Source organism: Folsomia candida, unplaced genomic scaffold (assembly GCF_002217175.1).
Source record: "Folsomia candida strain VU population unplaced genomic scaffold, ASM221717v1 Fcan01_Sc002, whole genome shotgun sequence".
NCBI classification, from domain to species: Eukaryota; Metazoa; Arthropoda; class Collembola; order Entomobryomorpha; family Isotomidae; genus Folsomia; species Folsomia candida.
This window is the reverse complement of record NW_019091194.1, coordinates 13567042-13637020: the sequence shown is the minus strand read 5'-3', so window position 1 is coordinate 13637020 and position 69979 is coordinate 13567042. Positions and strand designations below refer to the sequence as shown.

Genomic DNA, 69979 nt, shown 5'->3' with positions numbered 1-69979 from the left:
TGATAATTTGTCATATTTCATTTTAGGTGCTGGAAGTTTTTCCTGAGCCAACACGAACTGCACATGTTGCTCTTGTTGGAGCTAATAATGCCTGTCGATACATTATAGCAACTGAAAACATGAAATCTGGGGATTTGATTACGACATCGAATGAACTGTCAAAAATTGCAGGTTAGTGATTTTCTAGGCTTCCCTGGGTTAACATATTTATACTGCAACTGGTCTCATGCAATTCATTTAATGTACAAATTTAGTAAGGCCAAAGGAAGGAGACGCTTACCCTGTGGGGTCCCTATCTATTAACACCGTAGTTTGCTGTGTGGAAGCATACCCTGGCAGTGGGGGTATTTTCGCACGAGCTGCTGGAAGTTCCTGTACTATTCTTAGGAAAATTGGACAAAGAGTTATAATTGTAAATGGAACGAAGAAAAAGCGAGAGTTCTCTATAGAGCAAACATGTATGGCAGTTGTTGGTAAGCAGTAGTAATTCTTACAATTCGTAAGATTCGTACATTATTGTAATGAATTTTGTGCTTAATTGCAATATTTTATGACAGGGCGTGTATCAAACAAAGAACATGGTTCAACCCCAATTGGAAGTCCTAATAATTTAAGAGCACTGGGATATCGACCTCGGTCGGGATTGTGGCAGCGAAAGACTGGGAAACATGGGAGAAAAATCCGTCGACCTCCTCCCACGAAGGAAATGATGCATCCAAGCCTACTTCCTAAAAAAGCTGAAAGACTTCATTTAACTTCAGAAAAGTTCCCATACCATTGGACGTAGGGTAGGGGTTTTAGTTTTTATATTTAGTAAACTTTTGTAAATTGATATTATTTATTAAGTGAGATAAAATATATTACATAGTAATACTGTTTTTCCTGTGCTATTATTATTGATTCATTGAATGGAACACATTGAACAAATATTCGTCTGTACTTATTAATTTACATAAATACATAAGAAGTGAAACCCAATCGCACAATAAGTTAAATTCAATGTCACACTTAAATGTCTTTCATTAGCTTGATTTTTGTTGGGATCGTTGCAGCAATGATTCTGTTCTTTCATCTAAATTTAGACACGTCACGTACTATACATAAGAGCAACTTTGTAATTCGGACTCGGACAGAAATAGATTTGCTCGCAACTTACGTTTAAAAAGTTAGCTACATAACTTCATAACTCGTGAGTCTTAACCACCCCTATGATGAGCATGTAGAAATCTGTTTGATAACCCTTATTTGACGTCTTTTTTAACTAGTAGTATGTGCTTCGCTAATGACATTCGCATTTAGAAAAACTTTTAGAAACTCGGAATGGACATCTTTGACACTTTATTTTCCGAGAGTTTGCAAGACTTATGGATATCAACAGCATTTATCATAGTGACATTAATCATCAGCGAGATTTTTAGGGTGATCATATACTACATTTTCAAAGGAAGAGAAGGTGTAACAAAAAAGTTAATCAACGAATTCATCGCGACCGGCGAGCTGTGCGCTTGCTGTTTCGAGTTATGTATTAGTAAGTAGATTTTGATTAAAGAAAAACAAATATCTTATAGCAAAACCATTAATTTTTTCTAATACAATAGTTGCTGACAATTATGGAATTCATGCTTATGCAACTTATCTCTTCCTCTTGACCGTATGGTGGTCTTATCGCTGGGGGGACGCATCTGCATGTCCTTACACTCACATTGAAGACTTACTGCAAGGACAGGCCACGTTTAAATATGTTCTGCTGGTCGTCTTTGTTCAAGTTTTTTCCGGATGGGCAATCTATCCATTTTACGTCAAAAAGTTTTGGCTAATGCAATATGAACGTAAACATGTAGAGCATGTGGAAGCATGTTCAGCAGACTTGACGGTATTTAATAACCTACCCACTTATTTTATTTTCTAATTTGGAAGGAATCAGTTGAAAATTTGATACATTTGATAAAAATTTGATAAAAAATAAAAAATTTGATAAAAAAAATTCAGGTCCCAGCTATGCATGGTGCTGTAATTGAAGGGTGAGAATGTATTTGTAAAGTCATGTATTAGTTTGGGAGATATGACATTTTTGACTCGTATAAACTCTAGGTTATCAACATGCATGTGTCAGTTAACAGGAAGAGTCATGTCCAGGCTAAATCCGAAGCACGGAATCCCTATCACTGCAGTAATCGGCACCACGCTGGTCGTGGCGGGTAAGCATGTAACGCAAACCAGGTTATCAAGGCCAATAAAATGTCTTAAATATTTTTTCTTTGTTTCTCAGCATTTGACATGTCGGGGGGATATTTTAATCCAGTTCTAGCCACGTCGTTGCAATTCAATTGTGGAGAAATTACAAGGACAGAGCATTTCGAAGTTTACTGGTTGGGCGCTATTATAGGGTCAATTTTATCCGTGTTAATATGGCATTCGACCACTCTAAGTAGAAAACTTCTTGGAGACATTACCCGTATAAAAATTGATTAAATAGTCATATTTGCTCAATATGAATGCCTGGCTGATGACAACGAAAAAAATGGCTAAACTCAAGTCAATCTCATTATGTGTTCATCTCTGGTCTGTAAAAATAGTGTTCCAATCCAAACTCTGTCTGTGTCGTTTGTTCAGATGATAATGTGATGTTGAAATTTTTATTAGCTTATAATATATAATACCCGAAATATTGATTCTTATATAATAAATCTAGCAAGAAAACCATTAATTCTAGTTTTGGAGGCAGATTGAGACGAATAGACTCTGCAGTTTATGCTCACCATGCGTTGTAGGTCTGTCTCACATTCTCACACTGCCCATATAAATACCTATATAAAACTAATTTAAGCTCGCTATCAACTACATATTGTGATTTAAGCTCGGGTTCGAACAAATGCAATTTATTTCAGCCCAGTCTTACAACAATCTAATCAACCTTCATTCATGATGAGGTTATTATTTCTAGAAAATGGTCATAATTGGCGTATCAAATCCCATCGACAGACTCATGGTCAAGTTGGGGCTAAAAGCTAACGTACAACATTCGTTTGATACACTTCTGTGCAAATTGGAGAAGCATAAAATGAACACATACGTATTCTTTTCTCGTATTCCATGTCCTATTGTCAATTGTTACTCATAATAATTGTCGACTGCACCCCTGCAAAATTTCATTTCCACCTCTCATCTTCTTATTCTAATCAAATCTATCTATTTTCTCACTGAGCCCAGCCAACAATAAAAACTTTTTGTCAAAAGGTCAAACACAAAAAGTCCGTGGAGTTGAAGAACTGTCAACCCTCAAATAATGTGACAGCAAGTATAACAAATTTATTTGTACTTTCAGCCACCTTTACTGCAATTGTTTATATGAGTGAGTAGTTGATGTAATGGCAGATTCACGTCACATAACCTTCTGACTGATTGTTAGACAGGAAGAGCATGAACAAACCAACAAGCAATATTGGAGCATCAGCAATAAATCCTCAAAATTTGATGGCAAGAATATCTTGTTCTAGCACTATTTTATTTTGACTTTTGACCTCGCTGACCATCGCATAGTTGTCCAAAGTGGATCAATTTATGCTGATTATACATAAACTATGATGCTGTTACTATGGTTGAATTACATAGATGTTCCTGAAGATGCATCATCCATTGTTTTGTTCGTGTTGAAAAAGTACCTATCTACTGTTTGGCAAGTTATTGTTTTCTGTAATTTAGACGTCGTGGTGTGGACATTATTAAAATTGTTATTATGCATATGGTGTGATATGTCAGGTTATTTTTTTCTAAAGTTATGCTTCATCTTCAGGGATGACATTTTAATTGTGGTCAGCAACAAACAGCCTTGAATCAAAGTTTACATTTTGAATCGAGTATATTTTTATTCAAAATGAATTTTCCACCAAACTTAATTTTAATTGGGAAACAAGCGTGCAAAACTATTATTGCCTTCAGAAAACCCGCTGAGATGGATAGGACATGAGGAAGTAGCCAATTATAATTATTTTTTAGGACTTGTACCATGTGAATGTATGATCAAAAGCCAATTTTAAAATTAAATTTAAAAGAAATGCAAGCTTATTTTAAATTATACATGTTTGAATTTTCAATCGAATCGAAGGGTACCCCAGAGATTGTAAATAGTTATAATTTCACCACTCGTTTGCAATATTTATCACTACTGTTACATATTTTGATTTCGAGTTGATTTAGTTCGGATGCATTTTCCTCTTTCCTTTAAATTTTAAAATCAATGCATATCTAATGTGTCTTTAATTACCGAACATTTGCATATTGAAATGGTATAAGTCGCAAAGTCGGACAAGTTAGTTAAGGAGAAAGTGTAATTAAAAATGAGACAATTTTCTTGATGAATCTTAAGTTGTAAACACATAATAGAGAACCCTAAAGAAAATTTAATTGTTTGTTGATGTTGTTTCAGACAGGAAAAAGTTTTGTGTTAAATTAAATGCAGGATGATAATGATTGTAAAATTATATTCTGGACACTCAAATAATTTTGTGTGCATTATAGTACCAAAATCTTGTGAATATGATGTGTTAATATTTTCTTATGTGTATCTGCTAATTCAGGAAATTATATTTTATTCATCCCCAGGTTGTTGTTTTGAAGTGTTATTTTAATTCCACTGTCACTCGTTTGAAATACCTTAAAAATATTGGCGACAAATAAACAATTATTCCTGCATTCGTATTTAGATTTTTGAATTTTGTTTGTGTGGTATTCTTCAAAATGGGAAGTGACATACAAAATATCAGTAATCCAGGCTATTAAGAAGTACTACAATGACTTGACCAATAATAGCTGACCCCAATCCAAATGTGACATGATTTGCTAAACAAAAATTCAAGTGGGCAAGAAATGGTTTAATATCCTTACGTTTTTCTACAGGACAATCTATGAAAAAAATCGTGATGGGATAATATTTGTTCTGGTCATCAGGAAATAGGAAAACTGCTGTGCAAATACTATATATTACTTCACGAATTAATGAAGAACGTATCTGCTCTGCACTATTTACATGTGGCTGTCATCTTAATTAACATCAACTACCTTAAGCTTGATTTTAATTACGGATATTTTATAAACGAATTTCATATTTGGCAGGATTAGGAATGTAAATATTAATAAGTAAAATTACAATAAATAAGTAAAATGCATCCCCGTGAGCAAGGCGTGAATTGCACTGAAAAGCGTGGGTGCCCAAGCAATGTGTCCAATTTCTCTTCAATGCGATTCTGCATGATGTTCAGATTATTTTAGTATTTTACACTTAATTTAATTCACCTCATTGTGTGAATTTTTTGTGTATGCAGCCTCAGCCAACTGTATGAACTTTTATTTCGTTTTTTGAAACTATGTACATGTACAAGTATATACGCATTTTAGGTGTGTTATTTAAGGAAGATGCGCTTTTTAGCTTGAAGGAATTAGGCAACGTTGAATTGCACACTCGCGAGATCATGAATGCAATAAATCTTTAATTGATTATAAATATTCAAATTTTGACTGCCAACTTGTACCCATATGCAAACCGTTTTTATTTAGTCACTTAAATATATGCACATCAGACTCATATGCTATAATCATCATCATCTGCATACATATATGGTCTTTTGTTTTGGTTATTGTCAAATTTTTCGTAAACCTCTTGCACAAGTTTTTAAGAATGTAATTCGTAAAAATAGGCGATACGTCGATATTATTCGCTGTTTGATCTTATAAAATAAATGTTGCAATACTTATCAATATCAATAGCCTTAGAATTATCAATATGCAGATACTTAATTCCTTTCCATTAATGTGTCGTATTTAAGTATGCCAAAATAGTCGAGGGTGACATTAGTGACACGAATTTGGCACAGATGAATTCAAGACTATTACTGAATTAATTTTGCAAAATTAATTACCGTTAATAGGTTTCAGTTAGTTTTATTGTTGTTTGTAATATGCCCAAAAGTTAAACATGCATATTTGCTCAATTATAAATTACTTAATGATCCCATCACGTCGGATTGTTGTGAAATAATTAAAAAGTACGTTAAAATATTAAAGGTCAACATATCTTTGGATACTCGGCTGATAAGTAAAACAAGGTAGATAACAAATCAAGTTATTGTGCATAATTTTAACATATTTAATGAGTTTAGCATTATGAGACGGCTGCTAAAATAGTGAAGTTAATTAAACCAAACTCCAAATAAATATTTAGTTATATGCATAGATCTCCGGACACTTACCGACGATAAATGAGAATGAGAGGCATGACTTGAAACGATGTCCAACCTGCATTTCTACAGTGGAATGATAACAACAACAAATAATAATAATACAATAATAAGAGCTTAATTATGTTAGCTGAACGAACGAAGCGGTACTTATCACTACAATAATGCACATTCTGGAATTCAGCTCTTTGTTAGTGTGACATTCACTAATTCTTTATGAGATCATGTTGCACAACAAACATTAAGAACACGACATGATCAACGACTAATTTAACAAATGGAGTAATTAAAGAAATTAAGGGTCACCTCACCAGCGTTGGTGAATGATTATCCAACTCCTGCGCATGAATTTAACTTGACTGCTGATCTTGATATACTTCTTCATCGAATGAGCCACTGGTTTATTAGCTCTAATTATTGCTTCATTTGATTAATACAATCTGTAGTCTTCTCAGCATCTCCAACGATTAGCTCTGTCAAGATCAACACGACACTACGTCAACACAAGTTTCGTTACGTGCCGTAATTGGCAATTGGTATATAGTCTCGCTCATTCAGTAATGAATTGGTTTTTTACTCAAATTCTCATTCACATTCTTCCCATACTTTTGAGTAATTTCGCTTCTCATTCGTGAAACCAGCACCTTAATTGTTGCGATGACAAAGATTAGCATGAAATTAGATTCTCGACAAGTAAATGGAGCAAGATTACCATTACGACTACGTGTGTGTTAATATAAAAAATCAAAAATCCATGAATGAATACTAAACAACCAATGTGTTCAGATCATTATTAATGGATATCGTCAACATAAGAAGAATTCCTTTGACGGACTGCACCGTCCTTTTACAGAAGTCTTATTCCTTCTGTTGTATACTTGAATTTTGTCCACGTTTCTGTAAAATATGCACAAACAGGACACATGCAGGTTTCATTATGGTAGATGCATATATTTTTCATTACATAAATGCGACCACCATGCATACCCAAAAGTTGTACCCATAAGATGTAAGGACTGATGAACTTGGGAGTACACTCCTAAATTTTCTACAGATTATACACATAATGTTGCAGTGATCGAAGGAGTATTTGGCTTGATGAATAGGGTCAACCTAAATTGATTTGAAGAGGCTCATAAAATTCATTTTGATGATTTTTATATTGCTTTCCGTCGTGTTCATCCTTCACCACAAGAGAGATGAGATGAAGATAAAGGAACAAGTGCAGTATTTGTACGAAGCCTGCTGTAAGCGATATCAAATTTATTTCAGCCACATGTTTTTACACGTTATCATGCATCCTTCTTATATTATAAAAAATAACCCCCAAACTATTCTTAATTAACTTGTTGTCTTCATAAATTGTGTGACAGTTCGGTATCCTGTATAAAATGGTGTAATGAATTGGCTGGATGGATATACATACCGTTGTTTCCAACACAACAATAAGCAATAATTTATTCGTGTACATATTTATCTTGGTGTAGTTTACCCTTTTTGTAAAAATAAAGTTCAATCAATAAATTCTAAATATTTTTATCATCCAATTATTATTGTGCTCGTTTCCCAAAATGAATGATCAAAAATTTATTAAACTCCACAGCACTAAATTACATACGTGAATTGACAGTTTGTTTTTTCTAACGAAACTGCATAAATATCTACATTAAGACTATCATAATATGATATTTATTGTTAAATACTTGTTGGCATTTGGTGTTATAATTCAGATATTGAATATTGAATATATAGCTACATGTACCCAAATATCAAGGATTTACCCAGTATGAGCACATTAATTGTAGGGGCCGTTTTGAATTGCTAAAATGAAATTAGAACAAAAAGGAAGTTATGTTTGCATGGTTCTTGTTCTTAAGCTCATTAAATGCTTCAAGAAAATATTCAAATAGGTAATTCTTGACCAATTGTATGCACGTACCGAGTGATGTTGTAGTGTTGTATAATAATGTTTGTTATTATGCATGTTGGTGATTTGTGCAGATGATGAATTATTTGGATAAGATACTTAAACTGTGAACGTAGGGATTATTTTGAGCGATTATCTCCGTGGTTAATCACTAGCTTGGGGCTGAATTTCATGTAAATATCAAAATATCAAATACTAAATGATCGCAATCGAGGATCAGGTCAAGGTCATCTCTTTAACAACAATTTGAATCTAAAAAAGCAAGATTTTTTCCATCAAGTTAAATAATATAAGTTTTTTTTTCTAAGAGTGATATGTTTTAAATTATTGTTGAACTAAGCAAATTTAATATTTACATATATTATGTTTTCAGCATTTATTTATTGTTGACACATGCAAGGTGTCGTTAATTTTTAATTATTTTTTGTTTCCGACAATTGAAATTTACACATCCAGCATCGAAAAAGAGTGACAAGTTGTTTTTATAGAATTTGGGGTTGGGCATTTGTTTGGGTTCCTGCTTATTTGTCAAGTTGCTTTGTTTTAGCTCATCTTTGTCTATGATCACGAGGATGATACATATGTTGTGTAACCGTGAGTACCTTTACTGCTTATGACCATTGTTAATAAGTTTTGCAAGAAATAAGTGAAGTCAGCAACCATAAACAATGCAAACATCAATATGTCAAAGTTACAGTTTTTGGGACAAACCTTTTATTGTAAAAAGTGAAAAATCTTAATAATTGGTAAATGTGATGAATCATTATTGATTTCTTAACACTTGATTATTTTTAATGATTTGTCACTACTTGTCAAGTTGTCAATTAGGAAATACAAGTTTTTATTTAACTGGTTATTATTATCAAATTACTAATTGAAATTGTGTTCTGAGTGGGTCGTCAAATCTCCATTTCTATGCAAAAAGTGGACACATTGCCAATTATTGAAAGTTAAATATATATAAATATGTACATACAATTCTAAAGCAAAAGCTCACAATACCAACCTGTCAAATGGTATTAATATGGCTAAGTAATTGTAAATTCGACTGAGACAACGCCAAAATACTCAAAATGGTTAAAAATGACATTATTAGAGAATACTAATTGATTGTCAATACATGATACACAAAAAAGCTTGCAATAATTAAACCTCTTGTGAGAATAATTTTGTTGCCATAATTAGCAAATGTCCATCTCAAACAAATAAGGGTTGCTCATTACTATTGTATTTTTATACTATGTATTACATATAAACTAAGGGAGGGTTCATAAATTATGTCACGCGAGAGGGGGGAGGGTGAGGGGGTCCAAGGCTCCAATGATATCGTGCCTATGTGCCACATTTTAAAGGGGGAGGTCTAGAAAATCGCGATTTTTGCGTGACATAATTTATGGATCTCCCCTAAATATAATATTCCTAGCGTTTCCCAATGTTTAAAATTATTAAATCAGAAATTAAATGATTGTTCTCTGACAAGTTGTCAATTTTAGACCTGAAAAGCAGATATGTTTCAAAACATGGTTCCTCCAATATTCAATTAAAAATTAATTGAATACAAAATAAGATGTCATCAGTCATCATCCTTCATCGGAGGGCGTATTTCTATGTGATTGCACAGGAGCGAGTCTGATAAAATTACATTTCATTAAACTTCATTGATAAATTAGTTAAGCTCTAATTCTTCCTGTACAACACAACGTCAATACTATCAATAAGGACATCAGATTACAAATCAAAAAAGGATTTCGATTAGCCGTCTCTTGATTGATCTTTCATCTTGTTCGTTCTGAACCAGTCGTTCGCATGTAATCCACTCATCATCAGCAGCACCAATGTTGCCATCTCCTTAGCGATGGGCACTTTAGCAAGAGCAATGAGGGGATGAGCTATTTCGAATTAATTGTGATTATGCGATTGTTGTTCAAAATAGGAAGATGATCATATATTTACTAATCTCGTATGATATGTTGTTGCATAAACAGTTGAGTTGGAACCACTTCGCTGCTTTCACAGATACTTTATTCATTATATTTAAATCTCGCAAGCGACAATGTGTCATATTCATGCATATGCATTTGTGAGATGGATGACATGTAATTTATAAATTTTAATTTGAATAGAATAGAATTTGAATCATTGCTAATAAACGCTAAATAGTAAATGTTGTGTCGCACAACATTGTTGTTGCACAATAACAACGCAAGTGTTCTCAAGTTTGTTTCTTAGATGGTCGATTCCTAAACATATTTATTCCGATCCTTGCCCACTTGTGGTTGCCTAATTCTGTAAATGACTAAAATGTAAACAGGTAGTTCAGTCAGTTCCGTTGTTACATCGCTGTTGGATTATTTATTTCATTATGTTACAAATGTCATTAGATTTGATGGTTGTAATCATTCCTGAAAACGAATGGTTTTCTGAGAATTAATAGTTTTTGTTTTTTGTCAAATGTGTGTATGTAAGTGCTTTGATTTTACAATCTTGCTGCAATATGTAATGCCACTGGTGTGGCTGGTGGTGTGTACTGTGTGTCACTTGTTTGCCTTTTATTGCATTAGTTATGGAAGGATCAAGTGTTTGAGGAAATATGTAATCCCATTTGCATTAACACAATTTACCATTCAAAAAACTTTTAATAAGTATAATCTCGCATAATTATGTAAAAACTCGTACCCGTTTAAAGCATATTATATCCTGGTTTAAAGGATTTTTCTTAGGTGAAGGAAAAGTAACCATAAAGTGATCATGTTAAAAGATCACCATGGTTACGGCGAAGCCTAAGTATGCATTCAGCTGCAACTTTGAAAAACTCCCACTGAGATTTCGCCCGAACCGTTCATTGCATCGAAAACATGTTGAAACAAAAAAACTAGAGAATTCTGTTTTACAGAGACATTTTTCTTATTTTTCCAAAATTCCAATTCCTTCAGGTAGAAAGTCCGATGTCTAAATTTTCAAATCTATTTCTTGGCACCAAGGAAATGTTTCCGGCCGGGGGCTTGCCATTTTTATTATTCTCCAGGATAATACGCAAATTTTAAGCCTTTGTTCAACTTAATCGGATGAAAACTCACGGAATTAGAGCTTTTTGAAATATTTGCATTAAGCAACCTATTTACGTATTTACGTGTTAGGTTACTGGTTGCTAACGTGCGCTAATAGTTCATTTAGCATCGCTATTCAATACTCAACATATCCAATGTTGCTAGACAATCGAATTACGTTATTATTAGATCGCTAAGCGTCAAGGCATGTTGCAACAGAACAATCCTTAAAATTTAGAAACTGGGGAATTAAATTGGTATGCCACGCATCCACACTCACTGGGGGATTAAATTTGTATGACACGCATCCACACCCACTGGGGGGATTAAATTGGGATACCGCGCATCCACTCACAGGAGAATTAACAACGTTTAAGATTTTATAATTACATATGATTTTATGGATATAAGTTCACAAATCACTAAAAATAATGAAATAAATAAACTTTAAAAAACAAACTTAGGTGAAGGACGCGCTTAAAATATTAAAACAAGAAGCATTAAAAAATGTCATAAATCGTTTAATATTTATTAACTTTTACTGCACCGGGGCCCAACTAACACAGGAAAAAAGTTATGCTTTCAATCATTAGGAACAATGAATCGAAATACGTAACAAGTATGTTTTTGTATATGAAACTTGCAAGATTTGAATCGTTATCTTTCAATAAATCGCGACACCTCTTATAGAGGAAATTTGCTCATGTTCTGGCGTATTTTAATAACTCCCCTGTAATGCTGCACTTAATATTTAATCAAGTCGTTGGTTTAGTTACATTTATTGTTATTGAAAAACTTTTTCAATAACTTTAATTTCTGAAAAACTTATTATTCATTGCTTTGAAAATTTAATAGTTGGGCCCCCGGTGAAGTAAAAGTTAATAAATATTAAACGATTTATGACATTTTGTAATGCTTCTTGTTTTAATATTTTAAGCGCGTCCTTCACCTAAGTTTGTTTTTTAAAGTTTATTTATTCGTATATTTGATTAGCCCTAAGTATACTCTTATGTAAATCTAACTCATTTATATCCACATGTTGGATAGGCATGTAACAAAATACTCCGTATAATTATATTGAATAAAATATTTGTGAGAATCCGAGTTGTCCAAATTATACTCTTATTTCTGTATTCACTAACTTAATTGGATGATATGATTTTCTAAATTTGCATAAATACATGATATCCGTAAATATAAATGGATAGTTGATAAATTTATAACTTGCAGCCCTTATAAACACAATAACAAATATTTATGAGTGCCGTTTTCTTAGTAAAGTGAGTAAAGTGCAGTATATGAACTGCAAGAGGTAATATTCATGCAAAAGAAATTCACAAAATTGCAATCGTAATTTGGAATGGCTACGTGTACTCTATACACACGGACACCACACACTGACGTTGTAGCCAACTAATTGTAATATCCTCAATCTAGACACCCAAAAACCTCATAATCTGCACTGTCTGCAGTGTGTGCAGTGCATACAGGGCTGAAAATGAAGGGATGCGCTATCCACTTTTGATACGATGATGATGAATCCTCTTCTTCTCGGCACGCAAGAACATCGTCGTAAGGTGGGCAAAGGTAGCTTCCCTTTCATATTTACGCTGCATTATCAGATTTCCTCAGAGGGAGGTCATCAATTTGCGAGAGAAGATTCCTCTTGAGACTGAAGAGGACTCGTAACAACATCATTGTCGATTTGATTTTGGTCGTGGATCGAGTGGTCCTCCAGAATCCAATTCACTCCCTTTTCGTGACCATAATTTTCGCAATTTTACTATTTGGCCAAGTTTCATTACTGACTCTTGAGATCACAAGAAATTGCCGAGTGGTGATTGGACTCATCCTTGCTTGTTATTTTGAGAGAGCAAGTGATACTTTTTGTTACATAATCTGAAGACGAAAAGGAAACTTTTTCTTTCTTCGGCAATTCGTCGTTTGTCGTGTGGCAAAAGTTGTCGAATTCGCGTCGTTGGAAATTTTGTGAGTTGGGATTTTTGTGACATTTTATTCGTTTGGAACTTGTTCATTGGTTTACAACCAACACGTTCGAAAGATTGCTGGAGATCAGCACGACCATCAGACATAAATCAGGTAAATAATTTTTTTACCGGTCTCAAAGTAGTCGAGTTAAATATCGTTAAATCAATATAAAGTTGCACATTTTATACTTAATAACTACACATTACATAAAAATAATATCCAAATGAATCTGCTCATATTTGACATCGAGGTTATAAATGCACCTTTGCTTAACACAAGGAAAGTTTGAACCCGCAAATACATATATTGAAATTGCATTGTCTAGAATCAATAATAGAAGTAATAACCAGTTGGAAAATCCATTTACACCGCACCAAAACAAGAACCCCGATGGGTTTATGTCATTCATAACTTATCACTTGCCTCGCATTCGCATAATTTGATCACGGATTGTTAATAGTTTGTATTTGTTTATGTAGTATTGAATACGATGAAAGTACACTGAACGGCGTAGGTAAGCATGTGGGCACTGTGCAGCACAATCAGGTCATCCCTTTCCATTTTCTCATCCGCACGATCATTGTTATGTGAGCATCTTCAATCAGAAAATTAGTAAGCATATAACCAGCCAATACTGTCCCAGAGAAATGGATATCATTGATAGTCCCACTGGGCATGAACAATGATAATGATGTAAAAACAAATCCCCATCAAATACTACGACGCGATTCAGCAACGTTAGAAAAATATTTATATACATTAATTCAACGGGATAGTGGTATAGCTGAACCTCAGTGTTATTCGTGACAAAATAAATAATGTATTTTAGTAGTAATTCAGTTTTGTGCAATTTGTATAAAAAAATGATTTATGCTTTTTAAAGCGTGTTTTATCGAAATCATTTAAATTTGCGTTTTTCTAATCAAATCTTTACCTCGCAACAAGTTATAACTAATCCTAAGCTTACATATGAAAATTAATCCAATTTTGCAATTGTCTCAAAAAGTGAGTTGCACTCAAAAAACAAAATAGATGACACCGTGACAAAAATTAAATTGTCAAGGGTGCCTGTTTCATAATTTGTTATATTGAGACTACAAGATTGTTGATGTTACCCAACTCTCAAATTAATTTCGGTTGTCCATCAACCAAAAAGTGCTGAGCAAATCCGACAAAGTTTTTTTGCCACACCACAAACCATTCAATTTATTCACTTGGCTGTTAATAATCTCAGCATTTCATTCATTCTTTCTTTCATCTCCTATAAAAGTATAAAGTGGTCAACAGTGCAGATTGCATGTTATTCTAAATAAGTTGCAAATATTGCTTCACAAACACAAACACAACAGCACCCCATTGAATTATTGCGTCCAAGCTTTGGCATAACATAATAGTGTCAAATTCAATGCTTTGAAATTCTGAATCCCCAATTTGTGAATAGTTATGTTGTACGCATCCCAGGTAAATTGTAGCGGTATCACTGAACCACTGCAGCCAGCTTGTCCAAAGTCACGCGAACCAGTGCAGTCATCATCATCTCATCATTCAGCCCCATTCAGCATTATTTAGCATGAGTTGCATAAGAGTCTTAAATATTATTAAAAGTTTTAAAGCTTGCCCAATCACATAATCCTTATTTCCTAGTGCTAAATCTCATAGTAGTCTCATCAATAAACTCCGATTCATCCTGATTGATAATGGCGTTGGATGACGAGACATACCGCTGCATACCGCTGTTTTCACGGAAAATTTGTGCCAACCACTTGCACTTTATGTATGTATGCCATGTGCGAATAATAATTGTGGCTTTACTCGTTCAGACGGGACAAGTGTGGTCGTTTATATAACAAACTGCATCGTCACAAAATTATTCTGAGTAAAATGAGGTGCTCATCGTGTATTTACATTAATATTTTTTACCATTTTATTCGGCAAACCTCCACAGATAGAAAGTAGGCTATTGTGCATGCGTTATTTGACACGTAATGTGTAAGAGTAAATGTTATCAAATTATCTCATCACATTTATTAAATCAACTGAAAGTTTCCTCTGTCCGTTGCTTTTAAAAAATGATGGGTGGCTCTTCGATGGGTGTTAAAAAGAACAGACCGTAGAGGGTTCATCCCCTTCGCATTCTGACCAAGTGAATAAATTTATTAAAAGACTTATTATTGTGACAATGCGCACTTATGGATGAGGATGAGGATTATCTATATCGGCGAATGAAACACGTATATCATTGTCAGTATTTAATGACTGAAATGCTTAAACAGATTTGACATGGGTTCATAACTTTAATAGTGTGTCAATATATTTATTTTCCCTCATTGTGAAGCACTAGATTTACATATTTGCCGTCGGATCGCACCAGGCGAAATACTTGTGTAGTATAATAAATATTCCTTAGGGACGTTCCATTATTTCTATTTAGAGACACGATGAAATCTGCAAAATCGCAATTGCATTTATGCTCTATCATACATACATACGAAGATAAGTACTTGCATACGTTGCATACAAGTCGGAAGTTTACTTACACTAATTCAATTCAGGAATTGAACGCGACTCGAGACATGAAAGTTGCATTGTCAATTGTTAATGCAAATCAAGTCAATTCATAAATGTAACATAATATTAATATCAGGAATGAATTGTCCTTTGTATTTCTACCCAGCGTACTTTGACGAGTGCAGTAATAATGAGGTCCTACATACATATAATCTGAATATGAAATTCGCAAATTATGAGCAAGTGCAGTATCTACTTAAATTTCTCCAGGGGATTACACCTTTTGAAAAACTATTGAGACGACGACAACTGACAACTCAAATAAAAGGCTTTATATTGAGAGCCAAAGCGATAATTTCAGTAATTAAATGCATTGTTCAATTCTGCCTGCTTACAACAAAAATTAATGTGCATAGCTGACAATTGACTTTAGTATTTTATAGTTGTGATTTCTACCTGCGGGTGGAGATGCATCATGCCAATTATCAATTGTTTGTACTTTGACTAGAAAAAATAGTGACCTCTTAACAACACAACAACAACAACAACACAAGATGGGAAGTTTGTCTATGGTTCTGAATTTTTATGAGTATTTGTTAACCAACCGAGAAGCTATGTATGTATGTACGTATTTATTTGCTTATGAAATGAGAAAGCGATACAGTGAATTGGCTTATCTTTTAAATTATCCCGTGTGGTGTTCCATCACGTCAAAGAATTTTTTGTGTAGCAGCAACTACACAGTGGTGAAGCGATGTTGCAATGATTTGTGACTTTATTCTTGGATTGAAACAATGAAGGAAACCCCACCGACACGCTCCCAGTGGATCGTTCCCTTTGATTTAGCTCACATTCATAATTATTGTTCTCCTCTGCGGCTTCCGACTTGGAGGAAAATTGAGATTTTATTGGATTTTAAACATCTTTTTTTCACTCTTTTCTGAAGATCTTTGGCAATTTTTCACGCTGTGAGACGAGTTTTAAGCAAACAACCGCAGTAAAACATACATAATAAGTATATGTATGTACATACATCTGATTGACACTGGGTCTCATTGTTTATAGTTTCACTCACTCATTTCACCATTTTCTTGCACTTTTTCTAACAGTTTCAAAGATGAAAGGCTGTAAAGGGGATTAAGTCCCAGACGTAGTTGCTCATTTTCTGAAGATTTTGAGGAAACGAGGAATGATTGCGATTGTAGAAAGGAAGTGAGTTGCAACGAAATTAAAAGTGAAAAGTGTAATTAATAACAGCAAATAACGATGCATCTGCTCGGCTTGGATGGCAGTTGATAGCTCCTGAAAGAAAGTGGATTCAGTCGTAGCACAAAACACCTACGTGCGTACGTACAACATAGTCTAAGATTGCAAATTGTAATAATGCTGAGTGCCAAATTCTTGTTGTAATGATTTGGCCAGTGGCTGTTGCATTTGTCATTATTCAACATTTATTGCAATGATAATCACACCAAACAACGATCACGTGTCAAATGAAAATGCATGTGTACATACATCTGTTTAGTATTTGATTTCGCTACTGTGCGTACTTTACGGATAGAAGAAAAAAAACGAATTTCGAATGAGTATGATTTATTAGACAGGCAAGACCCACGGGAGCCAAAAAATGCTCCAAGACGAATGGTGTACAATTGGCATTCGAATTCACACCAATTTTTACAACACCACGCCAGTGTTTCAAATCGAAGGACGCTTTTGTAATGGACATTCCCATTCGTTGTATCGTTTTTTATAGGGTACAGTAATTAATATGTGAGTGACACGAATATGAAACATTAATCACTTGATTGATTAGCGTTTATCTTTATGTTGTGTTTTAACTGATGAATACAAACCCTATTTATTTCAGTTAATTAATGCATCTCTGTGAATAATAAATGAATTGCATGTTGTGAACCGTATGACCAACTTTAGAATTTAGTTGATAATTGGGTATGCACAAATATTATGCATCAACGGTACGGATGATGAAATATAAAATATCGATTATTTGAACAATATCGGAAGCCACTACAATGTAATACAATACAAATTTGTAACCAAAAACTATATCCAATTAATAAGACTTGATCACTTTCAGTTATTAAGTAATTGCATAATTTATGCTTGTGTATCAGACTCGATCTCTTTATGCATACTACATATATCTCGTTTGTAACTTAATTGTTGGTATTTTAGCAATGGCTAAATATGTATTCTAGCAATCATGAATATTATTTATCACTATAGTTGATTCTTAATTTAATCTCTTGCTAGTTAAAATTATGTCGAAAAAAAATATTAGACTTTTAGCTTTTTAATATTTCGCTAAATATTCTTATCAATAGTTCCAAGAATATTTATGTATTTATATACTATTTAGGATTACAAGTTTCGGGATTTCTATGTACCAAAGCTATCAGGCTACAAACACGCATATTAAATTGAATAATTAGGAAGGCGGCTAAAGGTCTACTGTTCTAACTTTATTGATCGGAACTTCTGATTTAACGTTAGATCACTTTTATTGCATAAGTTCAGGCAGGCTGTACAATTACGGCATTATACGTGCCTTATTTATTATAGCTGTGATACCTTTATACATTGTATTTACCTTAGACGAGGCAAGCATATGCATGAATGTACATATACGTACGCTCAACGTTTGGAAGGATGAAATGCCATAATTTGCCATTAATATTTAAATTGGCAATTTGATAGATTAAAAACGATGCATCATCTTTGCCTCATCGGTTCATTCATTGGTAATTACAGCCTTACAAAGTTTGAAGATGGGCCATTGTTCTATCCACATATGTATTTGTTACATAATCCTCATTTACCTACTTATTAAATTCTTTGTTTAGATTAGCATTGAAAGATTTCATTAGGCATCTTCTGTTTACATTCCTTAAATAATTGTACATTTCTTGAATGGAGCAATAAAGAAAAAAATCTGCGACTAATGACAAATACACTTCTGTGAAACGAAAAAGATAAGTCTATACAGCAATGCAAATACCCAGGCGTATGTACCTGAGGCAACTAATTGGGGCTGAGAAAAATGAGATTTACTACATTTGGACAACAGCAATACTTTTTGTGGCCGGAAAATTCCACGAAATCAGTTTTATTTCGATTAGAAACCACGAGTATTAAAAATAAAGCAACGACTACAAGTAACTTCAAGTAATAGTTGTTTGTAAAATTATTTTGTAACTGCTTTATATTTGCGAAAGAAGACTTAACACTTTACACGTATACTTTTTTTAGCAAGACACACTTTTTATGCAATTTTATATTATATACAAATTTACGGCCCATTCCTAGAATTTTAATCTGTGTGAATCAATACATATTTTTAGCAATAACAAATATTTGTAAAATACGAGAAATTAAAACCAAATAAAAAATATCAGTTTGCAGGAATCATTATAATGCGTATTTTTAAGCATGCGGTACAAGTGCTTTTTAGTGGGTGTATATGCATTTCAGTTATACCATAATATAAGTAATGCCATCGATGAATCTGTTAATAAGTCAGTCTCTCAACAACCAATTTCACGATTGCTGGGTCACCTAGCTGTCATTGGAATTTAGAAAATGATGATTTAACAAAACTTATTGTTGTTTTTATTCACGATTCACGAACCCCACGCAATAAACTATTAGGGAGCAATTACTATAACATTATTATCCAACAGTGTGCATTACATCACAAGATGTAGCATTGTCACTAATGTGCGTGGCCTCGTAAAATTAGTAGCATGTGAGGCAAGGTGAAGAAGATGAACACATATATAAAATTAAGATCATATAAAATAACCTCAAACAGTTATTTTTCACAAATCTCTTCAAATTGTGTGTCGTAGTTTAAGAATTGTTGGTTTTTGACGGAGCAACGTCATTGTCACTTGATTGTGTGATTGAATATTCAATGAGAATGAGATGGGCAAAGGTAAGCAGGTTGCAGATTTATTGCTATTAGTTGTTATAGTGCCATGATTTCGGGTGTCAGTGACTTTAATTAAAGAAATTTTTACAAGCACATCATCTTTAATAGATATTTGACCAAAAACGACAAATTTTATTGCCCGTGCGTATCCAACCCTTTTGTAATAACTCTGCGATATAAAACAATTCTCACCTGTGAGTAGAGGTTGATGCAAACCGTAGCTCAGGAGATTTGCTATAGCTGCACGGTATAAAAGACAAGTGCGAATTTCTTAATCTTTCAAGAGTTGGATATTGTAATCATCTGAATGTCGTGACATGAGCCACCCCGTCTGATAACACGACAATTCCCAATTTCAGGTTGTGGCTAAATGGAAAATAAGTACTTTGGGAATTTGACATCTGTGTCACTGGTTTCTGACTGAATAATTACAGATTAAATTGCAAATAAAAATATTATCAAATAAAATATGAGTAAAATATACCGCAAAACATTTACATATGATTTTGGCTCAGTTCAACTTTCAATATTTGGTAAAGTATTTGGTAGAAAATTTTAGTTACATGATTGCTTAAAATGAGGTAAGGTCGTGGCTAGATCCGTCGCCTTTTCTTTGAAATCTTACAAATCTTAAGTATATATTTAGTATGCAAATTATCATCGGTGTGTAGGCTGACGGTCGATTCATATGCACATGAAGCAGACGCATTAAATATACAACGATGTGGCAAGATTTCAGTTGCTAAAATTTCTTAGGAACTACGGATTGTTTGTTCTTACATATGTTAAATTGGATTTGCGACCCACTCCCAGCGTAAAATCCTTTTACTCACAAAAAGAAGACGCGTAGTATGAAATTGAATTATTTGATGCAATTTGAAGGATGTTCAGAATTGGACATTATTATTTCTTTGAATATTGTCCTAATTATATAACATCACATTACATCTTCATGTAATTACATAGGTAATCATTCAATCTCATGCATTCAATCTCAAGTATAATTTTGGTGAGTAAAATTACACATGAAGCGTCCCATCTCCACTAATAACACGCTGCCCGTGATGATTCATGCGACATGTTATAGAAAATTATAACATTGGTTTTAGTTGAGAAATGTTTTTCAGCCTTCATAAACAATTTCTTACTGATGAAGTTCAGATTTGCTGACAGTTCTTGATTTTGAGGCAACCTTGCAAAAAATTTGTATCAAAAGTCGCAATCGTAATTTATACTGTCGCAGTATCATGTTAGTGACCAAGCGCTAACAAAATTATTTAACAGTATTTTTATGACATGCACAATTTAGTCTAGTGTGAAAATAAGTGTGAAAATAAGTGTAGAAATTTATCCATAATTTTACTTATGCTCCAGAGTTTTATTTAAATGCCGGTCAATTTTTCGAAATTGTACATATAACTGAAGGCTATCCAATGTATTTACGATTAGCTCAAAAGTCAGTGCTTTGTACACTCATTATGATACATATTATAGGTATATATTTATATATGTACAAGTTTATTTCACAATTCCCAAAGAATAGCGAGATGAAAATCTAGACCCGTAGTAACAAATATCATATCAAATATCAAACATCTAATCGTAAATACTTGGTTATACCAATCTTGGTGCGTTTATACCTAAATTGGAGCATACGTGTCCGTATGTATATTTCCATCCTGCAAATATCCTTTTCTTTGAAATGTAATTTTGCTATCAAACCGTAATGCTCTCAATTTGTTTCAATTTTAATTTTGACATTCGATATTAATCTTCCCTCTAGATCTATTTGAATCATTAGGATCTGTAGGTATTTGTCACGAAACCCACAATTTCTGAGTCACGACGTGAAACTTTGACTTTAAGTTTTGGTAAAATCTCATCTATGTATGACACTTGTTTCGTGTGAACAGGTTGTTGCGGTTCATATCAGTTCCTCGTTTGTTTTCCACACAATTCCCATTTTCATCTACAACGAGCCTAGATACATTGCGAGTACAATGTACTCTCAATTTCGAATTTAACACGTTATCTTAACAAGTTATTTTCGCGGCTACGTATTTATTTATTCTAGCGGTCTAAGAGTATTTAGATGATTGCCGTCGTGTCAAGTTTTATTAATTATGTGTTTCAAAGGCGTGAAATGGTCTTCAACTGACAATTGACACGGGATCCCATTACGTTAGTACATAGCTTGCGAGTGTGTGAGTGGATTAACAAATTACACCTCAATTCAAACTGAATTTACACATACTTCCTACTAAATACGTGTGTCGTATCACTTATGGCACTCATCGCATTATTATCAAGCCGTAGATAATGCCCATCCATTCTTCTTTCGCTATCTGCAATAATGTGCATGAGAAAATAACACAAAGATGATTTTTGTTTTTTTCTGGGGTCTGAATTAAATAATACTACATACATTTGCATATATGTGTACAAGTGCGGTTGTGGATGTATATTTAAGAACTAAACTATGCAAGGAGTCCGTTTGTGAATTTGATTTGGGTCAGTCCGACAAAAAGGCCAAAATGACGGATTCATCGCAAAATAAATTTGCTGTACACATATGAAGTTTTAGTAATACAATCGACAGGATGTCTTTGATCTTGGTGCGTCCATTGTGCTTTGTCTCAAACTTTACTTTTGCTGAATGAAGGCGAAATGAGGAATAAAAGGAAATCATCTAGCTGGCTGTTGCGAAAAGTGCTTGTGTGATGAGGGCTGAAAGAAGAAGAGACTTCATTGTTAATTCTTTTCAAAGCTTTTTATTGCCTTTCTATCTCATCCTCATTCTCCGAGAGACAAACATGCTGGTTGCTCATAATATAATTTTGAGTTATGGTACAATCTACCCATACTTGGATTGAGTATGTTTTAACTGCTGGATTTGGATTTATTGAGATTGCAAAAGTCCCGTGAGCAAAAAGCATTGAGAACTTATGACAAATAATAAAAAGTGACTCCTTTATACAGCGTAATCTTAAAGTGTTCATTTTTTACAACAATTTAATCATTAGAGGCGGTCAATTTATTACTCATTTTCTAATAGAAACTGTCTATACTGTCATCTTCAAAATATGCGACTAACTAAATAGTCAACTAAATTACAATATTATAATTACCTGTTGTATAACAATTTCCATGTTTTTGGTTTCGAGGCATCAGTTCATTCATTAATTACTTCCGATGTAAAAATTCAATGCTGATTGCGGCAATAATTATTAATGAAAGTAACACACAGGTATTTACAATGTGCAGATACGATATATCAACATCACTTTAAATTAGTTTATTTTTTGCAAATCCAAATTTTCCTGCCAAAACTTTATGTAAATGAAATATAATGACACTACTTTGTTAATAACAAGGGTGAAAACAAGAGCACATTTTTCGAATCAATTAAAATACTTAGTCAAGAACCAGAAAGTCAAGTATGTATGATCAGAGGAAATTGATAATGAGGGATTTACATAATAAATGATACGTCCCACAACTACAGTGAGAACCTACATATTTGATAGTTTCTACCGTCTATGGTGCACACAGATTGCATGCTTATGATAATATTCATCAAATCGTTAGATCGATTATGATGTTCATAAGAATCCTGTAATAAAAAAGTTTACTCATCTGTACGACAGGACGGAAAATGAGTTATTCCTTCGACGAATGACAAACCGCCATGTCCAACACATTACAACCTTTTCCCCTGCAGATGAGCAAATGAAGCTCATAAAACTAGCGACACGTAACAATAATCACTACCATAAAATGACAGTGTTAAGTTCTGGGTCGGTCCGTAAGTCAATGCAAGTCGCCCCGTAGAGGAGACAAAGAAGGAAGCGGAGCAAACACTGCATGCATGAATGCATGAACTGCTACCCCATACATACATCAACTGATCAACCAACCATCATTACTCATCAATAGTGGTTATCATGATAAGTGATCGTGATAAACACTATTAATTAATTATTTTAGTTTGAGAAACTCCACCCACAGCGAGTGGCATATCAATTCGAATGTATTTTTGACGCTGAATCCAACGCCATTAATGGTTTTGACCTCCGAGGCCCCCGTGACCTTCCCGTGACCGTGGCAGCCAAATATGGCTTATTCGTGATGTCGCATATCAATTCGAATGTATTTTTGACGCTGAATCCAAAGCCATTAATGGTTTTGACCTCCGAGGCCCCCGTGACCTTCCCGTGACCGTGGCAGCCAAATATGGCTTATCCGTGATGTCGCATATCAATTCGAATGTATTTTTGACGCTGAATCCGAATCCGTCAATAGTTTGACGTTAATTATAGAAGTTGGGGTTTATGGAACTGAACGGGAGCGTGAAGCGCGGGAATTTAAATAGTTAGCTATGCAGTTACTCCCACACGACGGGAATTTAAGTAATTAGCTATTCAACTACTCCCACAGGGGGAAATCAAATTGTACTGTGACCAGGTTAATTAAAATGCAGTATGACTGGGGCAAACCCTCACTCTGATGTATGTATGTAGTACGACGAAGTCTCCACTGGGAATTATTTAAAGTATAGCATGACGGATTTTTCGCTTTGGGCACACCCCCCACTGGAACTCTAGAACCCGGCCTTGGCCGGGCTATACGCTAGTAACACCATAATTGAACACTGGTAAATGCAACTACTAGATACATGTAATAATGATGATTGAGGATGCACGACCGCATTTTCAATTTCAATTAGGACATAAATGAATGAAACAAGTGTGTACAGATCGACGGGTGAATGTGGTCATAAGTTCGACAAGATGCAACTCCAATCTTTACATGCCAACAAAGGGCAAGTAGTAAAATTGGGGAAGTAGGAAACAAGTTTTTTTTGCACTAATATCTATTGCTAGTGATGCGTTAAGTTTTGTTACACAACTAACTACGACTGGTTGGTTTGATGGATGGTTATGAGTATTGTTTCATTCAATAGTTTATGATGCATATGCACACAATGTGTGTCCACATTAGAGGATTAGCGTCAGAGTTGTAAAGAAGTTTTTATTTATTGCCGGATAAACGTTTTGGGATTTGAAAATACATTATGTAATACGAAAAGAAATTATGTCGCTACAAATAATAATGTTATGTATCATCATTTAAAATGCATCTATTTCTCATGAAAATTATGCATCGACTAATTTTTCACGGCAAAATTATTATATCATTTTCTGAGCTCCTCTTACGGTTCACATACATGTTTCGTTATCAGTCATTTTCGTGGAGAAAGGGAAAGTTGGTTAATTGGATCAAATTTAGTATTCGCTCGTGCGCTCCATTTTAACCCATAACACTCGCTCCATTCGTCATTAGCAAAAATGCATTATGTATGAATGACAAAATGTTGATACCATCTTGAAATGAAACGTGAATAAGTGTGCCAGTCTGGTGATGAGCATTTTAGCAACTGCCAGTCTTCCACAAAGTTATCACAATCGCATCACAATTAAGCTCAACTTCTTCACTCCATCATTATCAACTTTATGACAGTTAATAATATTCAGCATAGTGATTGTTCTCCTGAAGTAGCTTTCAGCACGTTAGGTTATGTGTGAGGTATGAGTTAGGTTAAGAATGCGACAACAATCGTGACCAAACAATCAAAAACGAGAGATTGTTGGCAGAAATTAGCAACGTTTAGAATTGTGAATCAAGCTGGAATAGACATTTATAGGTCGTGCCAGGTCAATCCTAATGCCACATAGCAAAAGATCGGGCTAATATTGCGTAGTCATGCATACAAATCAATACGTTGCAATATTTGGTAGTGCCTCTTTTAGACGTGAATGAGGAGTGGACGGAGATACACATCATGCTTCTGTTGCAACAATGTATTAATGTGCATCGTGTAGTATTTAGCTAATAATTTATTATGCTTAACCTGAACGAACTCATCTTCTCTCCTCCATATCTGCTAAAAGATATGCGTAGATTGACTTTGCCTAATCGTGATCATAATAAAGTTCTAATTGCAATTTAAATACAATGCAATAAGATATATCAATCTGTGAATATTTGACTCGTGAAATTCTCAACGTAAAATGTAATGGTCACCCCACATTAGCCCACCTTCAGAAATTCAACCTTAGCCCTATGCAATCGTCATGCAATGTTTACTTGGTTGCATCCTTTCACATTTTTGAGACGACATGTGAATCATCTTCGCATTTTTGTATGGCTTTACTGAAACGTATTGGGGTTTGCTTCCACTTTGTAAAATTTGCTTTTTAGTATGCAAACTCGAAAATGGAGACAATTGCAATAAAATTTCCACCAAAACTGTTTAATAATTTTATATGCAAAAAATGTTGAAATACGCGTTATAATTCTTGAATGAATGGGATGGATTAAATATAATCAAAGAGATGCATAATATGCAACAAAAATAAAAGATTACGTTAAAAAATAACGTGATAAGACTTGTTTAACAATTTATTAAAAATCATGGACTGCACATAAATTAGTAAATATTATAACAAAATACTTACTATTTTTTTATCTATTTATTCAGGTTTCAATCATGAAGTTCATAAGCCATAGGTTTTTTCTCGTCACACTGAACTTAGCCTATTTTGGACTTCTTGTCGCCGGATTTCGCGATGACCCTCCGCAATTCAATTACGAAACTTTACCAAAGACGTCGTTTAGCTGCAAAGGCAAAGTCATTGGCCGATACTACCCTGATCCCGAAACGGATTGTCAGCTCTTTCACGGTGCAGTAGATTTACAATCTTAAAATAAAATTGTTTTAGTAGCATCTATGTACTTACTTCGGATGATCAATAAGTAATATTCACCTTTTCAGTATAATAATGTTCACTACTTTTTCTAAGCCCAATGCCCATTCTTTGTGGCCATTTTTCAAATGGTGACTCAGACTTCTCGTCGTCGACACCGGTAGCTGCGGTATTAGATCAAATTTTCATGCGACACTAATAATAAGTTATGAAATAATTCTAAGTGGACAAACACTTTTGGATGTAGTGTGATTGTTGAGTCTATAACAAGTTGACTACATCTTCGATGAAAAATGCACGCCATTTTTCTACAAAAGATCTAATGAATTATTTCAAATAAGGTGATTGTGTAAACTTGCAAAAATATATTACTTGCCAGAAACTCATTTACTATTACTTATTGGTTATCCATATGCAGTATGTATATTATAACAACAGAGAATAAGGCTAATTTTATTTTTTATATTTAGTTTGTGTTAAGATGAGCGCCACAAACACGAATGATTTCAAATTTTTATGCCCTAATGGAACCACTTTCGACCAGGTACGACGACGACCAATAATTATTACTGTTATTGAGCCGTTAGTATGTAGGCAAATAATTCATGTATGGATAATGAATTACAAATTATTATTTTACTGCACACCAAGGATCATCAAGTTTGCATGGATTACTACCAAGTGGCTTGTCATGAAGGTACTGGGACAAATCCTTTGGCGACCAATTACGAACTTTTGAAACTTTCATCCATTAATCAGAACTCGGGTCTTGATTCTGAAAAAATCTCATTTGTGAACCCCGACGTGGCTGATAGGAACACACTCGGAGATGACTTTCAAGTTGACGAGTACAACAACAATCGATTAGCTACATCGCAAAACACATTTTTCCAATCATCCAAGCCCAACAGAAAACCATCGTCAGATATTTTTTACAAAAATTTTGATTATACCACAAAGTACACGACTAGAAGGACAACAACAGCCACCACCACCACGACACCACGGCGACCCTCTTCATCGACAACAACATCGACTACTACGACGGCAGCACCCCTCCTTTTCAGAAGCCCGATTCCTTCCAATGCACCAAACAGTGCATCCACCAAAAGAAAACCGAATCTTGAAACTTATGAAAGCTATGAAATTGGTGAGTACATGTATTTACATGTATTTACATGTATAAAAACGATAATGAGTGTAACATTTATTTTCCACAGAATCTGTGGCTGGACTAACTCCGCAAAACTCTTTCAATCGGTTGGGGTTTGTAAATGGGCAGAATCCAAAACATTACGATTATTCATATGAAGCTCAAGACCCTGAACCCGTCCCTTCGTCAACGTCAACAACGACAACTACGACGACTACAACCCACCGACCCCTCGTATTTCATAACACTTTTAGGTCCCCACTTCCATTCTCAAGTTCTACTGCCACTCCACCAATTCAAACATTTCAACAACAAGCATCCAGATTTAACGATGATTTTTTCAGAAAGTTGCCTTCTTCCTCCACTGAAACTTCTGTGTCTAAAGCTGCACAATTTTATGTCAACTCCAACACAAAATTTAGTACCCCTTCAGTTCGGCAACCTACCACAAATCCATTTTTTAAGTCAACAACCCAAGTCCCATTTTCTGCCAAGTTCCAATCTGATAACTTTTCGCCTTCAGACCGAGGACTTAGCAGTCGAGGATCCACAACTTATTATGAAACCTCACCATCTGGAATCAGCAGCACCCCAAGAAATCATGCCATCATAACTGACGACTTTAATGGGTTTGAAAAGTCAAAATTTAGCTCCCAAACAGTGCGTCATCACGAGTCGTCACGACCTGAAGATGATGTCATTAGACCTCGGAGTTACAGTGGCAATACAAATGTGAAAACCAATCAAGTTGTCCATACCCGACAGAACAATGGATTTTCCGCAATCCCCCCGCCCACAACTGCAGAAACATACACTTTCCCCAGCAGCAGCAGCCCAACGACTCCATCCTCCATCACAAATGGCAATCATGCAGCAGTAACCTACTTCCAACGGTTTACTACGGAGAAGCCAGAAAAATCTTCCATATTTTTCTCCAAATCCACAACCCATCCAAAGAAAGATTATTCTTCGGAGAAAGTAAACCGTTTCATTGAATCTGATGCCAGGGTTTCCACTGCCGACTACAATGTCGATCCAACTTCAACTTATCGTCCTCGAGATGTTGATGCAGGATTTGGTCAAAAGGCCGTTGTTTCGCCCTCCTCCTCTCGATCTCATTCTCAAGTGAGACTGGAAGAAGAAAATGCATACCCGACTTCCACACCCTATTCTGTTCCTGAAACATCTACAACAACAGAAAGACCACAACAGCGAAGGGGCACTCGTCGCCGAGTAAACAGGCCAAAGCAGCACCAGCCACAAAATCACAGGCGATTTGATCCAGAACTAAAATACTCGAGAAGAATTGAAGAACCACCAAAAGTCAAGAGTGTGGATAGCAAGGACGATGAGCTGTTTGACGCTGAGGCATCCCAATTCCCAGGACGCCCATCAACTAACCTGTTTAGCAATAAAGAGGAGGCAAGTTGAGACTAATGTGGAAAGTGAGAGAGATTTCATCTAGAAATTAGTAATTTTAACAATTTGCCTTAAATCCAGAAATCAAAAGTTGCTAGCCAAAAGGACATCCATGAGTCGTCGTTTATCAAGGCAACAACTGAAGCTGCTCCAAAACTGGCAGAAAATTATGGAAGAAGAATAAAAGTCAATACCAGAAGGACTTTTGTATCACAAATCCCAGTTCAACAAGAGGGTACGTTACTATAAACCATCAGTGAGATATATGTGGTCTAATTTCATTTTAAAATGGCTAATTTAATGTATCCCTCCTCGTCGCCCGCATTTTACAGTATTAGCCCCTGTTACCGAAATTAAGGAACAGTCGTCCACCGTAGCTCCTCGGAGATTGATCAAACGTCTCAAAGTCAAGGTCACCACCACGCCCGAGTCTGTCTCCACCACGCCAGAGCCAACCAGCACCACTGAACCAACGACCACTGAAGGGTTCACAACCCCAACGACGACTGAATCTTACCACACCACCCTTCGCCCAGTGAAGCGAATCAGTATAAAAACCAAAGTGGGCTCTCGGAAATTTGAGAAAGATTCCGAGTTTAAAGTTCCTCCAGTGATCCTGCAAACTACAAGCAGCCCAAAGTCTTTGTCGGCCTTTGAAAAGTTAAGAAAGCTGGTCACCACCTCCAAAACAGCAACCACAACAACAACACCGGAACCGGAACTAGTCACCGCATCAGATGACGACATCCTAATTAAAAAATTGAGAAAATTTACAACGTCGATTAACAGCGACACCACCAGCGATGCCTACACCACGCCCACAACTTTTAGACCATTTGATTTTCAGAACAGCTCGATTGTCGTAAAAGTTACACAAAAGACGCAAAAGTCAGCAATCCCTACCCCAATTTCATTTAAGGAGCCTATACTTCCGAACAAAGTTAAACAAATTGAAACGAGCAGGGTGGAAGTGAAACATTCAGTGAGAGAAGATTCGACAAAGAGTCCCGACTATGACTACGCATATTACAATTCTGACGACGACTACACAGATGCTTCAAGTAAACTTGATAGTAAAAATTATGGTAAAAAACCTGTAAAAAAGGCACATCCATCCCCAGCTTAATTAATTTGTAAGGCCAATCCATAATTTGTATTATTACTTAAAGTTTATTGTTGTTAAAGGTTTCAAAAACCGACAGAAGCTCATGTTGACTGATAGCGTTACTTTTTTTTACAAATCTTCCTTTTTAATAAGCTTGAATTAGATCCACATTTACGTATATAATATCCATGCCCAAGAATAGTGTGGATAATGATAATACTAAAACGTTGTTAAAACTTTTGAATATTTTCAGTGTTAGGATGGTGAATGAAAGAAAGATGTTGTCTTGCATACTTGTATCCACTTTGAAATTATGACTATTTCCTTATCTCCTCTGATTAAGTGTATGTATATAAATACCTGCATACCTTTTGTAGCCATATCTTTGCAATTAACATTATTTACGGTATTTTTGACAGTGATTTCTTGTTAAACTATTATAGAATGATTTGAAATAGGTTTAGCTGATAATAAAACGTCATTTTGCTTAATGTGCCAATAATAAATAAGTTTGTACCTTACAAAGTAACCAGAAAATCGGAATTTAATAATTTAATAACATTCACTCGGAGTAGTCTTGTACAACCATTAAATGTTAGATAATTCATAATGTGGATGAAAAGTATAAACCCAATAGAATAGGAAACACCTCAAAACATATTTAGTAGCTCCTTCCAAATAACGTGTAGTTTAGTGGCTTTTGACTACACTTGGGGTGCACACATTTTGCATTATCGGCAAGTTGTTTCGGTTGCTTGAATGGCATGCAGAGGCTTTTTGCCCCCATTGCAGGTGCTCCAGGTTCTTCGCTTGGATCTTCCCTTGCGCTATCCTTCTTGATATTCTCCTCACATTCTACACGTCCACAGAAAGGCGACATTATAATATTCTTCTTATCCAAATCAGCACAAAATTTTTTCCAATCTTCCGTAACAATGACGTGAGAGTCCAGCTCATGTTTTGCTCTAACAAGAGGATCAAAAAACAAATTTTAACGCCTTGAACGAATATATTAATAAGCAGGGTCCTTTGACTGTTTCCTTGGAGGATTTCTTGTCTAGAAATCCTCCAAGGAAACAGTCAAAGGACCCTGATTAATAAGTAAACTCACTTTGAAAACATTTCCTTGTGAATGTCCACCAACATTGTGCTAATTTGATCTTCAAGATTAACCTTGGAACCAGTTATTTTTTCGCCGTTGAATCGCTTGACAGCAACAAACTGACTTTTCTCCATATCTCTTGGTCCAATTTCAAGTCGGATTGGAACACCCTGCATATAACCAGAAGGTATTAATTTCTTTTTATGAATAGTCCAAGATTAGTACTACGTGATTTATTTCCCTTATTGTATGGTACCTTCAATTCCCAATGATTGTATTTCCATCCTGGAGAATAATTGTCACGGTAGTCACCCTTAGCTTTCACACCCACTTTGCAAAGACGTTGCTCGTAGGATTGACACTCGTCAAGTAAAGCATTCCTATCTTTGTCAGAGGTTGAAGCCGTTATTCCACATGGCACGATAATAACTTGTACGGCAGCAACTCTGGGAGGGAGGACAAGTCCTTGATCATCACTGTGTATCATAACCATTGCACCTGCAATCCGATAATATAAAATCATGAAAAATTTAAAGAAATGAATCCAAATAACTACGTAAATTCTTTAACAGGCTAATCTAATAATACCGTACCAATTGTTCGCGTAGATAATCCCCATGAATTTTGATAAGCATTAGCCTTTTCACGAGTCACTGGATCTTCAAACTCAATATGAAACATTTTGGAGAAATTTTGACCCAAATGATGAGAAGTTGCTCCCTGAATTAATAATGGCACGTTATATATATAAATACATTTGATTTGTTTATCAAACTTATTAATACGAAGTTATTGCAAATTTTTAAACATACTTGCAATCCACGACCAGATGCGGAAACAAAAGCTTCAACAGTGGTTGTGAAATCCCCACCTAAAAAATAATAGACCAAAACGCATTCTAACCAAACTCGCAATTAATTGCATAAATCCTAAATAGAAAGCAGCGCACCTGGAAATTTCTCCTTTTCCGTTTTTCTTCCAGGTATGACAGGAATCGCCAGCAAATCAGTGTACACTTTTTCATACAGCTCTATCATGTACAAATGAATTAAGATTTAGTTATTTCTATCATTTGGGACATTTCATATATCATCATACAACACACATACCCAGAATTTTGTAAACCTCCTCCTCCGCTTCTTTGTAGGTAGCAAAAGCTGTGTGGCCTTCTTGCTGTAGGGTACAATAAAAAAAATTACTTTGGATTTACTCATTTTCCGTTTGTCTTCTTCGTATAATGATCAAAAAGACAGACATTTTAACATTACATTGCTTCTAATATACTTTACTACTCTTCTTCTCGCAAATTCTACCTTTAACCAAAAGCATAATTTCTTTCTTACCCACAAGAACTCACGGGTTCGCAAAAATGGCTGCGGGTGTTTAAACTCCCACCTCTATAAATTTTTGACAGACATTAGTATGTGCATATGTAAATGCAAAATAGGATTAATTAATATTGAAGTCACAACGTACAACAACATTGTTCCATTGATTGAGTTTGATGGGAAGATCACGATGGGATTGAACCCATTTTGCAAATGACGGGTACATGACGGTTTCCGATGTTGGTCGAATCGCAATGGGTTCTGCAAGTTCCGTTTCTCCACTTCTTGTGACCCATGCGACCTAGCCAGGCAATTAAATCGATTCATTAAATGGTAAATGTCAATGAAATTGATGAAACTATTGCAATATAATACCAACCTCTGGAGCAAAATCAGCAATGTGGTCCTTTTCTTTTTGAAGTGCTGCCTGGCTCACAAACATTGGGAAATAACAATTTTGCACTCCCAACTTTTTAATTTCTCCATCAAACCAATCCTTGATGGACTCCCAAATGGAATACGACCAAGGACGAAAAATGTAGCAACCGCTCACATCATAATACTCTATCATCTCTCCTTTGGTGATCACCTATTACATTATACATACAGTATGATGAAATAAATTAAATGCCTGACTAGAGTGAAAGAATCGAACCTGAGAAAACCAATCGGACAAGTTTTCCGATTTTTTGCAATCTATCCCCAATTTGGTCTGCTTCTTTGCAGATCCATCCCCAGCATCTTTGGGGGCCTGAACTTCTTTGGGCTTTACTTCTTTCTTAACTTCTTTCTTGGTTCCGCTACTGCTGCGTTGAGCATTTCCTCCAGCAGGGGTATAATCTTGACCAGTTAGTGTTTTAAACTGGGCTTTCAAATCCAATAAGACTTTCACAGCAGCATCAATTTCATTTTTTGCTGCTTTAGAGTCCTTCAATTGTCGGACTTTCGTCCCCTGGTCCTCGATTTGGGACTTTAACTCTGGTTCACCAACAGTCATCTTTACTGGTTGAATATTAACGTTGTTCCCTGTTGTCAAACAAAGAGTTAGAAATAAATACAAACCCAAAATAGTCAAATAAACAATCACAACCTTTTGGATCCCAGTCTTTTCCAGCAGCTGTCTTGAAACTTGCTTTCAAAGCTAAGAGTTTTTTGACTTCGCAATCAATTACTTCCTTGGACGCCTTTTGGGACTTGAGCTCTCGTATCTTGTTTCCTACCTCCGTAATCTCTGAATCAATTTTTTCTAATGAATTATCACTAGACACTGTCGCTTGGGGGGTAGGGGGCACAGTCGATGCTACGTTGTTTCCTAATGGCAGAAAACAGATTTTTAACTATGAGTTAAACAATCTGGAAAATCAGAACCGAAGTATTGTATCAATGCATAGTATAAAACTTACCTTTAGGATCCCAATCTTTTCCAGCCGCAGTTTTGAATTCAGCTTTCAATTGAAGGAGGTTCTTTACCTCAATATCAATTACGTTTTTAGGTGCTTTTTGGGACTTCAGGTCCCGAATTTTGTTGCCTTGTGCAATTATATCCGAGTCCAATTTTGCAAGAGAATTTTCAGCTAGTGGAGTAGAAACAGTAGCGGAAGGATCTTGTTTAGTTTGGTTGGGAGTTGTTACTAACGGCGATCCTGTCGATGGAACGTTATTTCCTGTGGGAAGTAAATACAGTCAAGATTTATATATTTTGTGTACGAAACGAAATCCTTACAATCATGCAATATTTATAAATATAAAAATACAGCCAGCAGTGGCTAATACCTTTTGGATCCCAGTCTTTTCCAGCCGCAGCTTTGAATTCTACTTTCAACGCAAGCAGTTTCTTAACTTCCTCGTCAATTATCTGCTTGGACGCTTTTTGTGTTTTCAAGTCTCTGATCTTATTGCCGACAGAAATTATTTGGGAATCAATCTGCACAATGGAAGAATTCCCACTCACTACTGAAGGTGAAGTACTACTTTCTGGAACGTTGTTTCCTGTAACATTGAATTAAAAAATACATTACATTTGTTATTAATATAACTTATTTGGTTATGACTATCATTTAGTATTTGGGCTATTTATTCAAAATATAACTAATTCATAAAATCTGAAACTTTAATAATTTAAATTACCTTTGGGATCCCAATCTTTTCCAGCAACAGTTTTAAATTCAGCTTTAAGTGCAAGGAGAGCCTTTACTGCTACATCAATCACTTCTTTACTTGCTTTCTGCCCTTTGAGATCGCGAATTTTATTGCCTTCTGCAGTGATTTCAGCGTCGATGCTCTTCAAAGATCGTCCAACTGGTGAAGAAGATGATACCTCAGGCACAGCGTTCTCCTAAATTATGAGAATGCTTCTTTAAAAAATAAGTTAACTTTTTTTTCAAATAATTACGACTCGTAATTTATGAGTGGGCATGAGTTCAACTGAACCTCTATAAATAATTAAGTTATGTTAAGTTAGTATTACTAACCACACGGAAAGTACAGGTGATATACAGGAAAGTGAGAAAATTTGTCAACTGAATTCCATGTGCAAAAGTGACATATGGAAACAGGGACAAAACAGCAGCCGGTCAATGATGTAGAAATATGGATACAATAAGCAAATGCAAGCATGTACAAAAGTGAGAGTAGCGTAGCGAGTTGTAAAGATGAAATTGCTGCCAACGTGTCGCTTGGGCAATCACCAAAGTGCTTCTTCTCTATGTTCTTCTCAACCACTTGTTGCGTTGCATGCATAAAAACATTCCACTGTTTGATTTGCTCGAAGGTGATGTCAATTGAATCATAAATTCCTTTAACATCGTATAATAAAAATAATATTGCATGTTCAAGCCTGACTGAAGAGATTATAATTTACAGCTCAGTAATAAATACCAAAAATGTTATGTATAAAATTAACTGGTGCATTTACACTGAATAGTAAAGACTGAAAAAATAAGCAAATCCTTTCTTACTTGTTTTCCAGGGATCTTGATTGTAGGATTTTCCTTAGTCTTCCCATCAGGAATTGCAAATAGGACAACTGGTTGTTCTTGGCAAGTATAGACGCTGCAAGCAGAAAACGCAAGATTCGTGTGCCGGCAAAAAAAATTCTGCAAATCTAGAGAAAGTTATGCAGATTATGTGTATACCTTCGTGGCTGATAGGGTACGTCACAAATGAAAAATCCTTTCCTTTGGAGCTGTATGATGTCGCCTTTTTTCAATTTCTTCAAATCCTCATCTCCCAGCATTGGCACATTAATCTTTGGATTTATAAAAATATATATAAAATTGCAATGCACAAACCGGGTATTTTAGTCTATTTCGTGTTTACTGCTTTGCGTAATTTACCTTTGTATTTTGTCCAATAAACTGCTTGAAATCCTCATCGGGAGTCAATACCGCTTTGGAGATTATATGATCATAAAACACTGCATCAATTGGTGTTAACAAAGATTTTGGAGTGTTTGCAAGCCAATTAATTTTGATGGTGGTTTTGAAATTCTTGTCATCCAAATTCAAAGTCGCTTCAACACGCTGAACTGTAGTTCCAGACCTGTGAATCTTGGCAATCTTTAAATTGCCCCAGTTTATAAAGGTCACGTTTTCGCCCTCCTTGAACAAAATAGCATCCTCCTCCTCAACATATACTACTGCCGACGTCCACACATTCCGCATGCCCATGTCTGGGTTCTTTGGATGTATTGCTGCTTGTAGCAATGTGTCACAAGCATCCTTGACATGAACTTCGACAAGAGAATGCCTCATCAATCCCGTGTGGCGGGGCGCGATGGGATCAATGACCTAATATATAATATACCGTTTCAATAATTTTCGAGGTACCATTATTGTATTATATATGGTCTGTTTCAGACCTGACGGTTAAATGCCCAAATTTTGTCCCATGTCATCATCACGACACTCCTCGAAGAACCTTGAGCAACAATGAACTGCTTCAATCCTTCTACAGTCATTCCACGTCTCAAAACACCTCGTACCGTAGGAAACCGAGGATCATCCCTGCAGAAGCGTATTCAAATAAAACTTGTTAAGGTAGAAGAGGCAGGTTAAAATATGGCTATAGACATAATGAATGAAGACGTACCAGCCGTCAACAAGACCTTCATCCACAAACCAAGTTAGCCTCCGTTTTGAAAGAACAGTATTTGTCAAATTCAAACGTGAGTATTCGTAAATATGTGGCTTTCTGAGTCCTAAGGCATCAATGAACCAAAAATATTGGTCATCTCGATCGTGATACTCTGTCGTCCTTAATGCATGAGTTACTCCTTCGACGCTATCCACAATTGGGCATGTAAAATCATATGTTGGGTATACCCTAACATCAATCCAATTTAGAATTTTAGTTTACTAGGGAAAGAAAAAAGAAAGCAACAAATTTCTAAAATTGTTCAGAAATAACACTGACTTATATTTATCTCCAGTACGAACGTGGGGCTCTGGCTTGCATCGATAAATTGTTGGGTCACGCATGCATCCATTTGGAGAATTCATATCAATCTTGGCTCTCACGCAACATTTTTGACCAATGGTTGTTCCCTTTTTCATTTCACTCCACATTTCAATATTCTTTTTCGCCACTGTGATCAGTAAAAGTTTTTAATTTATTTAAAAATGTATGTAATGTAAAACTGCTAATATAGTAGCAGAACTACTGAAGTACTTAACATGCCAACATACCATTATTTCTGTTTTTGGATTCAATTTTCTTAATTCTTTCGTCGCGCATGACTTCACCATCAGTATCATCGACGTAAGCTTTTCCTTCATTGATTAGTTTCTCACACAATTGCAACATCAAGTCAAAATGGTCAGACGAATATGTAAATCGATCCGGTTTGATTTCCAACATTTTCAAGTCTTCAAGGATGACATCTTCAAAATGTTCCTTTTCTTTTGCAGGATTGGTATCATCAAATCTCATGATGAGTTGTCCTTGAAACAGTTGTTGGTAATATTGGTTGAGTAAAGCAGCCTTAGCGTGACCAATATGAAGATATCTAGTATATTTTTTTTAGAAAATAATACAAATTATTTATAACCTTTTATTTTGAGCTTGTTAACAGAGAATATGCTTACCCAGATGCTTCAGGAGGAAATCTAACGATGACTTTTCCTAACTCAGCACCTGGAGAAAGATATAACCTTTAGTTTTATTTTAGCTGTATATTTTATTTTGGTTGTATTCTCTTTATCTAGGATGTAATATTTTAGCAAATACGTTGCAGATTTGTTTACACATTTAATAAATGAATGTATATAAATTTTCTCATTAATATTCATCCATCTAATTGCATGACAATTTCAATAATGAAATAAACCGTCTTGTCTTGTTTTGGCTGAAATAAATAGCCCTGCATTATATGACTGTTATCATTTTTTAGCGCGAATGTACAAAGAAATAATGTTCAATTCGTGGTGTCCCTTCTGAATTAACTAACATTACTATTAACCTTCCCAATATATACATTTAAATATCAGATTTGAATATGGTACCTGGAAGCTCGACAAATTTTCCTTCATCTTTTTTCTTTCCCTTGTCCCCACCACCATCAGCGCTATTTTCCTTGCCTTCATTTCTTTTCCCTTTCTTGTTCTCCCCGGCAGCAGCAGGTTTCTTATTGCTCGCATGACCAAAATCATTATTTGACGAGGATTTTTGCTGTTGTGACACCTTTTTTGTATCTCCCGATCCAAACTGCTGGTATGGCTTGATCTCATTCATTATCTCCTTATCAGCAGCAGGGATTGTGTCCTTGATAATCGTTTCAATGAAGTGGTAATAGCGGCTGATATTTTGATATCTTGATACCAAATCTTTCTTACCTATATGTATATTGTTATCAATACCATGTTTTTATTTATTTTCTATAAATATATTGGTTGAATTGACTATTTAGAGATGGGCAATCCCAAGAGTTTCGATGGATTACAGATTAATATTTTTTATGGGACTCGGACTACAGGAATATGGATTATAGTCGTCAATGCAATCAGATTACTAAATCTGCTTTATGTAAATGTAACCCTTGGATTGCCCATCCCTCCATCGCTTACGAGATAATTTATCGAACATAGCAAGATCAGCAATTGTGAGTCTATCTGACACAAGGTATGAACAATTAAGCAGGGCTTCGTTCAATAACTGAAGACTTTTTTCTACATTTCCTTTTGTAAGTTGAGAATCAGAAAATGTAATCCAATGATCAATCTGAAACAGACAAAATAGACAAAACATTAATTTTTATTTCAACACACAGAAAGTTGTGTCGTGTACCTCTGTTTTTTCTATCGCAGTTCCACGATACAACGTGGCATCAGCATTGGTGGCATTTATTCCCAGTAACCTTAGAATGGACGCTGATGATGAAGTAGACCCTGTTGTCCATGCGGCCTTTGTTTCATTTCCCCATTGAACATTCACAGACGCCCCTTCAAGCTGCACCAGTTTTGTGGCTGCATAAATTCCTGTATTACAGCAGCAAATTATTACAAATTCTTGAAGCTTCCACTCAACATAAACAAACAAGCACACAGTACAATAATTTATTTTAAGATGTATAAAAGATGAGAGCAATTTTTATGCAATTTTTACCAACTGCGGGATTATTCTTATCCAAGATGATGTTCATCTTCATTGTTCCTGCTTCGTTACGTCCTCTCTTAACTCTCTGTCAACTCTGTACTGATTTTTAGAAATCAAAATTAATTCACTATTCACTATTGAAGAAATGATTTAAAAACTGTTAGAATAACCGGCTGGTCACATTTGAGCCACATTTTGCATCAGATTGAAACTGGTCATATTTCCCCCTGTATTTAAATCCCAGGGGTACAGTAAGATTCGTCATTTCCTTTCCTACACCAAATATGTGAATCAACAATAGCCAATTTTCGAAATTTGTAATATATTTGGAAACAAACATAAAATATGTAAAAAGTGCTAATTTATGTCTGGCCAGCTGGGATTCAAAATAGATTAATCTAAAAAGTCACTACAAACTATTGAAGAGTTACTTTAAAATAATTTTTGGACACTTATTTAATTAACTAGTTCTTATCGCACCTTAATTTGCATAAGAGGGTGGAAAGCACTAAATTTCACTACTTCCTGAAAAACGACGTGATGAATGTGGCCTCCCTTGACGTTTTTCCAATTTTTCTCAATGTTGATCAAGTTTGCATTGAGGAGGGGAGCTTCACCACCTGCCCCTCTCAGATCTTGATGTGCTTTGGATATGTGGTAGTGTCCCATGAGTGTACCAAAACCCTGAAGTGGCTTGACTCCATGGCCACATTTGCGCCCGCCACACCCACTCAAAGGCGCCAAAAACACGAAAAAAGCCCTGTTTTCACTTGTTCAAACCCTCGCCAAAAATCCAATTTTGCTCGGATTTTTGTAAAATTTACATTTTTGTAATCCCAGATACTTGCTTGATCATATCCAGTAGCAATCTCAACTTTTTTGAAATTTTGAATTTTTTCGAATAATTCATCAGTCCGAAAATGCCCGAAAATTTCTAAAATTTCAAAAAAGTTGAGATTGCTACTGGATATGATCAAGCAAGTATCTGGGATTACAAAAATGTAAATTTTACCAAAATCCGAGCAAAATTGGATTTTTGGTGGATTTTTGAAGTTGGTAACTTTTGTGGTTTTCATCCCTTTGAGTGGGTGTGGCGGGCGCAAATGTGGCCATGGAGTCAAACCACTTCAGGGTTATAGTACACTCATAGGACCATACCACATATGCAAAGCACATCAAGATCTGAGAGGGGCAGGTGGTGAAGCTCTCCTCCTGAGTTGAGCCCGTGTCCCGTGTCACGTACTTGTAATATGTACGTCTCCTCAAAAAACATTTATTAGCATACAACTGCAACATAACAAATTGTTATAATATGTATAGTATATTATAAAAAAATAATAATTGACCATCCTGAAATATAGAAGTTATTTCGAAAAATAAATTTTATTCTAAGAAAAAAAACAAGGATTAAGAAAGGGCCATCGACCCATGTTTCAGCTGTTCTAAAATATAAAACAAATCATCAAAGCAAACGTGAAGTTTCTATTTTCAATTTAATACATTTTTTATTATTATTTATCTTGTTTACTATATAGATAATTGCCTCTTGCAATTTACATAGTTCTACATTTGCTTATTTTACTTGCAAGTATAATGAATTGATTAGCTGAAAAGCACAAAAAATATACAGAAATTAGATTGAAAGCAAAGTTTTTGAAGTCGAAAAAATGAACAAATGGGTCGAGCTTGCAGTATCAATTGTGGTATGGTTAATTGTTGCGATAACTATTGATATTTTCATCGAACTCTTAACATACGCTGTTGATTATATTCAGACTGAGTTTATTTACACTGGCTACGAGCTGCAATTTCAGAAATTCGATGCGCCTTCCTATTTTTGAGAACACTATTAATATAGCAACTATTTATTATCATCATCACAGTTTTGAACACACGGACCATTTGAATTTGAAAGTTGATATCTATAACACACAAATTCCTGTTTTACTCCCCGTTCAGTTGAGATGAACAACACTTTAAAATTACAACCCATTTATCTAGGATTTCAACATACTTCTTGTGCATTGTGCGGAGCTGGTGGCGTAAAATTTATGTTTTGTTCCAAGTGTCGTGTGGTTGTTTATTGCTCTAAAGAGCACCAAATTACGCACTGGAAACGCCACAAAAGGTTCTGCAGAGAGCATGTCTGGAGAAAGGACAGTCCGTATGGATCCGTGGCGTCAGCATCCTGTAAAGTTTCGTCGTGTGCTTGTAAACACTGGTACACCACTGCCGATGACAACGACTCATTATTCTTAGCTCAAGCTTCCAGTATGATTAACAATCCTACTTACACTCTTTTTATGCTACATGTTTTATTGTGCTAAATAAATTATTATTATTCTTGTAGATGGACTAAATAGCCTACCATCGTCTTCCTCTTCGACTCCTGTTGTTGCCCGTGATGAAGAAATAGACCAAGTCCTGTCCTCCTTGATACCGGAAGAATATTCGGCATCAAGTGAGGTTGTACTATATCCGGAGAAACAGGAGTTCATCTTGGACTTGGAAGAAAGCCTACGTGAAGTAACAAACGGTGGAGAGAGCACGTACGCTTCTATCCTCAACCCCACGCATGACGATGTGATGGCGTTTAATCATGATATTGCATTTAGTGGCATCGTATCTCCCAATAGTATATCATACGCTGACAAAAGTAACAATCAGTTGTTCTTTAATACTAGTGAATGTGACGAAATAAACTTGACACCAACAAATCAAGCACTACCACCATTATTAGAGCAACATCTGTCCACGCATCATCATCGACAGCTTGGTGGTCGTCCAGGGCTTGAAGATTTAGAAAATCATGCTCCTGTAGCCGTTCAACCTAACGGTGACGGAACTACGTGCGAGACGCACACGCAATCGTCCCAATCGCAAATTATGTTTTCACAACAAGCTGGAGATCAGTTGGTGTATTCTCAGAGCACCACGTTCAACCAAGTCCTAACCCCAGGTCATGCCCATAGTGCTGCTAGCCTTCATTTTGAACGAACTTTACATCCAAGCAACTGGGTAACTTTTCCCCCAAGTTCAACGTCGTCTCCATCGACCTCACTGTCAGTATCATTATCGGTGGCATCAAAGACTTTTGAGGATGAATCCGTCGTGATAAGAGAAAGTGATCAAGGCCTTGTCAGCCCCTCAATGACCCACTCAAGTGCCACTATACCCTTTCAGCATAGAAATAACATGCAATACATTTCTGGGCAGTCCGCTCAGCAAACTAGACTCTGGATTAATCAAGTTTGGGAACAGGTAACATTTTATAGTTGTTATAAATTTGTTACTTATCTTATCTCATTACCTTTCATAAAAAATGTGTTATCACTCTGTATCATCGTCACTATATATTATCAATCACTATAATGATAAATTAATGAATGGTTTGATAATCTGAATCATTATCAGTGAGAATCAGAATGGGCAGAATGTCATTTTATGCTATGTGCAATAATGTGAAATAGTACAAATCGCATTCAGTTGAGGTTTGCATAGATTAATGTGGGAGATGGATTAGGCAATTAATTTATTCTCTCGCATTGACATACCACTATATTTAATCAAATTGCTTCCATTTGAATGCAATTTTAAAATGGGATTCCCTTTGGTTCAACAGGTAATAGAGGACATGGATCACTACGGTGTTTGCGTTGTGGACAATCTCTTGGGAGATGCGAGAGGGGGTGCAGTGTTGAGGGAGGTTCAAAACATGTATTCTAAAGGAGCATTTCAGGATGGACAGTTGGTCAAGAGCAAAGATGGTCAGAGCAAATCTATCCGTGGGGACAAAATCACGTGGGTCGATGGCCGAGAACCACATTGTAGAAACATTTCAGTTCTAATAAAGCTCTTGGATAATATTGTAATGGGTGCAAATAATCGAAATAACAATGGTAAACTCGGAACTTACACAATTAAGGAGAGATCTAAGGTGAGTGAAATATTAATGAAAGAATGTTGCATACGAAAGACGCTGCAAACAAAGCCAAATTCATTAGGCATAGATTCAGAGCTTGAAGTCAGGACAGTTTCTCGATTTGCAATATTCACCCTTGCAGGTTATGTAACTCGCAATTATAGGGCTTTAGGAGATTTTAGACCTGAGATGAAGCAGATATAGATATATAGATGTATTTAGAACTTGTTGGACTGTGTGCGCCCAGCGTTGCACGTACACATTTTCCAGCTTGCGAATGAGAAATAAATGAGAATCAGCGTGCTTTTTACAGGGTCCTAATATCACTCACAGGCTTGACTCATACTCATTCTTTCTTTGCTAAATTTACTGAGATTTGTCTTTATGTTTAGTTGGTTTATCTATTTATTTGTTTAGTTTTCTCAACAAGATATAAAAAACAGAACAAGAATAAGGTTTTGTTCACTCGTCTATTACTCTAACTAGGTTTTAGTTGGGTCTGCATTTTTGGGTTGCAATTTGCAAATATGTCCCAGGGACGATCTATGATTAGATGTTATGCAATTATTTATGATTCCGTAGTGTTATGCATAAGACTAGGTACGTATAACGCAATCGACATATAATGTATTCCAATTGTATGTATGTGTAGGTCGCGAATTTTTTGTTGATCTCATTCAGTCTCATTCCATCCATAATAAGAAAAACACTCATCCAACCTTTATTTAAGACCAATATGACCTTCTTATTAATAGTATTCCTAGCTAGAAATAATTGAAGTTTATCCATTTTCTGTTGTTTTAGGCAATGGTAGCCTGCTATCCTGGCAGCGGAACGCACTATGTAAAACACGTTGACAATCCCAACGATGACGGAAGATGCGTCACAGCTATTTATTACCTTAACAAAGACTGGAGCACACAGGTTGGCTGATTTGTTTTGTAGTTAACAAGTTTCATAACTTTACCATAAAATATAATTTGAATTATTTCCTTCTAGGAAAATGGTGGCCTGCTTAGAATTTTTCCGGAAGGATGGTCACATCAAGTTGCAGATATTGAACCATTATTTGATAGGTACAATTAGAAAAAGAATCCCTAACTTATTAAACCCGATATTTATTATTTTTCTCACCTGAAAAAATTAGTCATTAGGATATATCGCTGATATTAATTTATTATGTGTTCCCTAATACTACTCGTAGATCTCTAAAATTGAAATATTTTGTCAATTTCAGTCGATTTTTTTTTGCAACTCAAAATTAGCCATCAAATCAATAAATAAACCAATAATTCTACGAATAAATGCTAAATACTTTTTGGCAAATATTAAATAACTATTGTGATTATAAATAAATTTAAAAAACAAGGAGCATTAACAAGCTAACCCTAATGAATCTATTAAATCTAATTTATAGAGTCATATTTTTCTGGTCTGATCGAAGAAATCCTCACGAAGTACAACCTGCCTACAAAACAAGGTATATTGATGATAAAATATAGTACTGATATTATAACTTATGACACAATTTATGGTATTTATTTTATGAATTTTGTATGCATTAATCAGGTACGCCATAACGCTGTGGTACTTTGATTCTAATGCAAAAGCAAGAGCGAAAAAATCAGCCGAGGATATTAAGGATATTTCATCTCTGAAAGCTAGCTGAGATGTTCTTGGAATTTTTTGTCTTGTCTGGTATGAAAGCCCCCAATTGTGTAAACTTATCGGATCGGATCGAGAAATTTAACGCAAAAAAAAATCTACTGAAACAAATTTTCATTTCGATGTTGCGCGCAACCTGTTCCACTAGGTATATAGCAAAACGATATGATATGTTTTCTAGTATGATTCAACGATCGACAAATGAGGAGGATATTGCGGTGGATCGAAGTCAACCGGACAGAATTTCTACGCGCCAAAATCACGTGCCAATTTGATTAACATTGGAGGCGGCCCGAAATTCAAATCAAATCCATCCGGTTGACTTCGATGCACCGCAATAGAAATTGTGATGTCTACTAAATCTGTTAAAAATCTCATTCGTTACGAAACACAACTATGATCATCACCGAAGAATCATCAAGCAATCCGTTTTTGAGTTTTTCGTACCTTGTATAAATTTATCCTTATCAGTCAGTGGTCTCATGAGTCGTATGTCCACAACCAACGCATTTCCTTCTAGTAATTCTATGCAATCAACTATCCTACTATTAGAGAAATATAGCAGGATGCTGATATAAAGCTCACCAAATGAGTTATTTACTGATCTATTTCTATTGATATATACTTCAAGAATTTAAATTTTGAGAATTTTATTTGAGGTCGGTGCATGGAATGAGATGTTACTGTGTGACCTGATTTACCGCATAATAATAAGTGTAGACACTAGAATTTTATCTGGACTTTATTACATGTTCAGAACAAATGTAATTTTTTTGAAAAAAATAATGAAATAAATCATAAACAGTCAATTTAATTCTGTTTTTATTGCATCAAATTATGCACACATTTATAAGTAAGCATTAACATTAACATTTATAGTACATTTTTTAGAATTTTGCATATATGCAAAATTCATATATTCAAAATCATTTCAATATTTTCATTCAAGTGAAAAATTCATGCTCCGATCGTATATATTGCAGCGATTGAATGCAATGTAAATTTCGCATTTCTAATTTGCCTATATTATGTATTCTTTTGTTAAGCAAGAATCATTGAAACCAAACGAGTCGTTATCTTGCCCATTTTGGTTATTGGTAATATTTGCATTGTTGTGTAGTACGCCTGGTAAATGATTTAGTTGTGTCTTGGTTTTGCCCACAGAGTTGTAAGCGCGTAGAAATGTAGCAACGAACGAACATTTCTTTATACGCGTTTTCTCTCATCACATCACTGTCGTCCGCCGCCGGTTACTTACAACAACGAATAAATAAATAACCAAAACTCGTTTAATTTCTTTAGTATTATAATTGTCCAACTAGAGAAGTGAGAACAGTGTGATATCCACCGGAGCTGTCCAGTTCCTGCCTTTAATTGCTCATCAAAATTTCTATAATGTCTAACGATCGGATTAAAAACTTTAAAAATTTTGGAAAGGACACGGACGTAGGACCATTTTTATATAATAAAATACGACATTTACTTTAAAATACCTTTTTCTTATAGGAACTGCGAAGAAGAAGAACGGATGCATCTGTAGAGTTGCGAAAAGCTCGAAAGGATGAGCAGTTATTAAAACGACGAAACATTGATACGGATGAAATAGACAACGTACATACAAAAACCTCATGCACCCCTCTCGCTGATTCATCAAATGGAACGTCCTCGACTATTAATGAGAATGTGATCCGAAAAATTATGAAAGATATGAACAGGTGATAATAAAGATATACTAATTCAAAATTATTTCACACGCACCACGCCACAGACACGGTATCAATCAACCGCAATAATAATTTAATGTCGAACCTTATAGCCACTACTTATTTATGTGCAATTTTGTAGCGATGATCCACAAAAACAGTTTGCTGCAACCCAACAAGCTCGAAAAATTCTTAGTCGAGAGCGTCATCCTCCAATCGACATTGTAATCGCCGCTGGAGCTGTTCCCCGTTGCATTGAATTTCTCAAGGAAGATAGCAATCCAGACCTTGTGTTCGAGGCAGCCTGGGTCCTTACAAATATCGCTTCTGGGTCCCCAGCGCAGACTGACGTGGTCGTAAGAAATGGTGCAATTGAGCCGTTTGTCAACCTTCTCCGATCCCGATACCCGCATATAATTGAGCAGTCTGTGTGGGCGCTGGGAAACATTGCTGTACGTAAATAAACTTTCTCTAACAATATATATTACATATATCATCATCCCTACATGCTGTTTATTTTGTAGGGTGACGGTCCAGTTATGCGAGACCTGGTAATTGCCAAAGGTATTGTTCCACCTCTGGTTGCCCTTGCAAAAACAGAACCAAATTCAAGCAACGTGAGTCTAATAATTGTCATTCTTCATCAGTTTTCTTATTATTTCGTATTAATGTCATTTAAAGTAATGTAACTTTTTTCCCTAAAATTATGTAGTCTGCTTTCTTGAGGAACATTACTTGGACTTTGTCTAATTTGTGCAGAACTAAAAATCCTGCTCCTCCACCTGAAGCCACACGACAGTGTCTCCCAGCTCTGGCAAGACTGATCAATAATGCAGATATGGAAATCGTTTGTATGCCCCTACTGATATGCTTATTAGTCTGAACTTTATTGTTTGACTTTATGTGTACATATTTCGCATCCTTATTCAAATTATTAATTGTTGCTTTCAGCTGATGCATGCTGGGCTCTATCATACCTCAGTGATGGACCAAACGAAAAAATTGAAGAAGTTGTGAAATCTGGTGTTGTTCCGAGACTCGTTGATCTGCTGGGAGTTGAAGGTCATAATGTTGTAACACCATGCTTGCGAGCTGTAGGCAACATTGTTACTGGAAGTGATGTACAGGTAGGTTAATTAAAAATAAACCAATGTAACGAATTTATGTATCACTAATGTTAAAAAATAACATGTACTAGACTCAAGCGGTTGTCCAAGCTGGAATTCTTCCTCAACTTCTCAGATTGCTGCAGAGCAATAAGGCCAATATTGTGAAGGAAGCTGCATGGACTGCATCTAACATTTGTGCCGGTACTTTGGAGCAAATTAACACTGTGATCAATGCTGGAATGGTGCCCTTGCTCATTACTGTCTTGCGAACTGTAACGTGACTTTCTGATTTCAAACTTATCCTAAAACGCGGAGCTATTAATAATAAGTATGCTAATTATTGAATAGGGAGATTTTCGGGCTCAGAAGGAAGCTGCATGGGCTATCACCAACATTACTTCCGGTGGTGCCATTGAGCACTTGGTATACTTGTGCCAACAGGGAGCTATTCCAGTAATGTGTGACATGTTAACATGTCGAGATTGGAGAACTATTGTTACGATTATGGATGGACTGGAAAACATTCTAAGAGTAGGTTTAAATTCATTTTATTCACTCATATTTGGTACCTGTTTTTTAAAAATAATTGTTATCCTTTATGTTTGTAGGGTGCCCAAGACGTTGGTCAGCTGGATAAAGTTGCCTGTGCCATTGAAGAATGCGGAGGACTGGACAAGATCGAGCAGCTTCAGTCTCACGACAATAACACCGTGTACAATAAGGCGTACTGTATTATTGACCAGTTCTTCTCAGACGAGGTGTGTTAACAAGCATAAAACAAAACTTTTATCCAGAATAATAATTACGAACTTAAATGACACTTTGTAATAGGGAGGGACTGATGAAAATCTTTTGCCCGAGACAAACGCAACTGGCGATTTTCAACTAACTGTGAACCAGTCGGTCCCAGAAGGTGGATTCAACTTGTAAACCTTTGGATTTTGCTTGACATCGTGAGTACTATACAATTACTTACTTGATAAGTAAATCTTGTATTACTAGACTAAAATTAAGCCGTCTTCCATCATCAAACCCTTTCATAACGTGTATTCAGAGAAATCTGTGAACTTGTATAAAATTAAGATAATCTTTTCACAAAATTAGAACCGTTCGTTAAAACAAATTGAAGAAGTCATTCATTACAATAAAATCCGGTTTTTATTTATTCCAGTTTTTGTATTTTGATAATATTCAGAGACAGCAGTATTCTTAATTTAAATTTAAATATATGCCGTCCTTAAAATCTCCAAGCAGAATAAAATGGTAGTGTAATACATTTGAAAATAACAAACTATTTATTTCTCACGAATTAAGGGCCTGGGGGAAGTTGCTTAGAAATCACGTCAACTTTGACGATAAAATTCAGCAATGCACAAGAGGGCAGATTTTTTAAATTATGTTTAATGCGTTAATCATATCTTTAGATTTTACTTGAGTTTTTTTTGACGATCTGCCCTCTTGTGCAGTGGAGATATTTGGTCGTAAAGTGAGGACAAATTGGCTTAGAATTGCCAAATTAATGGCAGGAATTGCATTTTGAGTATCCATGGAACAAAAGAAACAACTTTTTTCAAAAACTTGAGGGACTTGAGGGAAACTTTTTCAAAAGCAGTGACAAAACCAAAGCTTTTGAACGTCCCATAGAAACGGTGTCAATTAATTGTGGTCGTAACCTAACAGAGCGATAATAATCTTGGGGCCCTGGCAATTATTGTTGCTAACATAAAATCAAGTAAATCTTCCCCCGGGCCCTTAAGTTATAAATTTTAGCAGTCGTATTGTATTTTGAAAATACCACACTCTGCGATACTCATCCCCTTGAGCACAAACCATTTCGACTCATCTCTGATAAGTGGCAGGCAGGCTCTCCTTGCCTCCCACTCTTGTTGTTTCAATAGCGAAGGTTATTTCATGGTGACACAAAATTACAAAAAGCATATACAAATATATCAAATACATATGGACCAAAACTCGTTCATGCAACAAAGGAAAGAAAGGGCATTAGAAGTGTGCAAGTTTGCTCTTCGGTTGCCTAGTGACGTAATACAAAACATCCGTACTCTTTTTACTGAGGGGACGAACGTTATAATGGACTGCATTTACGATTAGTCCCCTAATTAACTAACGCACAGACACTTAAATCGTTGTTGGCTTTGCGAGTACAGGGAAAACTAGATGTTGGTCATTTGTGGGTTGCAGAAACCTCTACGTGATCGGATAACGTTAAACGTGCCTTGCAAAGGCGTACAGTGAAGACAATTCGGGATCTAGGTAAGTGGAGTGATTTTTTTCATGCGCAAGCATGAACGAGTACGAAGTGATAACCACCGTGGGTGAAGGGGCACACGGAATTGTTCTGCAAGCCCGTCATTCCATCAGTGGTGATATTGTAGCCTTGAAGAAGGTGACACTTAAGAAAATCTCCACCGAAGGAATTCCAGGTTAGCTAATTGGGTTGTTTCAAATAACTTGTTTGAAAGACACAAACAAATGCATGCCATTTGTGCTGGATATTATGAGTATTATTGCTGTCTCTTGTGCACAGTGCAAATGGTCCGTGAAATCAAAGCCCTTCAGTGCATTGAGCATGAGAACGTGGTCACTCTCATCGACGTGTTTCCTCAAGGTCTCAGTTTTGTTCTCGTGTTTGAATTCATGCCTTCCAATTTATGGGAGATTTTGGACAACTATCGTTTGAACGGTTCTCAAATCAAGTGCTACATGAATATGTTATTAAAAGCTTTGGAATATTTACATGAAAACCATATACTGCACAGGGTAGGCCGAATTGATAGACAATACAAATTGCTTTACACTCCATATCCACTGATTGATGTTTCTTAATTTGAAGGACTTGAAACCAGCAAATCTTCTTATAAGCAATGATGGGTCTTTGAAAGTGGGAGATTTTGGCCTTTGTCGTCTTCACAATCAAGGTCAACATGTTGCTTATTCTCACCAAGTAGCGACGAGATGGTACCGGTCCCCCGAGTTATTGTACGGAGCACGATATTACGACGAAGGTGTCGACCTATGGGCAGCAGCAGTGAGTGTTGCAGTTACACATAATATGCTTTAATATGCATGATATAATGTGCAATAAGTCAACCATTAGCAATTACTTGTTGAGATTGATCATCAAGATGAACAAATTTAATCCATTACATAGCTTGACTCAGTTTTCCAATGAGGCAGTACTACTGTCACAGTAGATTCGACATCGAGTAAGTGAAGCTAAGCGATGGTGGAAGGAGGAATTTAATATCTTTCGAGATATCCGGATATTTTTATCATCAACGTGACTCGTATTTTTCTTATTGAGGGACTATGTACATACATACAAATATTCAGTCCTTGCCCATTTTCTACATGCAGTATCTTGAATCGGACTTATATTGCCCTTCAGGTTTCCATTTCTTTAGGTGCTCTGCCTGGTCACAGTTGACTGTTTCCTCTTGTCGAAGTGTTGCTTTGCTGAGATGTTTAATTTAAACTGCAAAGTTATTCTTACTACTAATTTATGTAAATATATAATTCAGAACTTGTTGCAATTGGGTGCGATAAGAAACAGTACATGTTTCACCTGAGATTTTAAGCATACTGACCTTTCGTATGAATTTAGATTATTTGTGCCGAAATGCTAAAAGGAGAACCAGTCTTTCCTGTGAGTTAATTACATGTTCAGATAAAAAAAAATGGAAGATGGATGAGACAACGATGAGCCCATTTGTTAGCCAGTTGCTCCCTCGGGTCGATCTCTTTGTTTGTCTTCATAAGTGCATATGTACATACGTACTCTCCATCATTTTGTCTTTGTCTCATCCTGTCGCGTACTTCCCCATTACTTTTCCCGATCCAATGATTCCGAGATAAATCATTCATTGCCGTTTGTTTCTGGGTGTCACAGGGAGAGAATGATATTGACCAACTGTACCTCGTAATCTCGAGTCTGGGGACGCCAGATGAAACTTCCTGGTAAGGCAGCGAATTTAATTGTTATAAAAGACAAAAGTATGTAATGCTTAAAGTCCTGTAACTTGTCATAGGCCTGGACGATCCGAATTACCGGATTACAATAAAATATCATTTCGCCCAATGGACCCCGTCCCTCTGACCACACTCGTCCCATCCGACGTCCCGAAATACGAAGAGTTCATTGGAAGCTTTCTCATATACAATTCTAGTAAACGGATCTCTGCAAAAAGTGTACGTTTTTAAAAAACAAAAAATGGACTACGACGTATTTGATATGATGACGCTATGTGATATTTTTCTTCATGTAAACATGTAGGCCATGGATCACGAATTTTTCAGAACCCATCCTTTACCATGCTCAATCTCGGAACTTCCTCCTCTGCCCACCCTTAAATCTGTTATGTTTAAGGATTTTGATTCCCTTAAGATTTGTGACGATGCTTCTGCTAGTAACACGAGCTCATGTTCAACATTAAAATGATAACATTGAAAATTGTGAAATATGCGTATGTTTACTTGTTATTATTTACAATACCTTAATTTGTAACAAATAAAGTGTTAATTACCACATCGTGAAAAATAAATAGTACAAATTTTATTGTTTGAAAATGTCGTTTGGGTGAAAATTTTTCTGCTTCTAGAGATTTTCCTCAGCGAAAATTATATAAGTACACAACAAGCGAGGATTATATTCTAACGAGAATGCAATGAGACAATGCGTAAGATGAATAATTAAATTAGGATTTGCAGCTTGACTCTACAAACTTCCCTGATCCTTTATTGCAATTATGGGATTAACATTGTCCCCCAAAACCGCCACTTGGTTGATCCCACTTGATCCATCCCTGTTACATATCGTATCGTACTACGTACTGTATACATCCTGCTTTTTAGTACTAAAATCTACCCTTTCGGACAATCTGTCCACGTTCTATACTTCTCCGTGTTTCTACATCCAGGAACTTACTTTTACTTTAAATCCAGTTAATTTTGGGGTACATTTAGGCCACAACACTTTTAGTAACGTATACAACCATGCATAAATGGGTATCCAAAGTATTTATATAGGTAAGCTTATCTAACGTTGGACTCATGCTGCTGGCTCCATATTGTATGAAATTAAACTGCTGTTTTCCGGTTGTCGAAAATTTGAAGATGTGTAAAAGGAAATGGAAAGTGAAAGGAACACAACCAGTTTTCTCATATATAGTGTCGTGCGTACTGACTGAGATGATTCGACGGGATGAGGGGAACATTGTACGCCGTTAGAGAAAGCAGCCCCAAATATAAATGTACACATAACGTACATGAATGGTTTACTACCTACAACAACTCACTACTTTGGTACAAAACATGACATGATACAATAATCTCCCATCTTGCTGGTGGGAGCAGTAAGTGTGTAGTTAGTGTGGAACTTACACATGACCTCAAACTGGACGCCTAAAAATGGTTGACGAAGTACATATTACTAAAAAAATTGCCCATCCATGTCCATTCCGTGATCTAGGCGTGTCCACTGGGTTCTCTTTCTCGACATGCATCCACTTTCCCCAATGGCTGCTATTACCGGAATCAGAATCACCGGCTCACACAGGCCGGAAGAGCGACCGTTAGAGGAAATTGAATTTATAGTTCATCCCATCCCACAAACCATCACGGCTCAACATTTTTTTCCAACATGACAGCACACCGAGCAGAATTTTAGTTGCGTAGGTAGATTGATTTCTTCTTCATGTTCATACATACATTCATTAGATTGATACGTGGGAATATACGTATATGTACAAGCAGTAAAATAGCACTAAAAACTAAATCATGGTTAGCCTCAATATTTTGAACAAACTTTTAAATAGTGACGTAATGTAAGCGAGAATTAATCTTGAGATTTTGATATTTATACATTCGCGTACGTATAATTGATTTGGCTTTATATAGCGTGTCGTGGAATGAGGCGTCCGCATTCTGAAAATCTGTTAGAGCTTATGTATTGTAGCTAACTAGCTGCTGCTGGATATGTATAAGCTTAATCCCTTTGGATCTAGGCCGAGCAGAGTAATTTAAGATGTTTACCTCTCTCATAAATTTGCGAGATGGTGTTTATGGGACATCCAGTCCAATCTCATAAAGATTCCATGTCGTGTCCCCAGTCACTGCAGATTAGTGCCAGGACAGTAGAAAGACGGAGGTTGCGATTAGGGCACGAATTAGAGATTATTTGGGGTGGAGGCTGCCCTGGGTGGGTGGGGACTAAGTAGAAATAAATGTTGCTTGCCACCAAAATCACACAACGCCCGTGTATCTGACGTACGACGTATGAGCCCGTAGCGAAACATCAACTACTCATGCGACCACCTTTGATGGGAAACGAATCAGGCAGATATGTGTTGCTGGACCTCCCTGATACTCACTCTGCCTCCATAAAAGTAAATCGGATTACTTCTTGTCCTTTTCTCCAAAAGGTTGCAGCTGAAATGATTGATTAGACTTTTATCGAAATACCCACTCTCTTTACTCTCAAATTGAGCCATGTTAGAAGCCATGCAACAAAAGTAGGCGTAGGAGGTGGTCCTCATCGCATCACACTCAGTCATCAGTCACATGACCCATGACCTATTCATCAAAGAATTTCTTCCTTGTAAGACAGTTGACACTATTAACTTTGAATCACTTCATATGGAAAATATAAACAACTTTTTTTTCATGTACTTGCATAAAGTGAAACATATTTTCAAGGGTGACATAACAATCAAACGGCAGCTGCCATCCATAAATATGACAATTTTTTATACGTATCTTGGTCTTACAACAATCAGTGGAATTATAGCCTTGAAACATGTACTCGGTCAGTTACATAATTGGCACATGTGAAGGATGTCAAGTTGACAAAAACGCCTCTTTGTTGTCAAGCCCAGAATCTTGCTACACACGTTTTCCATAATTTGAGCCGCAACAACTTACCCTTGCCTCAGGGCTATGCCAGGTTTTTATGGTGAAAGTTTCACCCCACTGTCTCGAGCTACCTGTTCATTATCTCATATTTTTCTGTATTTGTGCAACCAAAGTTGATGCCTCTGCCAACATTCATCGCAATTTCCTTACTTCATTCAACCCTGACAACCACAAAGAGCCACAAGGTGGTGAAATTGTCAGGTTTGTTTAGTAAAGTGAAAGTGAAATTAAGAAAGTTGTGCAAGTCGAGAGACAGTTCTTGGAGCAACCCACCACAAACTTTCATCGTTTCTACTACTCGACACATCGTTTCTAGTTTATGTTGGTGACTTGACTCCTCTGAAATCCTGGGAATGTCGTATGGAAAAGAAAAGTCAACCCTTCACTTTTTGAGTGCTCAAGGTATCACACATAAAGAAATGTCTGTAATAAAATGTGGACGAAATGAAATGAGCTGGGCTGGGAGGTAGATGGAAGGTTATCAAAACCCATGCGACGCCGACGGTCATTCCGCTGCACGGAAACAGAAAAGATGTGTCAGTCAAAGCAATCATCGTCTTCATGTCATTTTTTTACGAGCCACGTGCAACGTTGACTTGACATTGAACTCACAATCACGGCAGTTATTATTATCCTTCTTTAAGAAAAAGTGCGTATATATTTATGCCACGTTGCTCCAGATGAACGTGGCTCTAGCTTGTGGTAGGGTAACTACTCTCGGCTACATCCATACTAACTTTCACTAGAAAAAATTTGGTAGAAGAGAAAAATGGAGAGCAAGAATCAAAATGGGCATTCAAATAGTATTTTGTCGTCCATATAATATAATATAATCGATACTGAAGCATTAAAAGTTTGCATGAATCCAAAGAAAAGTGATTATAGTGGAAAACCCTCGAGAGAGAGAAAGAGTTTTGGAAAATCGGAAGCCAATTCCTTCCCCATCGCATTATATTCCACTTTTGCCTAGTTGGTATTGACTGAACACTTGGTTGGCTTCCTGTGCTGGAAGAACATGTTCATCATTTATTTTAGGTCGCTGTAGTACAAATAGTAGGATTAAGAAGTGTACGTAGATGTGCATATGCACTGGAATAAATCGTGTGGTCGTCGATCTGAAAAAGTTTGAAGTGGTTGGTTTTTTGACCGTTCATGCAGAGAGAAAAGTTGGGGAATTAAATACTACCTATTCCTAAGGAGTATATACCCTAAATGGCTACAACGATTGATAAATTAGAAAAAATTAGTTTTACAGAAGCGATACATAATATGCACAAGTTTGTATTATGCACTCCTCTCTGGGTAGACTGTTGGCAATATTTCCACAAAATATACAGATTTATGATTATATTAAGATAATATCTCAGTGGTTATTTTTTATTAAAATGTGGAGTACGTACTCGACTAATTAGTTCTGACTCGAATATCTCTTTTCGGCTGAATAATTTCCAATACAGTTGAGCAGAATTAATTAGAATAGTCGTACCTCAAGTAGGAAGTAAGCTTATGATTTCCTTATCTTTAACATACACATTTGAACATATGTACATGTGTGGATTCAGTGGATACTAACCACCAGCCCCATGCACTACTTTCCCTTCCTTCGTATATTGCTAAAGTCGGCGCAGTTAGTATAAATATTTTACCTATTCCTCCCTGCTCAACATCAACACTTTAGAGTTTAGAGCATCAAGTTGACTTTGATCTTCAGTCATTTGGGGCTTTCACTTTCGCCGTGTGCAGCAGTGCCTTACTTCCCTTTCCTCCTCCTCCCTCCTGCCACTGCTGCCTGGTCCTTTCCAACTTGGTCGACTCGTGCAGCTACGACAAAGAGAACGCTGAATTTTCCAGCTGAGGTTGTGGTCTGCCCCCAAAACCACAACGAACCTTAATTTGAAATGGGAGGACTGGATGCACATTCCTCGCATAGTTAATATTTGTGCACCACTGGATATTATTGCTATGCGGAATTTATGCTTTGACTAAAATCACCACTTACGAGGGGTGCCAAAGCCAGGGCAATTTTAGAGTTTGAAATTAAATTAAACTTGGAAAAATTTGCACACTTATAAATACGTAAGAATTTATAAACTTATTAGGTCAAATTTAAGCATGTTACATACATACGTAACAAATATGTACATACGTCACCATTTGCATCTGGTTAAAAAAACATAGAAAATTAAATAAGATTACCAATAAATCAAATATCCATTCTAAATTTTAGCACCCCATATCTAAACAAAGCAGTTTTGTACACCTTGTAGAAACGCAGCTCGATGGTTTTATTCATTGACCACTTGTTTGTTCGTCATCATTTTTCGTTTTTGTCTGCTTTCTGTGATTGGAGTCCAATATGTGCAAATGTGCACAAGTGAAGAATGGTATGACAATAGGATGAACAAATGAATATGTGTATCTTCTATAAATCATGCATGATTTAACGAGTTGTATATATATATGTATGTACATACATATATAAGTATTTATTTAATGATTCTTACAAAATATTTGACAATTTCATTATTATTAAATTACATTATTAAAGCTGCTGTGTCGCATCATCATATATAGGAAGGACTTTGGCTAACTGTTAAACAACAATTCAAGATAATGAACAATTCAAGAAAACTTCAAGAGGGCTACGCCAATATTATTACGGATTCTTTATGTACACAAAATTGGGCAAATTTTAAGCCATCATACATAAAAATCGTTAGATCGCGAAAAAACATTATTTCATACCCTATATTACAAACATAATGAAAGGAAAGAAAGGAAAAGGGATCATGAAGCCTCGTGACACAATAATATAATAAAAATCTGTGTCGTATAAAAATCCTCTACTTCTTAAAATACTATACAAATATGCACTCACTTAAGCTGAAAGTGTGCTCTTTCCGTGTATTATTTTGACGCGAGCAAATTCAAACAATGAAGCCAACTACATTGTACCGAATGTAGCGTGTGTGTATGCATACAGGAAGGGTGGCTGGGTGTCTAGTGAGGCGCGTGTAAGTAGGTGTGTGGTGAAAATTAACTTTTTTTATGGAGAGCCAGAGAACTTGGTCTGGTTTAGCTTGGGAGACTGGCAGGTCAATGTTTTGAACAAAACGCTGACCAGATTCAGAGTTCCATTTGTCCTCTTGGATAAGGGATTCATCCCGGATTTAACCCTTGACGATTGAAATTGTCCTTGTGTAAAAATGACATAATTTGTAAATTCCATCTCCCGACTTGACGAGTGTGCATACCTCTTTAAAGATTCGGTAATGATATGCCCACGTTTCCGTGCCCTGCATCAAAACGCCACGCTGCACATTGTTTTTCCAACGCCCACTGCACCCCGGCGGCTGACCAGTCGAAATTTTGTTTCATTTTTAAATCCTTGTTAAGGCCATGCGTACGCGCTTAGCCTCCACTTGGTCGATTGGTCTGGGAAAATGGGCCGGATTTTCTTCCCCAATTTGGAACAAAATTTCGAATTCTGTAATAGGATATTTCGACGGTGATTTTGATAATCAAGACAATTCCAACAAAGGAATCAAATTTTGGAGTGGTGGAACTGCAGTTCGAATTGAGCATTTGAGAAAGGTTACAAATAAATTTCGAATTCAGTAAAAAAATACTCTCGTCATCGGGAGATATTCACAAACCCATGAATTGTCCACTTTTCAGAAAAATAGCAGGGTGGGCGACTTGGTGAAAGTCATCCTTCACGGGTACCCAGTCACATTGCAGGACCTCAAAATACCGCTCCACAAGATACAACTACTCGGAAATAGTGGAACCCAGGTACATATTCATATATTTCAAAACCAGAACAATTGCTCTGACCTTTTGACCCATTGAATTTCATGGATATGCAGATTCTTGTCTGGCGGACAGAGTCTCTTCAACAACCCTTCCCAGCGACCCTACGCCTCCAACCGGGCTACAGTAATTCGAACATGGTCGACCTCTGGAAAAATTTCTTTACCGTAATGTATGACCAAATTCCAGTAGATGAAAAGTACAGAGAAAAAAATTACACTTCGTATTTGTGATATATGTATTAGTGAAAGTCTCAAAACTTTTAAGGAAAATGTTGCATATTATTTCATTTATTTGATTTTTACGTAAATAATGGTGCACATTTTATAAGTTGATAAGTGAGTCATATTTTTGCTTGAAGTATAATACTATGGTTAGTCGTGAAAAAGTAGAGTGATTGATTAACTATTGAGATTATATGGTACATTAACATTTGTTAATTAAATATAAATTTAGTAATTTTTGAAGAAGCTCATTTTCTCAAAATAGCACATTTGACATTCTTTCAACATAAAAGTTTTAGTCTGAGGTATGTTCATTTTCTCTTGTAAATACCCAAACTTGTAGCAATTATGGGCTTAATAAAATCAATACGAGGTCATATAAATATTATTAACAAACTTAAAATGTAAGTCATGACGGAAGGAAGATGAAATTTAATAAAGACTATGAGTCAGTTACCTCCGGAATTAAATATGCTTAATGTTTATGAACACGAGTTGAGATTTCCGGTTCCGTTGTTGTTGTTGTACCCCAGCCTGTACCCTAGCCGCTGTATCCATTGTCTTTCAGTGTCTTTGCGAACTATATCTGATGAGAATCCACCTTCGATGATAGTGTAGCGTCGGTCCTCTTTGTGATGGACAAAATTGAAATGAACATTGACATTCTTCAATCGAAGATCCTTGTCTTGGATCGCTTCTTCTCCGTTCCGTCCTAAAACCCGATCGATGTGTTGTCGAAGTTCGGGAATAGACGGATACTTCTTTTTCCATCTATCGCTCGTGGTGTCTGCATGACCATTCATTCTTTTATGAAAGTTTCGGTTCTATATCATAAATCAATAAGAACTTGTATTATGTACATGAAAATGGCGTCAGTTCACGAGGACTTTACGAGACATTAATCAAACAGGTGCATAGTTAAGTTTAAACAATTACATTAGATTCTCCTACGTATGATGCCCAGTTGCCTTCATCCAAGCAACGTTGACAGTAGATTAGGTATACGACGTCGTTAGAACAGCAGGTGAATCTTCGATCCAAGTGGATGACCTGGTCGTCGGATGGACCCCACTTTACACTATTCCTTGACGTCATTAGTTGCTCCTGGGTGCATAGTGAGTCACGGCACCAATAAGTACCCGGGCCCAGATATCCAAATTGTGCGTTTTTGTTGATATTTTCCACGATTTCTACACAAAAAAATACGACAAAATAAAATAAGTTAAAGTATTACGCGCATGTTTCTTTTCTCTTTAAACTTATTTACTTACTAGACTCAGTGAATTTCACACGGGTAGTTGGATCGGTAACACGTAGTGCAAAGTTTGGTGTTGTGGTGTTCCATGGTTGTAATGGGAGGTCATTTTCGTAGACATTGTCGGTTTTGGTTATCTTGATCCTTCCTGGTGATCCAAGTGTCACTTCGATTTTCTTTAAATCGGACTGGAAAATTCTTCGTACTAAAGACAAACGCGTACTGTTAACAAAACCCTTGATTTGTTGGTTGGTTTTGGTGGTGTTCCTCTCGACATTGATGGAACAGTCGATCCAGAAAGATTTTTTGTCATTGTCCATCATCCCTGCTATGAAGGCCCGTCCGACGGGTGTACTCATGAAGTCGTCTGTTGGAGGCCCCCTGGTCATGACATGTCCGGAGTCTGGGTCAAATGTCAAGACAGGTCCAGTCCAATTTGAGGGGAGGAATCTTCGCCATCCTAAAAAAGTTTTTGTTGATTTTAGTTCACGTGGACATTTCTTAAAATCAATGCACAAAGTTTGTTTTAATTGTACTCACCTCTTTGTTCTCGTCCATTCACTGTGATGGAGGGTGGTTCGGGAATTGGCAATCCAGTAACGTCGCACCATTCCCAAAGGTTCAGGATTTCTGGATTCGGATGATGATTTTATGATGGTGATGGTGATGGAGAAGCAGCATCAGCAGCAACAGGAGCAACAGCAGGGGGTGGATCATCGTGTCGAACCATCTTTGAAGTAGAAGGTCCGTCAGAAATTTGCACCAGCTTCTCGGCTGCGGCTTTGCGTTTCGCCAGAAACTTGTTCCACCGATAGCTTGCGACCTCATGCTCTTCTTGTAGCTGAGCCAAGAGCTCGTCTGACATATCGTCATCAGACTCACTCATGGTCCTCGTGAACTATTTAAAATGTAATAAATACATCATTTTTTTGTTTAATAGTTCACGTTAACTTTTATATAAAAAGAAACACTTTGGTGCTTACCTGGTCACGGTCGTTGATGAATGAAGATAAGTTGCAATGATAAATTGTTGAATTAAAAAATTTGATCCGTTGTTGAGGAACAAGTAAAAGAACGTGTGTCTCTTGTGGAAGACAATCTCCGACTGAGGGATAAAAGAAAAACGTTTCGAGCAGGAAATACTGCAGACAAAGGAGAGCCAATCAGAGAAAGGCGCGTCGGATGCAAAGGAAGTTTAAAAAATCGTCCAAGAGGCAACTTGAGACATATCCTCCAAAACAGTAATTATACTCTTCAGTCTTTATGTTTGTTTCATGCACATGTCGTCTTTGAATGAAGCTTTAATTATTTTTTAACCATCTAATTAATTTCTATACATTGCATTTGCATAATTTATCCATTACACAGTTATATTTGAATAAGTTCACGTGGACTTGTCATCGTTGTTTCATTATTTGCAACCAACAATTGAGAGCGGGGGATTAAAAGTAACGACACTTGCAAACACTCACGCCAACTTTGTGTCGTTGTTCTTGAGTTTGGTTGTTGCGTTTGGATTAATTTTAAATAATTGTCCACGGGGATTTAATTATTTTAATACGCATAGGTTTTTTGCTTGTTTCACGCATAAAATATGTATTCGTCCGTCGAAATTGTCAATAAATTCCTGCAAGTAATAAAAATTAAGACGACTAAGAATAAAGGTTGTCGTGTTGCAGAGGAGGAAAAAAATTCTTCTGGAGAAACGCCAAAAGGAGACAAAAAGAGTACATAGTTTAAACTTCTATTACTTATTTACTTTATTATTTCATTTATTTATTTAAATATTCCGAGATATTGTGCAAACGTATTTGTGTTGTTCACGTGAAATTTTACCACTTGTCATTTGATATTCAATTGGTTTAACTCATCATTTTGATATTTTTACAGATGTTCCCGGATCCTGGCACGCCATGTTTTCGTAGACGCGAGTTCGTTTGGACTGATGCCATCGTCTTTGATTGTTGATGTTACCACATAACCAACAAACAAATTCTCCTACAGTAAATATAAAAAAAATGTACATATTTCAAACACATTCTGTCAGCCGAGTCAATGATAGTCAATTTGTACCAAAACTTGCATGATGAAAATTAAATTGTCTATATATTACATCAAATTCTGCTTGAATTATTACTCGCATCAATTATTTATTCCACGTGAACTAAACAGAGCGCGGTTCCAAAATTATCATGAAAGTTTCTACATTAATTAAGTTACAAAATAAACCAACAATGAGAAAATTCCTTGCACTAGATTTAGAGCTATTCCATTTTCAAAATGAGCCTGAATTTTGCATATGACCATATTCATGAATTTTTTAAAAATGAACTAAACAGAGCGCGGTTCCAAAATTATCATGAAAGTTTCTACACTAATTAAGCTACAAAATAAGCCACTAATCATAAAAATCGTTGCACTAGATTTAGAGCAATTCCATTTTCAAAATGAGTATGAATTTGCATATGACCGTATGTATGAATTTTTTAAAAATGAACTATAGAGAGCGCGGTTCCGAATTTTTTATGATAAGTTTCTCTATTAAATATGCTGTAAAATAAACCAACAATCATCAAAATCCTTGCACTAGATTTGGTGCTATTCCATTTTCAAAATGACCATGATTTTGCATATGACCATATTCATGAATTTTTTCCACGTAAACTATAGAGAGCGCGGTTCCAAATTTATCATAATAAGTTTCTCTATTAATTAAGCTACAAAATAAGTTACTAATCATAAAAATCGTTGCACTAGATTTAGAGCAATTCCATTTTCAAAATGAGCATGATTTTGTTTTCCGCATTACAATTCAACATATTAGAAGTACAAATTGAAAGAGCTTATTGAAGATTCTGATGAGAAAATGAACAACAGAATAAAATATCGATGAAGCATATTATAAGAAATAAAAATTCAACTAATCTTCTTCGTTACATGTGGGACATTCCCATTTCCATTTGGGAACCATGCTTAGACCGAGGCACCTCAAGTGGTACCATTTTCGACAAGTATCACATGGCACAAAAAAATCTTTGGCGTAACTGCAGGGGCCAGACATGCTGCGGCTGCACAAATTCCATCCTCTTTCTTTTTCTGCTCATCAGCTTTCTCTTTGCCCGATAGCTTTTCCTTCTCCTCCTCGTTGACCGACTCTTCTTTCAAGACCAACAAATTTTCGGAACTTTGGTGTCGTTCAAAGATTGAACTAGGAGATATTTCTGTAAAAAAAACAAGTTAAATTATTGCGAGATATGCAAATCAGTAGAACGAAAAATGTGATATTACCAATTGCCATAATCTCGACGATCTCACCACTGGACAAGGCAAGGCCATGAGTTGAAGAATGCACCGGCGGAACGATTCCGACGGCACCTGTTTTTCCTTCGAACAAATCTGTTCTATAAAAAAACATATGAAAAAAATTGAGTATCAAAAGAAAAGCAGTAAAAGTTCACGTGAACAAAAAACAATGGATTCTACATAAACAGAACTAATAACAAAGATTAAAATTGAATAAAAAGTTACTCTTTATTCTCCAGTCTAAGCTTGTCCATCAGATCCTTCTTCTCCTCTTCGATAAGTCGAGAATCTTGATCCTTCTCTTTGTTCAACTTTTTCACCCGGAGCAGCTGTTTAGCGGTCTTATCATAACAATCTATCCTCCCGACTCAAAGAATAAGTTAAATTATTTTTTTAACCACGATATTAAGTCCCCGTGGACAATTATTTAAAATTTAGAGGCAACAACCAAACTCAAGAACAAAAATGGGACAAAGTTGGCGTGAGTGTTTGCACGAGTCGTTATTTTGTATCCCCGCTCTCAATTGTTGGTTGCAAATAATGAAACAACGACGACAAGTCCACATGAACTCATTCAAATATAATTGTGTAAAGGATAAATTATGCAAATGAAATGTATAAAAATAAATTAGATTGTTAAAAAATAATTAAAGATTCATTCAAAGACGACATGTGCATAAATAAAGCATAAAGACTGAAGAGTGAAATTACTGTTTTGGAGGATATGTCTCAAGTTGCCTCTTGGACGATTTTTTAAACTTCCTTTGCATCCGACGCGCCTTTCTCTGATTGGCTCTTCTTTGTCTGCAGTATTTCCTGCTCGAAACGTTTTTCTTTTATCCCTCAGTCGGAGATTGTCTTCCACAAGAGACACACGTTCTTTTACTTGTTCAGCCACAACTGATCAAATTTATTATTGCAACTTATCTTCATCATCAACGACCGTGACCAGGTAAGCACCAAAGTGTTTCTTTTTATATAAAAGTTAACGTGAACTATTAAACTCGTCATTATGTCAGACAATAAAACTGATATATATTTATGACATTTTAAATAGTTCACGAGGAAAATGAGCGACACCGATGACGATCTATCAGACGAGTTGGGCGCTCAGCTCCAAGAAGAGTACGACGTCACTAGTCGCCGACTCTCAATATGTTTGGCGAAACGCAAAGCCGCAACCGAGAAGCTGGTGCAAATTTCTGACGGACCTTCTACTTCAAAGATGGTTCGACACGATGATCCACCCCCTGCTGTTGCTCCTGTTGCTGCTGATGCTGCTTCTCCATCACCATCACCATCATAAAATCATCATCCGAATCCAGAAATCCTGAACCTTTGGGAATGGTGCGACGTTACTGGATTGCCAATTCCCGAACCACCCTCCATCACAGTGAATGGACGAGAACAAAGAGGTGAGTACAATTAAAACAAACTTTGTGCATTGATTTTAAGAAATGTCCACGTGAACTAAAATCAACAAAAACTTTTTTAGGATGGCGAAGATTCCTCCCCTCAAATTGGACTGGACCTGTCTTGACATTTGACCCAGACTCCGGACATGTCATGACCAGGGGGCCTCCAACAGACGACTTCATGAGTACACCCGTCGGACGGGCCTTCATAGCAGGGATGATGGACAATGACAAAAAATCTTTCTGGATCGACTGTTCCATCAATGTCGAGAGGAACACCACCAAAACCAAAATTCAAATCAAGAACTTTGTGGCAAATACGCGTTTTTCTTTAATACGAAGAATTTTCCAGTCGGATCTGAAGAAAATCGAAGTGACACTCGGACCAAGAGGAAGGATCAAGATAACCAAAACCGACAATGTCTACGAAAATGACCTGCCACTACAACCATGGAGCACTACAACACCAAATTTTGCATTAAGTACTATCCATCAAACTACCCGTGTGGAATTTACTGAATCTGGTAAGTAAATAAGTTTAAAGAGAAAAAAACATGCGTGTAATAATTTGTCTTATTTTATTTTATTTTATTTTAACACTTCTTGTTGTGTAGAATCAGTGGCACGTATAAACAAAAATGCAAAGTACGGATATCTGGGCCCTGGTACTTTTTGGTGCCGCAACTCTCATTGCACAAATGAGCAACTAATGACGTCAAGGAATAGTGTAAAGTGGGGTCCATCCGACGACCAGGTCATCCACTTGGATCGAAGATTCACCTGCTGTTCTAACGACGTCGTATACCTAATCTACTGTCAACGTTGCTTGGATGAAGGCAACTGGGCATCATACGTAGGAGAATCTAATGTAATTGTTTAAACTTAACTATGCACCTGTTTGATTAATGGCTCGTAAAGTCCTCGTGAACTGACGCCATTTTCATCTACATAATATAAATCATTATTAATTTATGACATAGGACCTCAACTTTCATCAAAGAATGAAAAACCATATAGACACCAAGAACCAGAGATGGAAAAGAAAGTATCCGTCTATTCCCGAACTTCGACAACTCATCGATCGGGTTTTAGGACGGAATGGAGAAGATGCCATCCAAGACAAGGATCTTCGATTGAAGAATGTCAATGTTCATTTCAATTTTGTCCATCATAAAGAGGACCGACGTTACCTCCTCATCGAAGGTGGATTCTCATCAACTATTGTTCGAAGAGAAAACGAGAAAAAATGGATCAGATTATGTGGTAACGGACAATACAACAAAAGTAATGGAACCGGGAACTTAAATGTGGTGTTATAGAAACACCTACAGTGTATAGGTAGTACGAATCTGTACAGCTGTGATTTGAAAACAATTTCCTTGTTTTAAATTAGCAAGGATGTCAAACTATTTATATTAATTTGTTTATAACTATTGTTTGTAACTATTGTTTATAACTATTGTTTATAACTATTGTTTGTAACTATTTATACTAATTTGTTTGTGTCATTACCACTCTACGTAGTGATAACCATTATACAAATGCTAAAAGTTTCCACCCAGATGATCTAATGTAAGATCTGGTTTTATGATACCATTAGTGACATATGTACTCGTTTCGCTCCTCCCGTAGACTTGAAATTCATAATGAAATTTTTTTGAAATTTTTTTAGTATGTGAACTTCTTACCCCACCACCATTCTGCAAATAAAAAGATGCGTAATAAATTTATGATCAGAGATCAAAAGTTTAACAAAATCAAAGTCCCTATCAAAGTTGTCTTCACAAATAAGGTTACCCAGAGCGTAAACTCCACGTACAGTAAATGAACGGCCACAACCTGAGTAAATAATTTATTACAAAATCTGGTGGTGTAATAATTTGTAATAATACAATAACGGGAACTACCTGATTCCCGAGCCACACGTCGAGAACCTGTGTTTATTAGGAAATTATGGTTTGAAAAGTATTTATGACCTATAAATTATTACGTTCATCCGTCTCGTAGGGTTGTATAAGCTCTTCCTCTTAAAAGTCAGGACACAAGCACCGTTCAGATTTTTTATCTTGACGACGAACCCATTTTGAATTATGGTTCGGTTCCCCTTGTAGAGCGGAAGCTGAAGAAGGGTCGCCAATACTTTGTGAGCTGACATACAAACTTTCCCATCAGATTGAGTGATTGTGCAGGAAGCATTTCTTCCTTAAAATTGAATAACTTAAATTAAAAATTGTTTATTAAAATACACAAAAAAAAATTATCTAACTTACTAACACTGGAGAAAGAGTGGCATCATCGACCTGCAGAAATCCTGGCGTGACAAGTTCCATCATTTGGGATTCAAACAGCATCCGTTTGGTTGGATGTCGATGTGAGAATAAATTGGTTCTGGGAAGAACTTATCTGGGTATCCGGCTGGAAAATCCTGGATAATCTGCAAATATTTTAAAATTAAATACTCATCGCATCACGTATCCTTGTTGAAACTCATTATTTTGTACATCACCTAATTTGATTTTTGACTGGGTATTCTTCATACTAATTTTGTCATAAGACAGATAATAAATATTTTACAGAAATACGGTAGCTTTTAAGGTATCTGTTGCTTTTATAGGTTGTTTTGAAACGTGCAATTTGGGACATATTTTATATGCGCGTATATTTTGTATGAGCTTAGTTGTTTGCATTTTTGAAAGCGTCGTTGGTGACAACAAAGGAGTCAATATTGGATATGTATCTTAATGATAAGCACGTTCAACGGTTCAAAAACATTAGGCAGTTTGCATAAATATTTCCGTAGATATTTTCCGTGACGTAGCAACGTGATAACGTAACTTTAATTTTTTTGAGCATACTTTCATGATGAAAGTTTCATCATTTCATTTCTATGCAGAATTTATTTTTCCATCATTTTGGGAGTTTCAAAAAAACGCTACTAGATTTCAAGTCAATTGCTGGAAATTTGTTAATTAAACATTCATCAAGTTGATGTCAATGGTCTGCCGCTAATCATACCAAACATGCCTCTTTTCAATAATCCTCCAACGGGTCAATGTGGACAGGAATGGGTATGGTTGAGTCGTTCGAGAATTGAAGCAGTATTACGTACGGCCAGATCGTCGGACAAGAATGAAAACACTGACATTGATGAATGGTTGTAAAAGTATTATAAGATGCATGTTACGTTATTAACCCAATTCCGATATGTTCATAATATTCATGCATGCATACAATGTATGTATGGTTGATTCTTTGGAAGAGAAAGTTTCCCTTTCTCTCCCAAATCTGGGGTTTGGTGTTACACACCAACGTAATATCCTCACTGAATCGACATCTCCACAGCAGGCACACAAATGCAAATGTGATTTAGCTGGAGCAACCAACAGAGTAGCTGTAGCAGCACATATATTCATTCCCTTTGTGCAAAAATAATTTCTAGGTACGTAATTTGGTTTGGTGCTGCTGCATCAGCTTTTCTTTATGAAAGGTTGAACAACAAAATGTGGCATCGCAGCGCTTCGACATACATACATGCATATATTCATTTACTGGATTTCAGCAGAGATGTGGACTGGTGCTGCTTCATTCTGTCTGATGAGACGAAACTCTGTCATCCGTCGGATTTGGGATTTGTAATGAAACTACTCAAAGCCAGCTTTATTGTCTTTTCACTCATTGCGGTGCGGCATTCGGCCCTGTTTTAAACACAGGCGTCTATTGTTGTTTGTTTGTTGTGGTGTATCCGGATATGATAGGGACCAATGCAGACTAGTTGACAAAATTAAATTCCACTGACTGACTGATTTGGTCGAGTATGTGCTCAAAGATTGGCAATTAATTATGCATTTCACTTTCATACAGTTGCGTATGCAGGCTTGGCTGCTTGCAACAACCCAGCACAATAAATGATAATGGCAAATCGGTAAATGCTCATTCATCTCGACTTGGCAAAATGAGCATATGAACTGATGCAGCGTGGTGAAGTTGCAGTACAACTCCAAATAAATATCTACTTGAGATATGCAACGGTTTTCAGGAATCATGTGCTTAAATGTGTCGAATGTATAGAATAAAATTGCATAACGAATAGTGTAACTAAATCTAATTAAGATATCAATCATTAGGTAAATTCAGTTCCAACCCGGATGAGAAAGCTGCGAGAAAAGCTCCTGGCATACAAAGACACAAACGTTAATTTATTATATTGACACTTTGTGACTCCATATGCAGTCACTCAATGAGGGCAGTTTTCCAAGCTTTGTTTTTCATGTTGGATTTTTAATACTTTCACTCCACATCTTCCCTCTCCGCTCAAGGGGAGAAGAAGTATGCATTTGTTGCATCATAAATTTTGTAATAAGTTTTGTGCCACTTTTTATAGTCTTTGTTGTAGCCCACCCCAATCTGTCATATTGTTGTGGAAAAGCAGGAGGAGCTGGATTCATTTTGAAGTGAAAGCTTCAATTCGATGCCCTTCGGAGCAGAAGAGCCAGACCAAAAGAATATAATTTGTGCATTTCATGCTTGCTTTGAAGGATGGAAAGTGAATATAAAAGACGGCATGGCCCAAGAAGACGAAGCACGCCAACATGCAACGCCATGGGTATCGCGCTATAAACAAAAGGCGAACAAGTGAAAGCTCGCCACCACCACCGAGGAGAACCAAACTGTGATATTGGTCATATATTTAAAACCATCCGAACCGATCCACCACCAAGCCAACCCCTTATTCTAACTATCTTATTCAATTCTTCTGCTTCATCTCTACCCACTTTTTACAGCTTGCCAAACTTTTTGTTTATGGCTTTGAAAGAAAATAATTTCTTCCCATCCCCTTGGCTGCCTTCGTTGGTTGACTGCCACCATATCGCCCCGCTATCTGCGCCAAGCCATATGATGACGATACGCCATGCCACGTTCGGTTTTCTTGCTTGGTTTGCTGCTTAACTCGCGTTGGTTTTGAATTTAGGGTGTCTCTGCTCTGCTACATGCCGGCTGAATGCTCAGAAAGTAGTGAAAGCAACCATGCCAAGCAAAGCACAAAGTTTGAGAAGCTCGTAATTCTATAACCTCACTTTTGTCTCGTAGATCAATTTCTGGATGGGGAACTAAGAAGACTCTCGTGAATCCTCAACACTTGAATACTTAAATCTTGAATGAGTTCTGACTCTGTCATATTGTTCACTGCGTAAAACCGTCATTTAGAAAGTTACCAACTGGAACCTTAACTGGAACGTATTGATGGAACACATATCTTTGTCAAAGTCTGTCACGCCTGACATTTTATTTGCCCAAGTTTTCAAGTTTCTAGATATAAGTTTGGTTTACAAAAATTGTAATAAGCATTGTAATTCGGTTAGAAATTAAAGTTTCAGTAGCTTAAATTATATTTGACTATATAAGTCTTTAGCGCGCACATTTATTTGGTTAAATATTTATGTAAATATTTCAGCTCTATGTATAATACGCATACGAGTGGGATATAAAATAACGTACTCACAGACTTTCTTTCACTCTGT

The 69979-nt window shown here is 36.1% G+C and overlaps 10 protein-coding genes across 11 annotated transcripts in view; 7 read left to right on the top strand and 3 right to left on the bottom strand.

The window, feature by feature from the left end:
- The window catches only part of LOC110843914 (39S ribosomal protein L2, mitochondrial), a 1499-nt gene extending 621 nt beyond the window's left edge, over positions 1 to 878 (top strand). Inside the window, exons 3-5 of the mRNA XM_022089972.2 lie at positions 27 to 171; positions 255 to 473; positions 558 to 878. Of these exons, the coding sequence (XP_021945664.1) occupies positions 27 to 171; positions 255 to 473; positions 558 to 787 (594 nt within the window). The 3' untranslated portion in view covers positions 788 to 878. The remainder of the gene's footprint in view (positions 1 to 26; positions 172 to 254; positions 474 to 557) is intronic.
- The window catches only part of LOC110843141, a 13521-nt gene extending 7109 nt beyond the window's left edge, over positions 1 to 6412 (bottom strand). Inside the window, exon 1 of the mRNA XM_035847363.1 lies at positions 6246 to 6412. Within this exon, the coding sequence (XP_035703256.1) occupies positions 6246 to 6271 (26 nt within the window). The 5' untranslated portion in view covers positions 6272 to 6412. The remainder of the gene's footprint in view (positions 1 to 6245) is intronic.
- Positions 1157 to 2707, top strand: LOC110844250 (aquaporin-11). The gene is made up of 5 exons (XM_022090407.2): positions 1157 to 1528; positions 1599 to 1873; positions 1990 to 2021; positions 2092 to 2198; positions 2270 to 2707. The coding sequence occupies exons 1-5, from the start codon at positions 1321 to 1323 to the stop codon at positions 2470 to 2472; spliced, it is 825 nt and encodes a 274-aa protein (XP_021946099.1). The 5' UTR covers positions 1157 to 1320; the 3' UTR covers positions 2473 to 2707.
- A 5866-nt stretch (positions 6413 to 12278) lies between the features above and the next one.
- Positions 12279 to 30624, top strand: LOC110842751 (mucin-5AC). Its single transcript, XM_022088554.2, has 7 exons — positions 12279 to 13307; positions 26201 to 26402; positions 26897 to 26970; positions 27078 to 27576; positions 27647 to 29001; positions 29080 to 29233; positions 29331 to 30624. Exons 2-7 carry the CDS (start codon positions 26210 to 26212, stop codon positions 30122 to 30124), a joined length of 3069 nt encoding a protein of 1022 aa, XP_021944246.1. The 5' UTR covers positions 12279 to 13307; positions 26201 to 26209; the 3' UTR covers positions 30125 to 30624.
- Positions 30625 to 30640: 16 nt separating this feature from the next.
- Positions 30641 to 39330, bottom strand: LOC110842750 (bifunctional glutamate/proline--tRNA ligase). The gene is made up of 27 exons (XM_022088553.2): positions 39134 to 39330; positions 38816 to 39006; positions 38596 to 38749; positions 38035 to 38364; positions 37618 to 37666; positions 37219 to 37538; positions 36947 to 37118; positions 36623 to 36856; positions 36393 to 36537; positions 35869 to 36321; positions 35668 to 35780; positions 35491 to 35584; positions 34661 to 34868; positions 34307 to 34522; positions 33937 to 34197; positions 33624 to 33845; positions 33189 to 33559; positions 32913 to 33122; positions 32682 to 32834; positions 32549 to 32602; positions 32315 to 32378; positions 32155 to 32235; positions 32018 to 32076; positions 31799 to 31925; positions 31462 to 31703; positions 31215 to 31375; positions 30641 to 31068 (listed from the first exon to the last, which is right to left on the bottom strand). Exons 1-27 carry the CDS (start codon positions 39174 to 39176, stop codon positions 30765 to 30767), a joined length of 5031 nt encoding a protein of 1676 aa, XP_021944245.1. The 5' UTR covers positions 39177 to 39330; the 3' UTR covers positions 30641 to 30764.
- Positions 39331 to 40350: 1020 nt separating this feature from the next.
- LOC110844239 (hypoxia-inducible factor prolyl hydroxylase) lies at positions 40351 to 45520 on the top strand. Its single transcript, XM_022090393.2, has 7 exons — positions 40351 to 41395; positions 41475 to 42385; positions 42747 to 43061; positions 43851 to 43970; positions 44046 to 44122; positions 44464 to 44526; positions 44616 to 45520. Exons 1-7 carry the CDS (start codon positions 41089 to 41091, stop codon positions 44713 to 44715), a joined length of 1893 nt encoding a protein of 630 aa, XP_021946085.1. The 5' UTR covers positions 40351 to 41088; the 3' UTR covers positions 44716 to 45520.
- Positions 45521 to 45892: 372 nt separating this feature from the next.
- LOC110844130 (importin subunit alpha-1) lies at positions 45893 to 49800 on the top strand. 2 transcript variants are annotated; one of them, XM_022090261.2, is made up of 11 exons: positions 45893 to 46157; positions 46218 to 46426; positions 46557 to 46866; positions 46939 to 47031; positions 47127 to 47265; positions 47366 to 47541; positions 47613 to 47795; positions 47872 to 48054; positions 48132 to 48281; positions 48355 to 48476; positions 49723 to 49800. In XM_022090261.2, exons 1-10 carry the CDS (start codon positions 46107 to 46109, stop codon positions 48451 to 48453), a joined length of 1593 nt encoding a protein of 530 aa, XP_021945953.1. In that variant the 5' UTR covers positions 45893 to 46106; the 3' UTR covers positions 48454 to 48476; positions 49723 to 49800. The 2 variants fall into 2 exon arrangements, with proteins under 2 accessions (XP_021945953.1, XP_021945952.1); XM_022090260.2 differs by lacking the exon at positions 49723 to 49800 and having other exon boundaries at positions 45894 to 46157; positions 48355 to 48810.
- LOC110844131 (cyclin-dependent kinase 20) lies at positions 49801 to 52107 on the top strand. The gene is made up of 7 exons (XM_022090262.2): positions 49801 to 49964; positions 50069 to 50301; positions 50375 to 50569; positions 51146 to 51187; positions 51431 to 51498; positions 51570 to 51729; positions 51815 to 52107. The coding sequence occupies exons 1-7, from the start codon at positions 49826 to 49828 to the stop codon at positions 51977 to 51979; spliced, it is 1002 nt and encodes a 333-aa protein (XP_021945954.1). The 5' UTR covers positions 49801 to 49825; the 3' UTR covers positions 51980 to 52107.
- Positions 52108 to 58590: 6483 nt separating this feature from the next.
- On the bottom strand, positions 58591 to 60189 carry LOC118434582. The gene is made up of 3 exons (XM_035848396.1): positions 59759 to 60189; positions 59424 to 59677; positions 58591 to 59311 (listed from the first exon to the last, which is right to left on the bottom strand). Exons 1-3 carry the CDS (start codon positions 60129 to 60131, stop codon positions 58970 to 58972), a joined length of 969 nt encoding a protein of 322 aa, XP_035704289.1. The 5' UTR covers positions 60132 to 60189; the 3' UTR covers positions 58591 to 58969.
- A 4900-nt stretch (positions 60190 to 65089) lies between these two features.
- LOC118434605 lies at positions 65090 to 65898 on the top strand. The gene is made up of 2 exons (XM_035848460.1): positions 65090 to 65328; positions 65441 to 65898. The coding sequence occupies exons 1-2, from the start codon at positions 65170 to 65172 to the stop codon at positions 65777 to 65779; spliced, it is 498 nt and encodes a 165-aa protein (XP_035704353.1). The 5' UTR covers positions 65090 to 65169; the 3' UTR covers positions 65780 to 65898.
- Positions 65899 to 69979: the final 4081 nt, after the last annotated feature.

Bases quoted from the DNA above. Each gene is read 5' to 3' on its own strand.
- LOC110844250 (XM_022090407.2), top strand. From the start codon at position 1,321: ATGGACATCTTTGACACTTTATTTTCCGAGAGTTTGCAAGACTTATGG. The intron at 2,022-2,091 runs GTGAGAATGTAT...TATAAACTCTAG, and splicing joins CATGGTGCTGTAATTGAAGG to GTTATCAACATGCATGTGTC. The intron at 2,199-2,269 runs GTAAGCATGTAA...TTTGTTTCTCAG, and splicing joins CACCACGCTGGTCGTGGCGG to CATTTGACATGTCGGGGGGA.
- LOC110842750 (XM_022088553.2), bottom strand. From the start codon at position 39,176: ATGAAGATGAACATCATCTTGGATAAGAATAATCCCGCAGTTG. The intron at 39,007-39,133 runs GTAAAAATTGCA...GCTGTAATACAG, and splicing joins TAAGAATAATCCCGCAGTTG to GAATTTATGCAGCCACAAAA. The intron at 33,846-33,936 runs GTAAGTTTTATA...TTCTGCCATTAG, and splicing joins AAAAGATTGGGATCCTAAAG to GAAACAACGTAGCATCGACT.
- LOC110844131 (XM_022090262.2), top strand. From the start codon at position 49,826: ATGAACGAGTACGAAGTGATAACCACCGTGGGTGAAGGGGCACACGGA. The intron at 49,965-50,068 runs GTTAGCTAATTG...TCTTGTGCACAG, and splicing joins CTCCACCGAAGGAATTCCAG to TGCAAATGGTCCGTGAAATC. The intron at 51,730-51,814 runs GTACGTTTTTAA...GTAAACATGTAG, and splicing joins AACGGATCTCTGCAAAAAGT to GCCATGGATCACGAATTTTT.
- LOC110842751 (XM_022088554.2), top strand. From the start codon at position 26,210: ATGAAGTTCATAAGCCATAGGTTTTTTCTCGTCACACTGAACTTAGCC. The intron at 27,577-27,646 runs GTGAGTACATGT...TATTTTCCACAG, and splicing joins TTATGAAAGCTATGAAATTG to AATCTGTGGCTGGACTAACT. The intron at 29,234-29,330 runs GTACGTTACTAT...CGCATTTTACAG, and splicing joins AATCCCAGTTCAACAAGAGG to TATTAGCCCCTGTTACCGAA.
- LOC118434582 (XM_035848396.1), bottom strand. From the start codon at position 60,131: ATGACCAGGGGGCCTCCAACAGACGACTTCATGAGTACACCCGTCGGA. The intron at 59,678-59,758 runs GTAAGTAAATAA...TTTTTTGTGTAG, and splicing joins TGTGAAATTCACTGAGTCTA to AAATCGTGGAAAATATCAAC. The intron at 59,312-59,423 runs GTAATTGTTTAA...TTTATGATATAG, and splicing joins CATACGTAGGAGAATCTAAT to AACCGAAACTTTCATAAAAG.
- LOC110844239 (XM_022090393.2), top strand. From the start codon at position 41,089: ATGAACAACACTTTAAAATTACAACCCATTTATCTAGGATTTCAACAT. The intron at 44,123-44,463 runs GTACAATTAGAA...TCTAATTTATAG, and splicing joins ATTGAACCATTATTTGATAG to AGTCATATTTTTCTGGTCTG. The intron at 44,527-44,615 runs GTATATTGATGA...TGCATTAATCAG, and splicing joins CAACCTGCCTACAAAACAAG to GTACGCCATAACGCTGTGGT.
- LOC118434605 (XM_035848460.1), top strand. From the start codon at position 65,170: ATGACGTCAAGGAATAGTGTAAAGTGGGGTCCATCCGACGACCAGGTC. The intron at 65,329-65,440 runs GTAATTGTTTAA...TTTATGACATAG, and splicing joins CATACGTAGGAGAATCTAAT to GACCTCAACTTTCATCAAAG.
- LOC110844130 (XM_022090261.2), top strand. From the start codon at position 46,107: ATGTCTAACGATCGGATTAAAAACTTTAAAAATTTTGGAAAGGACACG. The intron at 46,427-46,556 runs GTGATAATAAAG...GCAATTTTGTAG, and splicing joins ATTATGAAAGATATGAACAG to CGATGATCCACAAAAACAGT. The intron at 47,266-47,365 runs GTATGCCCCTAC...TGTTGCTTTCAG, and splicing joins TGCAGATATGGAAATCGTTT to CTGATGCATGCTGGGCTCTA.